General features: G+C 33.6%; 2 protein-coding genes and 1 long non-coding RNA gene across 5 annotated transcripts in view; 2 read left to right on the top strand and 1 right to left on the bottom strand.

Moving 5' to 3' along the window:
• The first annotated feature begins 27992 nt into the window (after positions 1-27992).
• On the top strand, positions 27993-31819 carry ABCG21 (ABC-2 type transporter family protein). Of its 2 annotated transcripts, XM_088213048.1 has the most exons (6): positions 27993-28177; positions 28260-28493; positions 28561-29359; positions 30302-30505; positions 30606-30787; positions 30874-31819. In XM_088213048.1, the coding sequence occupies exons 2-6, from the start codon at positions 28260-28262 to the stop codon at positions 31522-31524; spliced, it is 2070 nt and encodes a 689-aa protein (XP_088069174.1). In that variant the 5' UTR covers positions 27993-28177; the 3' UTR covers positions 31525-31819. The 2 variants fall into 2 exon arrangements, with proteins under 2 accessions (XP_088069174.1, XP_021910496.1); XM_022054804.2 differs by having other exon boundaries at positions 27993-28493.
• A 13377-nt stretch (positions 31820-45196) lies between these two features.
• Positions 45197-46142, top strand: LOC110824188 (uncharacterized). The gene is made up of 2 exons (XR_002541509.2): positions 45197-45628; positions 45863-46142. It is a non-coding gene; the product is annotated as an uncharacterized LOC110824188 (long non-coding RNA).
• Positions 46143-55394: 9252 nt separating this feature from the next.
• ICME-LIKE1 (alpha/beta-Hydrolases superfamily protein) overlaps positions 55395-59344 on the bottom strand; it is an 8844-nt gene continuing 4894 nt past the window's right edge. For both annotated transcript variants that reach the window (XM_022054589.2, XM_088213047.1), the window contains exons 6-11: positions 57707-57808; positions 57474-57614; positions 57257-57322; positions 57012-57155; positions 56039-56129; positions 55395-55678 (exon numbers count right to left, since the gene is read on the bottom strand). In XM_022054589.2, coding sequence (XP_021910281.1) covers positions 55517-55678; positions 56039-56129; positions 57012-57155; positions 57257-57322; positions 57474-57614; positions 57707-57808 — 706 coding nt within the window. In that variant the 3' untranslated portion in view covers positions 55395-55516. The remainder of the gene's footprint in view (positions 55679-56038; positions 56130-57011; positions 57156-57256; positions 57323-57473; positions 57615-57706; positions 57809-59344) is intronic.

The raw sequence follows: 59344 nt of genomic DNA, 5'->3' as shown, positions 1-59344 counted from the left end.
TTTTTTTTTTTCCTTCAACAAAAAATATATAAAATTTTGTAATGAAAAATGTCACATGCCATTTAAACCACACGGTCTTAGCATCTCAAAAATCATTTTGAAATATTGTAATAAATCCAAACGATACAACCCTTCAATTTATAAATGAATTATATGATTTGAATTTATAAATTCAACATCATAACTTGATTTGATGCACTCTTACATCATACAAACTGTATTATAAAATGGAAAATGCGTGTAGATACAAATTTATATGGTAGAAATTTACTGCAATTGAGGGAGAAGTAATCATCACCCATGATGGACGATGATGAATGCCACCACCTTATCATACACCGACGACCCAGAAGATCAGAAGAGTCAAAGTCGCTTTGCCACGTTTACAAATTCCAAACATCATAGTTTGTGTAGATATTTTATAACGTTGTCATCCTCGCACACAGACACGTTTCATCTTTCCAACATTGTTTACATTTAAATAATATATTAAGCACTAAACAAAATAATATGTTAAGATTATAATTAATTTTGTATTGTTGACCGGTCTTAATTATGAAAAGATCAATTGAATAATCAACATTAGTTTAATAAACTTATAAAAAAGAAGTGATTTTAATCCTTAATCAAATAAGCTAGTTATTGAAAACTAATTAATTAAGGTCAGCTTCTCGGGTTTAAACATTGAGTTATATTGTTATTATTACTATAACATATGATTGATTGATTGATTGATTATGGGAAACGTGGCAATTTAGATTAAAAGAATTACTAATCTAAATGTTAAGAGTTAACGTGGGTGGACTATATATATATAATACATGTATCTATCGCCAACCGTCTAATTTTGTCAACATTATCTTTGCCAATGGTCAAAAAGATATTCGATAAACATGTAAGACTACATATATAAAATACTCTACTTCTTTTCGGTCACAGTCTTGTTAATTGACATGTGTGTGTGTATATATACATATATATAAGTGTGTGTGTGATATTAATGTCTAATATATAAGACATTCTTGACCACAAATCATTACATCGTACAATAATATGTATGTAGTGGAGTCTTGGTGATAAAACAACTTCAACTATAATATGATCGAGTAGGATACATACATATATATGCCGAAATGCCCACATCTAGGGCTCTAATTAATTAGTAAGTAGTGCATGATGGAAGGAAAAAAGACACCTGAATTAGCTAGGTAGAAATTAGTTCAATACTCAAATTATTGAAACAAGGATGAATGTGAACATGTTCTATATGTGTAAAAAAGACACTTGGAGGATTATGTGCCACCCAAATTAGGTTCGGTACTTGTTTTGTCACGACAGTTTTCAATTAGGTATGTATCCAAATTCTATATATCTTCACAAAAATGAATTCATGGAAATTCATCCATCCAACAATGATTAATATTTTCTTTGATTGATATCAGAAAAATAATTCAACCCATATGAAACATGAGATTTATAATATCATTTTTCACCAATTTCAAATGTTCTATCAATAAAATTTATTAATAATGTTACAGAAATTTAATTCTATCAATAAAGTTTATAAAAGAAAAAGTTAATTTTTAGTTAATTTCCATAATTTATTTGAATGGATCTTAAGTTTGTATTAGCTTTGAGTATGGATTTTGGTCGCTTAATGTATGAACCAAAGATTGTTTGATCTGGTTTAGTTTGGAACATTTACTCTTATTGATGAAGTTTTTTTTTTTTGGTCCATCTAAAATGTAAAGTGCTTTTGGCAACAAACAAAAACAAAATTTGCTTTTGATAAATTTAAAATCAAAAGTTATAATATAAAGCTTTTGGAAAATGATTTTGATTTTTTAAAAAATTTACACTTAAAATTTTAAAAATTAATTTCAGCAAATGCAAAGTTTTTATTTTTTTAAATGACAATATTTTCTACAATTATTTCTATCAAATACTAAAATAATATTTAATAAAAATTATTTTTAATAAAGATCCATTTAAACAATATTTTAAAAATCACAACATAACTTAGAACAGGCCAACAACCACTTAATAATATCTTGGAGAGCCATGTATTAGTAAAAAATATTAAAATTACATACTAAAAGTTCTAAAAAGAGAGTTGATCCTACAAGATCTTTTTATTTTTTTTGGAGAAGTGTGGTAGCTTGATCCTACATCAGGTAGATGTATGATTGTTGAATTTAATATAAAAGTTCAAATAACATGTTACTAATAATTTGAGTTTAAGTTTTTAAAAGTCAATGGATTAGCTCGGGTGTCAGATATTATAAATGGTATCATTAAGCTGGTATAATTTTGGATCTCATATATTTTTAAAATATGATTTATAATTGTAATGTATGACTTTTATAAGGAAATTATGAATTTATGTGATGAAAATTGTGATACTTCAAATTAAAAAATTACGAAATTGTTGAACTATATATAAAAATTCAAGTAACGCATTACTAATAATTTGAATTTATACTTTTGAAGTTTGGTTATTTGAATTTGTACTTAGGTAAAATGTTCTTAAACTTTTAATAATTTTTGTTTATTAGCAAATATTTTCATGACTTTTTTTATAGTCAAGTGTACATTAAGTTAATTATTTTATAAAAAAAATGTAACAATTTATATTATACTGAAGAATTTATTTAGAAAATAAAAATTTATTTTAAATTAAAAATAAAGTATTAAATATGTCAAACATTCTCATGTATATCTGTAATTATTCTTTCGTATTTAAAAAATACTTTTTTAATTTTTTCTACAAATTTACTTATTAGTTATTATTTTTGAGAGTAAAAATAAAAGATAAAATTGCTTTAGTAAAAGTGACTTTTTCTTTTTTGTTGTGTGACGAAAAATCCAATAAATCAACTTGCATATATGTTAGATGTTCTATAATCCAATCGTGCACATGTAATCTATTTGATGAATAGGGCAATTGGCATGTCTCTAGTTAAATGATTTGGGACATAACTAGTGACATAAAGATTTCAAATGATCACATAACTTGGTTGTGGAAAATTATAAGGATGCAAAATATGTGTATACATACATATATATATTTGTGATGAACTGGAAAATCACTTGTAATGCATGTAAGGGGAAGAAAGAAAAAATAAAAGGAGAAAACGAACATGTAAATGCAAAATGACATAACTGGGATATTGGAAATAGGACAAGGATGGTAATGAGGTGCACTTATGGTACACAGAATCCAGTACTCAACATGATCCAAAGTGGATGCTTCGCTTTATTACAACAGACTAATAATTCTTTGCACATTTACATAAATCTGTATATCATCTCTCCACACTGATCTGTAGCTAGGGTTTTGGGTGGAGGCAGGGAGCATAATTTATACATACATATAATATGCCCATGAAGATCAGTGGCCAACCATGCAGGTCACTTCACCACCTTTCCCATTTTTATGACATATGTATATATATATATACGTGAGTGTGTGTATTTATAAGCGAATGGGACACTCGAACTTAATGAATCATATCAGCTTATGTCGTCTTCTATATCTTACCTGCCAATTACTGCGTATTTTATTCCTATTAAAGATAAAATTGGCAGCTATATACATATATATATCTACTACAATTTCAATTACATGATTCTTTTGGTAAGAATTAAGTTCCTCATATTCCTTCCATTTACAGATAAAAGTCACAATAAATTATAATAATTGTCGGCCTTAATTATGTTTAATACCAAATTATTATTAAAATATATGTCCCTGAATTTCCCTTTATAAGCATTTACTGTTTGGAACTCCACTGAAAGGTATAAAATATTGGGGGTTAATTATTTGTTAACTTTAAGTATGATTAGAACCTTATATAATTAACATATCCAAGAGAATGTCATAAGAGGCTGTTACATCCTATTGACTTGATTCTTCTTCTATTAGTAATCATCCTTAAGACAAAATATGCACTAATTCGTAATAGTGATAACACGAATTATTAGTAAATTTTTTAATTGTATAAATAAGTTGGTATATCTCGTAAATACAGGTAATCAATTTTAAGTATTTATAAAAATATTATAGAAACAATGTTTAAAGTGTATCAATTGCATTTATGAGGTCTGAAAATAAATCTATATACTTAGAGCACTTAACAATATTTGAGGAAGTATATACTTATTTTACTTCTAATTAACCAACAATTTGGTATCTTTTTAGATGTATTTAAATTTTTTTAAATGTAATCTAGCTTGAGAAACATAATAATTGATAGATTAAGTTTTTTCTTTTGTGGTGTTAATTTCTTTTATAATATCCACTATGTGTACGTTAGGAAATGCATAATTTTTAGTAAATCAATTGGCATTGGTTGTACAGGAGGTCTCTCGTTGGATTGAGCGACTTAGGATGCTTAACTCCTTTAAATATTGGATTATACCTAATTTTCGAACACATTGTTATAATAATTGGTCAAAGTCATTGGAAAGAATTCAAGATCACATCTAAATGGTGAATCCTTTAAATTCGCCATGCTAGCCTAAGTACTTCAGTAATATTTTTCTAAAGTTTTTGAGCTCAAGTTCGCCATAGCTGACAAGGTTTCTGCAGTAGTTTAACATTTGATTCTTCTTTTACTTTGAAAAATTATCCTTGCATCATTAAAGTTATCGTTTGTTGTACATTTTATTCACAACTAGCTCATTGGCATGATGAAGCGGAAAACCCAAGTTCACCCAAGTATATTTCTGAAGGTATAAAAAAGAAAGTCATCATATTCTATGGAGATCTGTAAATGTAATGAAGTACCTCTTATTTATGAGAGCTGAAGTCATACTGCAAACTTAGGGTCCATGTGGTCAAGAATTTTTTTTATTATATATTCTTTTGACCTAAAAATAAAATGTAATCTTGCTACCTACAAAAAATGCACAATCCTGTATAAAATAAACTTAGATATTAGTCATATACCTACTATCTAATATATGTGTGTATGATAGAATCAAACATTTATTACACATAGAACAATTATTTTCTTATACAAAGGTCCTTATATATGTTTATTTTTAATTTGAGACCAGCATCATTAATTTGGATTACCATTGTAGGTGTCTACGCTAATGGTCAAGAACAAAGCTTGATAATAAAGTTACTAATGAAATATGCATGGGGAAGATAAGGTTGGAAAGAATTTGTATGCGTGTTTTTAGAACAAAAAAATAAGACATTATATAGTATGCATATATGTACTTAATGGAGAAAGAACTTAAAAAGATGATAGAACTCTCCAAGAAGATGGAGAGAATGATGAAGACTAAGGGCATGAAATATGCGTTTAACCTTAAAGAATTTACCTTGGATGTGAATGACAAGTTGCAAACAAATTTTTATGCGTTAACATTAATATGTTTAACAGAGTAACTGACCTAAAGATATAACCATGATAACACTCGATTATCATGAGCCATATAGGTGTAGTAAAGCCCAAAATTTAAACTATTTACTTCCAATTTATCATGTTATCGTAATAAGATTATGGGATTCGTAATGGAGTCAAACTATTTTTTTGGTGCTCTTTATTTGTTGTTGCTATTTGAGTAAGGGGTGAGCCAATACTAGTGTTACTTGTTAGATCAACTCAAGAGGACTAGAATAACCATGATTGATTTATTAGTTATATAAAGATCAACCATTAATATAAAGATTCTAGGATTCGTAATGGAGTCAAACTATTTTTTTGGTGCTCTTTATTTGTTGTTGCTATTTGAGTAAAGGGTGAGCCAATACTAGTGTTACTTGTTAGATCAACTCAAAAGGACTAGAATAACCATGATTGATTTATTAGTTATATAAAGATCAACCATTAATATAAAGTGTGTAATGTTTTTGCTCTTCTTAGTTTGATTGAGTAAGGTACATTCGTTCAATTACTCATTATCTTGTTCATTAGATTTTGATGTATTGTATATGTGCTGGGCATGTTAATAGCTTGACACCAGAATTTTATAAGATATACAACTAGAGGGCACTAATTAGCTTTTTGTCCTTACAAAAGTTTTCTATAACACCCTTGCCCAGAGAAACAGAGATAAACTCATGCTTTAAAACGACTTTGTTTTAAGCATCAAGAGTACGAAGGGCCAAAACGTCATTTTGGGAAACTCCAACATGACATCATTTTGATAAAAGAAAAAGGAAAAAAATAAGCCAACCAGAGGTGTGTACACCTCTGACAACTGAAGAAGATGAAGAAGAAGCCTAGACCTGCACGCCGAAGAAGAAGGAAGAAGAGGCGTGCAAGGCTCTCTATCCTCCCACCTATTAAAGAAAAAAGTAAAGGAAGAAGTCGGGAAAAAGGAGAGAAACATAGTCAAACGAGTAGAGAGAGAGAGAGTGAGTCACGAAGAGAAAGAAAATAACTCGGTGTGTGTGTGTGTGTGTGTGTGTGTGTGTGTGTGTGTGTGTGTGTGTGAGAACAGGAGGGAATAGACCAGACTGACAGCGAGGCAGGTCTGGTGCGTGCGACGTGCAATGCAGCAGAGAAGCCCAAAACTAGAACGCTGAAGAGGGAGAACGTGCGACAGTGTGTGCAGAGAAGAAGGAGAACCGCGACGGTGGCTAGGTGCGGTTCCACATATCGACACCTTTCTTCGGTGCAATTTTGTTATATCCGAGTCAGATCTGCGTGCACAACTGTTCTGTGATGATTTTTGGCAGAAGCATGGCCGCGCATGGGTGGTTATGGTGGCACACACTAGTTCTAGTGGCCAAGTGTGAGGCAGCATATGACGCTCTGATAGTGGTGCATGGTGAACTGGGAGCTAATGATGGTGACGTGTGGTGATTCTGGTGAACAGGATCATGTTTTTATGGTAAAATCTCGATCCGTTTTTGTATTTTAATTATTCCCACAAGTGTTCGTTATTTAATCCACATATTTTTTATTTGTAAACGAAAAAATTATCCAAACAATATCAGATTTAGAGGAGAGCGTAGACTTGGGCCAATAAAGATTCTGACACTTTTCTAACTCGACTGTGGGTAAGGGATTAGATTAGTCTTATTTAGAGGCATTCGTATTTTTATAAAACTTTATTTTTCATTAAAATGAATTATTTACAGACTTTACAAATTATTTAAGTTTTCTAACATGAGTTTTGCGAACTCATCATATATGCGTGTGTGCAATTTTATATAATTAGAGACCTATATGATATTGTATATGATGTATGTTTATGTATTCATATTATTACTTGTATGTATATGTAGATTTTATGCATGCTAGTTATTGAGTTATAAGTTTGTGTGACGCATATATATATATGTATAATTGTAGGTTGTATAACGTGTGTGTGTGTGTATGAGTGAACAACTTCTATGTGTCTACTTATAGAATAAAATTTGTATGTATGAGTGAACAACAAGCCTCATGGCTTGTAATTCCGTATAAGGGGTGATTGAATATTAAATTTTTGCTTATTGCTGCATAAAAGTTTTAGGTTATGTGCGTGGAATAGTGCTCATTTCTTAATAAAGAAAGCAGATCGTTACAATTGGTATCGGAGCCCATGTTTCTTGGAATTATCCCCTATATCGTGAGGTTTATGATTCTTTTGAGGTTTAGAGTCAAAAGAAATTAGGTAATATATACCTTAGGAGATGTTTTAGAACTTCCTCCAAAACATATGTGAATGTGAAGAAATATGATTATAGTTTTAAAAATTTGAAAAGGTAGAAATTACAAGGGTTGGAATATGATAAATCTAGAGATAAAAGAATTAGGGATTTACTTCGAAGCCAATTGGAGACGGTGAATAAGCAATAACCATAATATATCATATTACATGAAACCATAGAAAGCTTAAATACTATCAAAGGAATTACCTACTATGCGTAAGTGAATAAATTTTTGGGAGAGACCTTGAATTTCTCTTGAGTTGCGAAATGAATTTTAAAAGGAGAAGATTCCCCAAAGCGAGAAACAAATCCCTCGAATGGGAGAACAACCATTGGTGAGAGAAAATTCTTCTAAGTAGAGGAAAACCTCCTAAGTAAATGGGTCTTAGAAGAGCCCTCTTATGTAATCAAATAATTATTGAAATATTCTAAAGATTCGGAAGGATAAGAATCCATTCTCATCCTTACGTTCAACTACCTTCACCTTAGGAAGTGTCTAGCTTTTGGACAACGTCAATATGTTTCCAATAATTTCTTTTTAGAAATGTGATAATGTGTTCAAAGAAGTAGTTTGAATTGTAGTTGAGAACTTGTTTAGATACACTTTTAAACTAATACAAAATATTTGGGTTTAAGCATTTATTACCATTATATTTGCTTATAACAGTTATGTTATCTAGTCCATTGTTGAATCATGTCTTTCAAATTTTCTTCATTAACGTTTATTGATACACCTATTTTTCTTCATAGTTAATTTACGATTATTCTTATCTTCCTTAACCAACCATATCCAATCACCCAACAAATTCCCAGTTTGCATAGAGATAGTAAATATAAGATTACAATTAGTGCTACTAGTTATAAACTTGCTATGTTGTGAACTAAAGGACCAAAGAGTTTGTTATTGTTGATAATGCCATAATTTGCATCAAAATCATGACATAATAGAGAATTAGAGGTCTAGACCATTTTTCATTTTAGAGAGCTTTGATGTAACCTATTTACTTGATTTACTTATCACATGGATATTATTCGAGTTTTCATCATAGAGGATATTTTTTTGAATTGAGATAGCTTTTAGCCTCCTACTTCTCCTACTAGTGTTTTTACTAATACTTAGGTTCTTAATATTCTAATACTGCTATCTTCAACAATAAATATTATTGGAGATATTTTGGTCAGTTGGTAATTTACCTCCAATTGATTTTTTATTAGATGGAAGGGCTTTTCTTAAATTTGTTGGAGACCAAGAAATTTTTTTTTAAAAAACAAATAGACTCAAAAGAAAGCATTTTTGAGAAACCAAATAACTATTTGGTATTCTGATAAAATATAAAATTTCTTATGAACTTCTTTAGGAAGAACGAATACCCTAACTGCTCCAAATCCTTGTTGAAATGTTGTATATGAGTTATAATGCTGCTTCAGAAACCCTTAAGTATTAAATCATCATATGTTTAATGGATAGAAAACTTCTGTATCAGATGATTAAAGTATACTTAATAGAACTTTTCTTTTTGAAAGTCCTTATATGTTCTAAATTAAATTTTCATAGGAGAAAAAGATATCCTAAGGACATGCTTTAATCCCAAGTCATTAATAATATAATAATAACTTAGAATATAATTCTCTTGTGCCAAAAATTAACCCAAAAATGATGCAATACACCTGTATAAACACTATTCAGAGTCGCGCAGTGGAAGTGTGGTATAGATCCATAAACCCACACATGAAAGATTTCTCTCTAAACCATATAAGAATCATTATAAGTGAACTAGGCATAATAGAAACCCTATGATTAACCTTACTACTACTACAAAATGCTCCAATATGAAAGTATCCAACCTTCCTACTCTCTCATCTAGAAAAGACCTTAAATTTTCTCAACCATTGATAAAAGTATGCTATGTGATTATGACGAATCATGAAGAAAAACGAGAAAAGACAACTGTAAATCTATTATCCTACAAGATCGACATTCGATCATGATACTACAAACCAACCTTCCTAAAAGTAAAATTTCTAAACATGTACGACTAATAGTAAATTCGGATGACTAGAATTAACCCAACCAAACCTTCATTAGCCATTAATTGTGATGATATTTTCTAATAACAAAACTGTTAGTGTGAATAACCCTCGTATATTGTTTGCTTATTCTTAAATTAGAATGTAAAATTTGTGCATTATATTAATATATCAAGATAAATTTTCAAAGTAGACACTCTTAAATTAAAACTTAAACACATGAAGAAATATTTTTCAAGTTAACAAAGACTAAATGAGAATACGATAAACCCACGAGTCATATCTTAGTGTCATACTTAAGAATAATTACTTGCAATATTTAGAAGCAAAAAGTGTAGTATTTAACCATAAAAGAAATGGAATAAGTAGAGAGTAGAATCATTTTTAGATAGACCATTATATGATCCCTCTATCAAAGACTCCTAATAAATTTCAGTAAGTGTATGAATTTCATAATCGCTTACTTAAGAAAAATTCGATCAAGTATTGAGGTGCCTTGGAAATCATTCATGATGGGGTATAAGTACAATTTGACTAAACTAAAGAGTAACTTATTTAGGCACCAAACCCATTGAGTAAAGAGAAGGAAGTTTCGGTACTAAAACATTTTCAAAATCTCTTGAGGTAATTTTTTGAAATAAGATAATAAATGATTTTCACTTAAAACATGAAATTTGAGGGAAGGTAAACATACTATAGTGTTGGGGTATTTAGGTAATTAAGAACTCATTCTTGTGAAGAATAGAGAATGAAGGGTAATCAGGAATTTTTCAGTTTTTGACAAAATTAGAGGAACTATACGAATTAGCTAAAGAATAATCTATGTAGACATCAAGTCATCGAATATGAAAGGGAAAAGCTCTTGAAAATCCTAATATCTTACCAAATTCATAAATAACATTTGAAATTGAGAGATACACTCTTAGTAAATATATCTTAATTATGGGAGCTAAAAATGGTCCGATTGCAAAATAAAGAGATCCTACCAATGATAAAATTATAATGAAATTAATAGGTTGAAGAGAAAACATGTAAAGATGTTCCAAACCCCTAGTCACTGCAAATTTGGAGGATTTAATTTTTCTAGGGGGGAGATTATAACATCCCAGCCCAGAGAAATAAAGATAAGCCCGTGCTTCAAAAGTACGTCGTTTTGAAGCATGGGCATCAAGAGTAAAAAGGAATAAAACAATATCGTTTTGATGAAAAAAAAAAGAAAAAAAATAGGGCAACTAGAGGCATGTATGCATTTAGCAGCCGAAGAAGATGAACAAGAAGCCTGAACTGCATACTGAAGAAAAAGGAAGAAGAGGCGTGCAGGGTTCTTTATCCTCCCCCTTATTAAAGAAAAAAGTAAAAGAAGAAATCAGGAAGAAGGAGAGAAATAAAATCAAACGAGTAGAGAGAGAGAAAGTGAGTCGCAAAGAGAGAGAAAACAGCTTAGTGAGAGAGAGAGAGAGAGCGGGAAGGAATGGACTAGACTAGCAACAAGGCGGGTCTGGTGCGTGCAACAGAGAGGCCCAAAACTAAAAGGTCGAAGAGGGAGAACACGCGATGGTGCATGTAGAGAAGAAGAAGAACTGCGGTGGTGGCCAGACGCAGTTTGACGTATCCACACCTTTTTCCTATGTGATTTTGCCATATCCAAGCTAGATTTGCGTGTGTGGCTTGTTTTGTAATGATTTTCGACAAAAGTATGGCAGTGCGTGGGTGGTTCTAATAGTGCAGGGTGGTTCCGGCTGCCGAGTGTGAGGCGGCATGCGATGCTCCAGCGACAACACGTGGTGAACCGGGAGCTAACAGTGGTGGCGTATGGTGATTCTGGTGACTAGGATCGCATGTCTATGGTAAAATCTCGAGTCATTTTTGTATTCTAATTATTCTCATAAGTGTCTATTATTTAACCAATGTATTTTCTATTTGTAAATAAACCGGATTTAGAGGAGAGCATAAACATAAGCCAATCAGAATTCTGACACTTTTTCAGACTCGACTGTAGATAAGAGATTGGTTAGTCTCATTCAGAGACCCCCATATTTTTATGAAACTTTATTTTTTGTTAAAATGAATTGTTTAAAAACTTTGCAAATTACTTAAGTTTTCTAACGCGAGTTTTACAACTCATCATATGTGTATGTACATTTGTATATGTTTGGGGATCTACATGATGTTGTATATGACATATATTTAAGTATTCATATTGTTACTTGTATGTATATGCAGATTTTATGAATGCTAGTTGTTGAGTTATAAGTATGTGTGACACATATATATAATTATAGGTTGTGTAACATGTGTATGTATGAGTGAACAACTTGTATGTGTCTGCTTGTAAAATACATATATGCCTTGTGTAAATATACAAGTATATTCATGTTGTATGTGTTGTGTGTATATATATATATACTCATTTGAGTCGATGACTATGTGTATGAAGTATATATATTTTACTTATTGTATAGACATGTTAATGTATAATTTATATGATATATAAATAGGTGCATGCCTAAGTAGGTCATCTAGCGATGAACCTAATTAGTAAAAGAATGACATAATAATCTTTAAAAGACGAAAACTTATTTAACTAGTATCATCGAGAGGTGGGTGTATGTGTAACCTTTTGGCATGTGACTGTGGTGAACCCTACCTGTGGATATGGCTTTAGACAAACGTGGCGAAGCGATAAGAACTGTGAACTGTATACTATGTATTGTAAATTATAAACTGAATTGGGATGTATTCACATGGTAGAGGGAATTCTTACTGCTCTTGTTAATACCGGCAGAAATAGCATCACGCGATGAAATTCTTAAAAGACGTAAAAATGGTAATTGTGAACCTTAATGAAAATACAATTGAGAATGAAAGAGTAACTGAAAAGTGATAAGTGAACAATGCAATGTGAAAGTGATATTGCCATGCGCAGTGATAAGTGATTTGATGACAAGTGTAAGTGCAAGTGTTATAAAATCAGTGAACGATGAAATTCTTAGGTCATGTGAAGGTGATGTTAGAATATTTGTGATGTTTGAAAACATGTATGAATGAGAAAAATATTGAGATTCATGATATTGTTGTTATCTCATTGCTTGGGAATCGGTTTTAAAGAAAATATGCATTTGTTTTATAAAACTTGTGTGATTAAGTGTGTGCATGTCTTTACTTTGGACACTGCCCCTCTTCCTTATTGAGTCCGTGAAGCTCACCCCAATTCACACTCCCCATACAAATTAGTCTAGATTAATGGTAAGTTCAAGGTCAAAGAAAAACTTTAAAGAAGCTTCAGTGACAGTGAGAGTTTCGTCTTGTAAATGAAGCCTATTTGGTTTAATTATATTATATGTAACGATCTCGAAAATTAAAAGAAAATATATATTTATTCTAAGTGCGGAAGCGAAATAAAATAATTATGATTAACATCCCTTACACAATAATCAAAATGTATTAAAGATATAAAAGAATAAACTAACTAAAGGAAATACTATGAATGAATACTATAAGAAAAACTAATAAATTCTTAGGCTTTTACTCGCCGTCTTCCTGCGGAACGGGCTCGGGAACCAAGGCCTCCTGATCTGAAATGGTTAAGTAAGGAATGAGCTACACTAGCCAAGTAAAGATGTCACACTATCTCACTGTCACATTAGTAAGGGTTGGTAAAAAACAAAAATGACCAATGGAGCATAATTTATAACAAATTCATTTATCAATAATAAAACCCTTTACTGTCTACTTACCTCGGTGAGATTCATGAAAACAACTTATGAAAATAATAACATTATAAACATCGTAAAATCATGCACACTCTGTAACATAATATATATCTTACTTTTGTATTTCAATCATTAGGCAACAAATTTTCTCTTTTATAAGCCTACTAGTATCCATGGGGATCCATAGGGGTTCCCGCCACACGTGAACCATTCATGTTAACAACTTAATTCCAGGGCCATTCCCATACCCCGTCTGGTATGGGCACCAAAATAATAAACCTCAATACCCCGTTCGGTATGAGGGTGAAGCGGGCCGTCCCCATACCCCGTCCGGTATGAAAGTCAACGTTCCTGGTAGGGTCTCCTATGGACCCAATCCGTCCACCATCTCCCAGGATGTCTTGTGAGGCTGTTAACCTATCCATTTATCAACTCAATCCCATTCCTATTTGTTCTTGGTCTCAATTACCCAATCAAACATGAATACGTAAACCAGTAACGAACACCAAATAAGACAAACATAACATTGGGTTCACAATAATCAAACCATAACAAATTAAATAGTGAATCATGCATACGAAGCCACAGAATAAACAAATCAGATACTACACTGCATTTAGACTGTAAAATAAATCAAATAGGAACTGACCGAAAAACATATCAGACTCGGGCTCCATCAGCAACCTTAATTAATTATACATATTTATGAATTCATAAAATACCGTTTTATCATTTATTAGACTTTAATATCGTGATAGAAAATAATGTGAGAGATCCTTACTTGTTTCAGAATCTGAAATCGGGTTCTTACTGCGCCTACGGGCAGTTCCTAGATTCCCTGAAATTTTTTTCGGAAACTGAAACACATTTCCGGTACCTGCACATGTCCCCAAAAAATCTCAAATCAGACCTAGGGCCTATTCGACCAATTTCAAAATTCTGGCACAGTAGCTCCGCCGTGCTCCGGCGACGGCGCCGCCGTCCACGGCGGCGATCCACCTCGGGTTGGCCGTTTCTGGCCGTTTTCAACTAAATTCAGCCAAACTTGCATTGGTTCTTGTGATAAAACACTCCTAGGGCCCTCGGTGGGCCAAAAAAATCCAGAAAACTGAGACTTACCGGCGGCGGAGCTCTCGAGTGCGGCAGCTCCTCCGGCGCAAGTCGTGGTTTGGTGTTTTGCTCCGGTCAACCTGTAGAGAAAAGAACGGTGGTCACAGTGGTGTAAAAATTACATCGAACGGGAATCGGGAAGGGCCTCATCGAAGGCAAAAACTGAAGAAACCTGCGGCGGCGTCGCCGGATTTCGGCGGTATTTTTCAGCCAATTGGCCGGTGGTTTGGCTCCGATTTGGCCACATGTGGGTTCAGTATCGAAAACCGAGCCAATGGGAGAAATTTTACCTCGTTTGGTGGCTGGAAGGTGCTCTGGTGCGGCGGCGAGTGGTAGCTGTCGGTTCCTCTGGTGGTTGGGTTGTCTTCTCCGGCGAGGGTTCTGGCGGCTAGGATTTGGAGTTGGGTGTGGATGAGATTATTTATAACATTTCCCTTTTAATATGAGTCATCTATCACGATTTAATCTGAACCATCCGATCGCGATTAAATTGGAAATAAATCTGGACCGTCCATCGCGATGCGATCTGGGCCGTCCATGCGTGATCAAATCCGGGCCGTCCGCACGCGTGCAATCTGGGCCGTCCGTGCGCGCGTTTGGTCTGGGCCATCCGTGCGCGCGTTTGGTCTGGGCCATCCGTGCGCGCGTTTGGTCTGGGCCATCCGTGCTCGCGGGAACAGATCTCAGCCGTCCGATCGCGCGCATGCGGATCGCCCACGTGGCCCGTTCTGCGTGGCCTTCCCGCGTCAGCATTTCTGCCACGCGGCGTGTTCTGGTTGGGCGGAGCTGCTGACGTGGCTGTTGACGTGACACAATTTTTTTAAATTGTATTTTGACCCCCGGTTTTCTATTTTCTTTTCAAAAATACCATCAGAATCCAAATTTTCACCAATTTTTTCTAAAATCATTTTTAATTAAATACAAAAAATAATTTTACCATTTTTTATCATTATTAATATTTTTATCTCTATTATATTAAATTAAAACTATATAATTATAAATTAATTATTAAGATAAAATAAAATCAAAATAATTCTAATAATAATAAAAATAAAAAATTTTGGGTGTTACATTATAGCGATGTAATGTAAAGAATTTTGTAAGGCTCATGACTTGTAATTTCGTATAAGGAATGAATGAATCTTACGTTTTTACTTATTACTGCGTAAAATTACCAGTTTATGTGTGTGAAATAGCACTTTTTTATCAATAAAGAAAGTGAATCATTATATTTTCTACTTTAATATTTCTACGTCCTTGTCATAAGTGGCCTTTATTGGGAGTGTTGATATGCAATTAGCAATGAGATTGACCTGTGTCCATCTTCTATCATAGACCTTATAAGCTTATAGGCATTGTCAAAAGACTTGATGAAGTTGTTAAGTTATTTATTATGGCTGTTAAGTCAATTGGAAAACCAAACCTAAAACAAAGTTATCTATACAGAAACAACCAAAAGATTCTATAGAAACTCAAATTACCATTGCATAAGAAGCGAATATCAAATAGCTAAAAACTAATAATAGATGAAAAATGAGATTAAAAAAAAAACAAAAATTGACACGTGAGGTGGTGTTTGCATGCGTGCAACTAGTGGAAGTTGTAATGAGTTAATGTGGAATTAGTGTAAATATACTCATCCATATAGTATCTGTACACATTTATTTTTTAAAATGAAAATTCATTAACGTTAATAATCATATACTTGTGATAGTACAGTTAAATTTGAACCTATACTCTTACAAAAATGGATGAAAATTATTAACTATTCACGTAATTGAAGGTTGATTATCCGCAAACATCTACATACTGTGTCTGGTAGTAGTCTACTCGGTTTTTCTTTTCTTTTCTTTTCCAATAAGGTAATTTCACTACTGTTTAGCCCAGTACAAAACTGATCGTGTTTTTAACCTTATAACCATTGCTCTTCTGCACACATTCCAACAACACTAAGAAAAAGCTTTCACAAAATTGAGCACTTTGGGTTTTAATTCATTTAAAATCTAATAGAATTTATTAAAGAATTGATATCCCTTTTTTTTTTTATAATAAATTTATATATTAATTAATTATATGATATATATTATTTATAATATAATAAAATAATATACATAAAAATACAATTTGATTCTACTTTACAATTTTTAATAAAAAAAAATAATGTATTCTTATAATATAATATAATTTGAATCCGTAATCTTTTATTAAAAAAAAAAAAAAGTTAACATCATCGCCATTGAGTATTACTTATTTGAATTACACACTGTTAGGGAATTTATTTTATATTAAATTAATTTAATGATTAATCTATATTTTATTTATTTAACAGATTTTGGTGAAGAAAAGGCGTTCTCTTTGTCAAATTTCAGTTAAATTTTTGTAATAATTAAGTGTAGTATTTAAGTAATGCTTTTAGAAAAGGTAGTCGGCAATGACATATAGTTGTTGGTCAGATTGTTGCCTTACACATATGAATATATATATGTGTGTGTGTGTGTGTGTGTGTGTGTGTGCATGCTGACTTGGTGAATGCGAAAATGAAAGAAGTAATTTTGAGGTAAGCAGTAGGTGGAGTGTCTACTGCAATTACTTTCTTTTTTCTTCTTGATTCGATTAACTACTACTACATGTCGACAATCTGCCGCCACCTTTATTAACAGATTAATCGACAAAGCCCAGCTCGTAATATTAAAAAATTCGTATCTAATAATAAAATCGAATATTTTAGTAGTGTCCAATTTTAACTTCTAGAAAAATTAACCCAAGTATAATAATGTTTTCTTTTGAAGAAATTAATGAAAAAAACCTAGAACCGAACAGGATACAATATTTATAGTACAAGATAAGATGAGGTGATATGTTTTGTATTTATGGGATTAGACAAAAACAAATTTATTCTATTTTATGTTGGGTAACTAATGAACAACAAAAGATATAATTTTGCGAATTACTAAAATACCTTTTACGTTTCCTAGTGCTTTGATTCTTTTAAGATTAAATGAAAGAAAGAACTAATGCTCTTTTTTTTGTTTTAATAAAAAAAAAGACAAAACTATATAACAATATGTCAGATTAGAACTGTGTTATCTTTTTCTTATCAATAATATATAATAATAATTTTATTAAGTACTTTTAATCTAGTTCACGACTTTTTTTTTCTTGAGGATTATTAATTCTTGACAAAATTTTGACTAATTTTGTATAAATATATCTTTCAAGTAAGAAAAAATAGTAAGTTTAATTATTATTTGCTCAATCTTTAAGAGAGAGGAGGTAAAGATAAATGACAATAATTAAGAACGTATTTTATAGGTAGTAAAAGTATTTTACGAAGAAATTAATTTGTATGTGTGATGATACTTTCGGAAAGTTAAAAATTTCATTCACCTAAGCTAGAAGAACTATCTCAACCAAAACTTAATGGAGGTCTTAGCATTAGGAGGTTAAGGGAATTCACCTCTGCTTTAATTGTCAAGCTCTCCAAGTACATGGTGAGAGATAAGCCTTAGGTCTCCCTCTTGCAAGCTAAGTATTTATATAACTTTAGCTTCTTGTTGTTGGCCAAGAAATACAAGCCTTTTTCTTTTGGAAATGACTTTTTAAGGGCATACCTACTATATATAATAGAGCTTGTAAGATAGTTGTTGATGGCTCCTCTATGAGTAGTATTTTAAGAGGATCTATGGATTTCTAGCCTTAAGGGTTTCATATCGTGGCCTATTAATGAATTCGTCTGTATTCTGATAAGCCAATTAATGAATCATAACTCTATAAAAAAAAGAACCTATATTTGCTACATAAACTCTTAATTTAGAAATCATTAAAATCAAGTTCTATTGTTCTCCATGACAAATGGATATGGGTTCACAGCTCCAATTATCAGTTTGATGTTAAAAGTGCTTACAAATATCTTATACATGATCTTCTTTCCTTTAGTCAATCCAACACACATCTTGCTTGGAAATCTTTTGAAAATAAAAAATCCAAAAAAGACACAAAATGCATTGGTAGATGATAGTGCATAAAGCCCTGTCTAGCTTAATGGAAGACTCTAACCCCTTGAGCTTATTTGTGTTTTCTACAATTAGGAAAGGAAGAGCTATTCTTACATTTTCTTAAAGTGTCATCTAGTTATATCACTCTAGCTTGCCTCAAACTAGTGTTTTAAGACAGATCATTTAAATATTGTTTATATGGAAGGACTTCTAAATTATATTTCTCAAGTACAGAATCATCAAAAGTGCTCATAGGATTATTAATATAGAATTCTCCTATATGCCTCTACAAGGGTGGACCTTACTTGGAAATGGAGAAATCGATTAAAGCATGGTGTCTTTACTTAGACATCTAGCCTCTCGCTTCAGCTGTTGAAGGAGTTGAGAGCGTCATATTTATTTGTTGAGAATGTTATTCTTAGTTAGAGAATTCCTTCCTACAATAATTATCACGATAAGGCAGATCAATCAGTCATCTACTTCTTCTATAATAGTGCGTTAAGACGTAACAAGTTTATGATAACATGTACCTAGCTGCAAGATGGAACTCAATGCGAATGTGCCAAATAGATTGAAGTTCTTTGTCCATGGTGGTTAAGAATGAAGTTTAGAAATCAGACAAATTCTCATCCAAAGTGACTTGCTCAATTAAAAATTTAAATTATTTTCTAAATACATTTTATCAAAAAAAGTTCAAATATCATAACAATCATTTAGTCTTTGCCTAAGACGAGAGTAACAAGTTTACTCTCATTATTAAAGAGAAAAGACAATAAGCAATAAATTAAAATCAAGATTAATTTAACTTGAAAAGAAGTATAGGCCATGTAGAATTTTAAGGTTGGTTTTTTTGAACTTAATAATTAAACGTTAATTTATTCTTAATGAAGCCACGTAGTGATGATTTTATACGATTTCAGCAACCAACAAGATTGATCCTCGATTACAATTCTCATGTTAGATGTAATCACCATAATTAAAGAGATCAATGTGATAAACTCAATCAATCCCATAATGATCTCATACTTTTTGTTAATAAATAGTTTACATTGAATTTTTAAAATGTTGTGATTATTTCAATTAAATAAATTTAACTTACATAAAATATTTTTTTTATTTAAAAATATAATAAACTCGTTGAAATTTAATTCAATTTAGTTAATATAATTTCACTAACATTAATTACATCTCGGTTCATACCGAATCAAATTAAAATTATATTTTTTTATGAAAAAATATAATTATATATTAGAAATGAAGCTATAAACAGAAAGAAATTATATTATAGATAATATGTGTTTATCAACTAATTTTAAACTTTTAAATTTTTATTTATTCATTTATTTTTTGGAATTATTCCATTAATTAGCTTAATTATAATAAAATGGAGCCAAAGAAATGTGGACAAAAGTAGAGGTAAGAATTAAGATGCTTTGCCATAAGCGCCTGACCGCTACAACTGCATCTTTTTAAAATGGCAAAATGCACTTCCGTTATATATAGCAAAAGAGAAAAGTGATAAGGAGAGAAAAAAATAAATAAATAAATAAAGTATTAAAAAATTAAACTTGATTTATTATCATTTCGATTTGAAGTTTTGATTCTGATAACTATTAATCATGCTGAACATTTATATCTTTTATATATATATACATATATATATATATATATATAGAGAGAGAGAGAGAGAGAGAGAGAAAGTAATTAGTGAATATCTTTTCATTAATCTAGCCACATAAAAAAATGAGATAATTTGTTAATAAACATATATATATATATATTTACATAGTTAAAAAGATTACTTGTTTTTATTCACACACACACGCACATATATATATATATATATATATTCTGTTGGATTTATCTCTTTGTATCTTTTATCTTTTACTTAAATGAAACTAGGTGCTGTCAAACATCAAAAACAAAAAAGAGAAATAATAATAATAAATAATAAAAACTTAAAAATTAATACATATATCTTAATACATCTTGAATTTTGTAAAAAAATCTGTCAATCTTTTCTATAAATATATTTGCTAAGATAATATATTTTTAAATTATAAAATAAATTACTTTTTTATTGGTCTTGTTTTTAAATATAAATAATATCTTTATATATATATATTTTTTTTATTTTTATTTTAATATGATTATACATATTTTAAGAATTATTATAATAATAATAATAACTAAAAAGCTAAAACATATAGGTGTTTATTATTGAGTAATACATAAATAGAAGGGGGGAAAAAAAAAAGAGACAAATATTTTTCTTGCATTTGCTCAGTCCACTTATTTTATGGATATTATAAGTAAATTGGACCTACTTTTCAGCTTTTTCTTTTCTTAATTAAATACTACAAAACTATCATTAATCTATTTAATTTTTATTCCTTTATAAATCGATTAATTTTAATTCTTTTATTATAATATATATGCTTAAATTAACACGTTCCAAGTTTCTGTCAAGAATCTGAATGGGCCAATCACATGAAGGTAGATAATCAAAATTAATGAAGTAAATTATGGTTTTAATCAGGAAAAAAAAGGTGAAATAAGATGTATAAACTAAAATGAAAAAGCTAGGTAGGTAATCAATGGCGTGATCTGAAACAAAAGTGTAAAAGATTCAAAATCTTCTTTGATGGGCAAAGTGGAAAAGAAAGACACCTGCAAAAACTATAAAGAAATCGAACAAAGCAAAGCATGCACTGCACAGATGGCAACCGTTTATGGTGCAAATATGGCACAAGAGAATCTAATTACACAGTAAAAGCTATCTGTGTATACGTACATATATATGGTATGCAAATAAATTATACAGAAGGAAAAAAATAAAAATAAAAAAATAGATATTTCAAATTATGCATGTACAGAATCAAAGGGGGAGCTTCAAACTGTTGCAAACAGTGCAAGAGATTTGATAATACCCAGAATTATTCTTTTGCTAATGTAGATGATGATGATGTTATATACAATTGTTTGTATATATGTAGAATAAATGCATGTTGGATGGTCTATACTTACTTGTATCATCTTCAAATTCAGATAAAAAAAAAAAAAAAAAAAAGGGTCCATCTTAATTTTATTTAAATTTCATTCAAAAATAACATCTATATAAATTATATAACATTAATCTAATTCCAACTTTGTTTCATATTTAGATGTTCAAAGTTAATATTTTTATAATTTTTTTTTATTAGTAACCCACTAACATACTATAAGACATTAAAGGATAAATAATGAGCATGCAGAATAATGTATTTTTAAATAATAATATATACCATCAAGTCATAACATAAAAATAAAAATAAATATAGTAATTTAGCAATTAAAATTATCGTTTTTTTTTTATACTGATACGAGTTTAAAAACGAATAATTTATCACTTTATGAATATATTATAATATTTAATTTAATATAATTAAATATTTAATTTATTAATGTATTGATATAAATGTAATAATTAAATTAAATTAAGTTTCAGTAAATTTATTATATCTTTAAATGAAATAAATATTTTGATGTTGTTAATTTTTTTCTTTTAGATGAAGATAACTACAACAGGTTAAAATTTTCATCAAATATTTTGTTTTAATAAAAAAAAAGTGAATAAATAGAGATATTAAGATTATATATCCTTAACGAACAGCTGTATATATGTGTGTGTGTATATATATATATATATATATATATATGTATGGAGGCATTGGACCTATTCCCCCATCCCATTTTTGGATTAATTGATTGTGTAAATACCAAACGTACGATATATGTTAATGAAAAACTAGTGTACCAATACTAAACCTATTGGCATATATTTTGATATCTTCTTGCCTTTTTAGTCACAGTGATCTAAAAGGACATGTAAGCTGTAAACAATTTATATGTTATATATGACAAAAGTATATAAATATAATTAGTATAACTATAAAAAAAATATTATAAAGTTATTCGTCCTCTATATATGGCATTAGATTCTTAGTCAATATATATAATTTCTATATAATATAAGACATAACACCCATTAATTAGTGAACAGTAATTAGCATACACACGAAACCAAACAAATTATACCTATAGATTACTGAAATTAATGATACAGACCATGATATTTATGTGCATGACCTAGCTAAGTGCATATATTCCAACTTAAATCATAATTTAATTTTATTTCTTGTATTAAGATCGTTTTCGATCAATAAACGGTCGAAAATTTATTGTTCTAATGCAATTTAAAGTTATTTCCATAAATGAGTACCAAAAGAATCAGACGTCAAAAATTAATATTATATTTTAAATATATATATATATATATGTATAGAGAGAGAGAGAGAGAGTATATGTGAATTAATTTTAGAATTGTAAACTGTATGTTCCAAATTGAATTTAGTTTATGAGATTTTTCAACTTATATATTCATATAGAGTCAATTGTTATAATATTCTAATAGAATATATTTTCATTCATACTAAACTAAAATTATATTGTTTAGATGTAATAACTCTGCAATATATTCAAAATATTTGTTACTTCATTAAATTACAATGGAGGACTGGAATCTGTAACACCCGTAATTTATTTTTTAGGGATTAAAAATTAATAAATATAAATTTTTATTATTTTATTTTATTTTTATTTTATTTAAAATAAAAATATGAAATAAAATATAAAGAGAATTTAATTGAAAATAATTTTGAAAAAAATGGTGAAAATTTAGGTTATGCAGATATTTTTAAAAGAAAAATCGAAAAATAAGGACCAAAACGTAATTTTAGAAAGTTTTACCACGTCAGACACTGAGTCAGCAACCCTGACCAACCAAGACGCGCCAAGTGGCAGAGGAGCTGACGCGGGAGGCCACGCTGGGGGGCCACGTGGACAATCCGTGTGCGTATGATCGAACGGCTGAGGTCCGTTTCCGCACGCACGGACGACCTGGATGCACTCTCTCCCAAACATAATCGAACGACCAGATTCAAAAGCGATCGGACGGCTCAGAGTGAATCGTGATGGACGGTCCAGATTGGATCGCGATGGACGGTTCAGATTGGATCGCGATGAACGATCCAGATTCACTATTTATTTAATCGCGATCGGACGGTTCATATCAAACGCGATGGACGACTCAGATCAAAAGTAAATGGGTATAAATAACCCTCATCCGTACTAAACCCTAACCTTAGCCGCCAGAATCCCTCACCGGAGAAGACAACCCAGCGCCGGAGAGGAGACCGCTGCCACCCGCCGCAGCACTGGAACCCTTTTCGACCGCCAGAAAAGGTAAAAACTTTTTTTTTTTGTACGAAATTCAATTTTAAGCTCACTCATGGCCAAATCGGAGTGAAAAGATCGGTCAATTGACTAAAAAACACCAGCAAAGCCTGGTGGCACTGCCACGGGGAATTTCACAAAACACCTCCGATGAAGCCCTTCCCGATTTCGGTTTCGCGTAATTTTTCCACCGTTTTCTTCTCTACAGGTTGACTGAAGTGAAACACCTAACCGCAACATGAGTTGGAGAAGCTGCCGCACTAAAGAGCCCCGCTGCCCGTGAGTTTCGATTTTTCGTATTTTTCGTATTTTTCGGCCAACCGAAACTCTTTAACGTGTTTGCTTACAGGAATCGATGCAAAATCAGCTGAATTCGGCTGAAAACAGCTGACCCAAGGCAGACTGCCACCGCAGGCGGCTGGACAGTCGCCGGAGCACGGCGGAGCTGCCGTACCAGATTTTTGAAATTGGTCGAGTGGGTCCTGAGACTGATTTTAGATTTATTTGGAACATTTATAGGTATTATAGGTGCGTTTTAGTGTCCGGAAAAAAAAATCAGGGAATCCAGGGATTGCTTGTAAGCGCAGTAAACCATTTAACTATTCGGTGTTAAATCGAGTAAGGATCATTCACTCTATTCTCTATCATAGAACTGAAGTTTAAATAAATAATAATGTGATATTTTGTGTGATTTTAGTAAACATGCATAATTAATTACGGGTTGCTAATGGAGCCGGAACCGAAAATTATCTACTGCTGTTGTTGATTGTTTTTACAGTTTACTTGCATGATGGTATCTTATTTATTTATTTTATGCCTTTGAACGCATGTATAGTTTATTTTACATGTTTACTACTGAATAGGAAAAAATAAAGTTTAAACGGTAAAGTTTATGATTAAATAATTAGATAAAAAGGCAGTCTTACTAGATATCATAGGAGATGGCGGACGGATCGGGTACATAGAGAACTCTACCGCGAACGTTGTCTCATATCAGACGGGGTATAGAGACTGAATAATTTGGTGTTCATACTAGACGGGATATGGGGACGACCCGCTTCATCCTCATACTGGACAGGGTATTGAAATTTAATATTTTGGTGCTCATACCGGACGGAGTATGGGGACAACCCTGTAATTGAGATTGTTAAAGGAAAGGATTCACGTGTAGTAGAGACATCCCTATGAACCCGTATAGATACGAGTAGGCTGGTGAAAAGAGAAACAGTTATGTTTTGGTTTATTGTTAATGGATATGGATTTATAATACGTTTTATGTTACTGATGGTTCATGAAATTATAATATGTATGATATTATTATTTTTTTTATAGGTTGTTTTAATAAATTTTACTATGATAAGTGAACGAGAAATGATTTTATGATTGATAAATAAATTTACTAAATTTAATGCTCAATTAATAGTTGTTAATTTTATACCAATTTTTACTTTTGTACTGGTGATATAGTGCGATATCCTTACTGAGCTAGTGTAGCTCATTCTTTATTTAACAATTTCAGATTGAGAGGACTTGGTTTCAGAACCCAATCCGCAAGAAGATTGTGAGTAGATGTTAGATATTTTTTATTTTTCATTTATTTCCTCATTTTTCGTGTTTCTTTCAGAGAATTAATTTTGTAATGTTGTTTAGTACTTTTAAGTTATTGTGTAAGTAATGTAAATCTTAACATTTTATTTCACTTCCGTACTTAAATTATTATATATTTTCTTTTGAATTTTTGGGGTTGTTATAGAATCATTATATAAAATTTTTCATTACGGTATGATTACATTGTTGAGAGATCTTACATACATATAATACTGTACATGCTTATAAATTTTGATATCTCAGGAGAATTTTCTGAGTATTCTAGATAATTAAAGTATTTTTTGACATTTTACGCACTTATAAGCAATTACCTATACTTGTGATATCTATAAGTATGCTAAGTATTTTAAGTTTCATATGACATTTATAAGTATTTTGGATACTTGTAAGATTTTTGATAATTTCATCATACATAGGAATATTTTTAGGTATTTTAAAAATTTCTAAATTGAATGTTTTAGAATACAAGATATTATGAGTAGTTTCAACTTTTAAATGATATTCGTAGGTGTTTCGAATATATAAGAGTATTTTAGAATTCTTGGTATTTTGAATATTCAAGATTATTTCTGAATATTATTGAAAATATTTTTATGCATTTTGGGTACTTGCGGAATTTTATATAATAATTTTTAAAAAGAAAAAACTATGTTAACATATTTATAGTGTTTTTGGATATTCTGAAGTAATTATCTATATTTTTTATATTTTAAAGATTTATAAATCACGTTAAAGATTTATAAGTTTCGGGGGCATTTTTTATTTTTTCCAAACAACTCAAAACTAAAATAAAAAAAGTTAGTTTTAATTTATAAGTTTTTATATGATATTTTAATAGATAAGTTGAAGTAACAACTACAAAAACAAAAATAAAAACAAGAACAAAGAATTGAACAGAAACTTGGCATACAATATAAAAAAAAACATGTATCGATCACTCAATGACATAATTTTTTCTTGATAAGTAAAAATAATTTTATTAGAGAATCAAAATTGATATATACCATGACAGAAATATTCAATAAAAACAACTACTACATTTATCAAATAAGGGTTTTATAAATCTTGAGAAAGTAAATTATGTATTTCATGTATTGTGTTATATATTAATTTTTCATATTTCGAGGACACGTTTGAGTCCCAATAAACGCCTCATTTTTAAGTGGATCCTCATCAAATATCCTTCGCTTTATTACACCATCATCATGTTTCTATTTTCTTCTACATATATATATATATATATATATATATATATATATATATATAGACACACACACACACACCACCCACAGAAATATTATTCTATTTTCTCTTGTAGAGCTCTACGTAAACGAACATATATATATATATATGTATGTATGTATGTATGTATGTAAATGAATATGTGGAAATACAAAGTTGGCTGTACTGTATGTGTTTCAGGATACGACACGTTTGGAATTTTCTCTGATATTGGCACACGTAGACTTTAAATCATTGGCCACATATTAGTTGTCCAGACACCAAGAACACCTGTTGGAATTTTTTTTCAGGTTCTTTTGGCTTAAAAATGACAGAAACTAATACCCGAATAATTACAAGGTTAAAGTCTGCTTGTGAAGACTCGTGTATTTGAATGTATTTCTTAAATATTATATCAATATTTGTAATTAATTTTATGATATAATTCAATATAATATAAATAATAAATTTTAATAAATGCTACTTTTACTTTTTTAATTTAAAAATATTTTTATTGAAAATAATTTTTACCACATCATGACAAATATAAGTATTAATTGCATCAAACAAATGTAACTCGAATACTATTTATTTAGAAACTTTATTTTAAATGATAAATATGCATTATAATATACACGTAAGAGTTCTTAATCTTGATCAACGTACGGGAAGTTCAAAATCATTATATGCATAAATAGAAATTAATCATGTCAAATGTGAATATTAGTATTTTTTTAAAAAAAAAAGTACTTAAAAGTTAGAAAAAAATATATATATATATAAAATAAACAGATTGAGAAAAAGTAATTAAGGAAATTAATAATCATTTAACACAAGAAGATAATTGCAGACGCTAATAAACAGGTGAAGGTGAATAATTAATTACGCGTCTTAATAACTATGTTGTTTGTCAACTAATTCGGCACATGATACACGCATACTTATATTTAATAAAATATTGTATATATTCATTTATAATGTGATAAAAATTCATTCATTATAACAAAATAAAAATAAATTCTACAATAATATATATTATTTAAAATATGTTCTACTATTAAAATGATTGATAAATATTTATTTAAATATGTTTATATAAGCTACATATTGATTTATAAGTTTATTTCATTTCAATTACTAATTTATTTCACCAAAAGTACACATACAATTTTCACTTAACCTTTTGTGAGAATTTGTAAATTCTATATTTATGATTAAAAAGTTGTGAATATGATAAATGTGTTTGTATTATCTAATTATATAATTTTACTAAATAAATAATTAAATTGTTAGGAAAAATTGAAATGTAGAAAATAAAAATGGTTGAGGGGGAAAGGCACAGCACTGTATAACAGTAGATATATATATAAATACATCTCCCCTAGACCCGGTGGGAATTACTTGTATTGATTTTTTGTTGAGTAAGTGGTTTGTTTGTTGCAGTATTGCAGTCCTCAGCTTGCCGATGGAAGAAAAAGGAGAATATTTATTCATCCAAAAATTCAACACACCCACCATCTCCACTTCTCGTGCCTTCCACACTTTATAACTCACATGATCTGTTCTTGCATGTGATCTTCTCCTTCCCCTCTTCCTCTAATCCTCCATTACTGTTCCTTCTCCCCTCATCTTAATTCCCCTCACCTTGTACAGATGATGCCACCTGAGCAAGAAACTAGTGCTCCCATATGCACCAGTCCGTCTAACATGATCATGCTCGCCAGCCGGCAGCCCGAGAATATCTCCATCCACGCTGAACCCTCATGTAACGTTAGTCCCTGTCCCGAAGATCTTCATCAACCTTCACTCAGTAATTCTGCACAATCAATTACTACCCAACTTAGATTTTCTGTTCTACGCGAATCTTTACGCCCTGTTACCCTCAAGGTACCCTTTCTACATTTCTGCTTGCTTGAAATCATTCTGTATGTTGTAATTCATATGGGTTTTGCAGTTTGAAGATGTAGCGTATGGGATCGTTCTGCAATCTTCCGAGGGAGGTTGCTCTGGTTCGCATGGATCGAAACAGAGACGAATGGTACTCAATGGTGTTAGTGGTGTCGTTCGACCCGGGGAGCTTTTAGCAATGCTGGGTCCATCCGGCAGTGGTAAAACCACCCTTCTAACAGCTCTCGCCGGCCGGCTTCCGGGCAAGGTCTCCGGCACCATTACCTACAATGGCCAATCATTTTCTAGCACCATGAAGCGCAGAACAGGGTTTGTAACGCAAGACGATGTATTGTATGCCCACTTGACGGTTCTAGAAACCCTGACTTATGCCGCTCTGTTAAGGCTACCCAATAAGCTGACCCGGGAAGAGAAGGTGGAGCAGGTGGAATTGGTTGTAATGGAGCTGGGATTAACCAGGTGCAGAAACAGCATGGTGGGTGGAGCTCTGCTGAGAGGCGTGTCGGGTGGGGAACGTAAACGGGTTAGTATCGGGCAGGAGATGTTGGTGAATCCGAGTTTACTGCTTCTAGACGAGCCCACTTCTGGGCTTGACTCTACCACGGCTCAGCGTATTGTAGCCACCTTGAAAGGACTGGCGAGAGGAGGCAGGACGGTTGTCACCACAATCCACCAGCCTTCTAGTAGGCTGTACAGGATGTTTGACAAGGTGGTGGTGCTGTCAGACGGGTGCCCGATTTACAGCGGGTGTGGGGGTCGGGTGATTGAGTATTTCGGATCAATTGGATATGCTCCCGGATTCAATTTCATGAACCCTGCCGATTTCCTGCTTGACCTCGCTAATGGTAAACTAGCATTAATTTTCTCTCTTTTCTTTTTTTTCTTTTAGAAAAAAATAATATTTCCGATTATAATTCAGATTTTTTATTTTTTTCTTTTCTGGAACTTTTTTTAGAAAATGTTAATATTCCTGTTTAAATATTCTAAAAACCCAGACAGCTTTTGTGCTTTACTTTTTTTTCTTTTTGTTAAAAAAAAAAATAACATACTTTTATTTATTTATCTTGAAAAAAACAGCTAAATGCCATGTAAAGTGAACAGTGTCATGGATTACATGAGACTTTGACAGAGACCATACATGCAGTTTTTTTATATGTGTAGCTCCCACACCGGATGTGAATTGCTTAGCAGAATTAGTCTCACTTTTCTCTGAACCTCCTGACCTTAGCAGTCTAATAGGCTTAATTAAGTTGTTAATTATTTTATTGTTTCTTAATTTTATTTGGGAAATATGCTGTTCTAAATTCTGCAACTTTATTTAGATAATTCTAGAACCATTCAAGAAAAAAAAAGCTCTATATCAAGTCAAAAGAGAAGTCAATTATTGATACGAGCTGCGTCTCATGAATAATTTATTGAATTACCATTTTGTTTCTGTCGTCTTTATCTTCCATACAACTTTATTATTAGTTTCTTTCTTTTACCTGATGGTGACTGTGAGCAGATAATTGAAACATCACCATTTCACTGCCTCTTTTTTTTTTTTTTTTTTTTTTTTATCAAAATCTAACTTTTATCTTTTTTTAACTTTGATCTCCATGATTTATTTAATATGTTGCTTAAATGATTTCATGTTATATACACGCTTTACGTTATAATTAGCTGCTAATTATATTATTATCAATTAGTTGATGCATTAATTCACACGGGGTGCTAAAATTGGTTCATTAATTCTCATATACTTTTTTTCTTCCCTCTGAATTTGTCAAGAATGTTTGGACATGCAGGTATAACTCCTGATTTAAGACAGGATGACCAAGTAGCGGATCTTCATGATAGATTTGACAATCTTGATGACCAAAATTCAACTAAACAGTCCCTTATCTCATCCTACAGGAAGAATATATACCCTGCATTAAAAGCTGAGATGAACCAAAATTTTCCGCACCCATCACCTGTTTCCACTACAGGAGCCAATTCATTTCAAACAAGTATGCAAAACCATATTCCCTCTTCATCAGTTCAACTTTAGTAGATTCATAGAATAATTTACAGGGATGATCATCTTCATTTTTTATGATATTCATGCAGGATGTTACGAGAATCAATGGACAACAAGCTGGTGGCAGCAATTCAAGGTTTTACTGCAAAGGGGTTTACGAGAGAGGAAACATGAATCATATTCAGGCCTAAGGATTTTCCAGGTGCTCTCTGTTGCCATCTTATCAGGCCTTCTTTGGTGGCATACTGATATTTCACATATACAAGATCAGGTATATATAAATTACATAGTCATATTCAACTATATGTACATATATCTCTGTAATTATTGATGATTTAAGGTACGTAAATTCAACAGGTAGGCCTCCTGTTTTTCTTCTCCATCTTCTGGGGCTTCTTCCCTCTGTTCAACGCTGTCTTTGCCTTCCCCCAAGAACGACCAATGCTTATAAAAGAGCGTGCCTCCGGCATGTACCGTCTATCTTCCTACTACTTCGCTCGACTCGCCGGAGACTTGCCGATGGAACTTGTTCTTCCGACCATCTTCGTCACCATAACTTACTGGATGGGAGGTCTGAAACATTCCCTGCTCACATACGTCCTAACCCTTTTCGTCATCCTCTACAACGTGCTGGTCTCCCAGGGACTGGGCCTGGCTTTAGGGGCGGTTGTGCCGGATCTAAAACAGGCTACAACTTTAGCCTCTGTTATAATGCTTTTGTTTTTATTAGCAGGTGGGTATTACATCCAGCAGATCCCAGTTTTCATTGCATGGTTCAAGTATATTTCATTCAGTCACTACTGTTATAAGCTTCTGGTAGGGGTGCAATACTCTGCTCATGAGGTGTATGATTGTGGGATTGGGATGCACTGCAAGGTGATGGATTATCCGGCAATTAAGTATCTGGGTATCGATAATAAGTGGTGGGATGTGGCTGCATTGACCATAATGTTGGTGGGTTATAGAGTGTTGGCTTATGTAGCTCTCAGGATGGGACAATCTCACTGATATTAGGTTTATATGATACCATCATATTTACTTTGAATTTGTTATAATTAAGATCTTGATGAGAATTATTAAATTACAATTATTAAGGCATTTACGTACATACATACATACATATATATATATATATGTTTAGGATTATATATTTGTGATGGAAATTAAGTTTGGTGAAGAAGTTGTAAAATGTAAGATGTTGATTTGATTCTAAAGATGAAATGGGCAGTAGACGTATGTTTCCCATTTTCAACGACTTTTGTCAACCGTACAGCTATTAATGGAAGAACTGCCCTTCTTTTTCTTTCTCTCTCTCTCTCTCTCCCTTTAATCTTTTAAATTACAATTTCCATAAAATATCTGATGACAGAGAATAAAAAACAAAAGTAACGAATCAAAGGATTAGAGTCAAACAACTGAAATCCTGTAGATCACCTTCACTGAAAATCACAGAACTATATGATCTGCATACTATATAATCAACTTATGATCTGCATAAATTTCATGGACACATAATTATTTTCGATATTATATATATATATATATATATATATAGAAATATCTAAATTAGATTTGGTTTAATTAACTTAGTTTTAGTAGAGTCAGTAAGTCAATACATACGCGTTTAATGCAATCCTTCATAACGTTTCCTTCCTCTTTCGTATCAGATGGGTTTAATCTTTTGAACTTTCTTTTGTCTAACCTCTTTTATTGAGCCAATGAAAAACCATAACTCTTCTTCCTGTACACAAACCAACAAATTAGCCATCAAGGATCCGATGAGTCCTTGCTTCTTTCACCATTCATTCCAGCAGTCCTGGCCTTGTTCTTGTTTCACAATAATAGCTGATATGCGATAATTATGTCTCATGGAGAAGGGCAATGATAATAGCATTGTTAACGAACAATAAATTTGATTTATGGATGGCTCATTTTAAGATTTGATTAGTCAGACACGGATTTGCTAAATGTTTGAATGAAAAATAATAATATTATAATCTCTTGAATTCTGACCTCAGTGTTGAATGATATCTCGGACAGTGTTATTTTCTCCGACTTGACAGATGAAGATTTAGTGAAATCTAAGGGACAAGTTTCAACAAAATAATTGCCAAAGAATTTTTCAGCTAAAGCATCAATTAGTCAATCATATGCAGAGCTAGAGCTTGGTAAGTAAATGTGTTGGAGAAACTAATCCTCAAATGCATACAATCATAATAAAATAGAACAAAAATAACAAAAGATAAAATATTTAACATGGTTCACAAAGTGTGTCTACATCTACAAGCAAAACTAAGAAAAAAAATTTCCACTACATTAAATGAGAATACACCACCAATAAATTGTATGCTCTTATATAGAGAAACTATAAGAGTTTTTTTCCCTAAAAATTATCTATAATATACATAAAATATCCCTTATAATAAATATAAAATATCTTAAAAAATTTTTATTAGTATAAATATTGAATATCATGTCAAATGTCACATGACATATGATATGACACTAAAAAGTTATATGTAATCGGTTTAAACTAGTACATAAATAAAATTTTAGATTCGTCTGAATTGTTTAGGATTGAAAAAATATTTAAATAACTAATTCCTTAAATCTTCAATCTACCAAAGTAAAAATAGTTTAAAGGAATAAAGAGCGACATTCGATGAGAAAATGAGGATATGGTTACAGAGGTGGTGTGAGAGAGAAGGCCAACCCAATATATTAGTACTGTTGCAAACAATATTGCCATTTCCTCCAATAGACTAATATTGTTGCCCATGTTTACCATTTCTATGTTGATTTCATATTAATCATGCTAGTAATGTCGGAGGATGTTGTCATCCAATAAACTCTGCCATTAATATTAGAAGAACCCAGAGTTAATGCATCCGCTACTGGTGTTCGGTATGGATGGAGCTCAAAGTCCAATCTAGAAACAAAACTAAAAAGATCGATTTAAGCATTTCTCATTAGTAATGAATTGTAGCTTATTTTATTGAGATTCACAAAAGTACTGAAATAAAAAGATTGTGCAAAGATCGACTGCGAAAGAAAATTTTGAGTATTGTATATGATTTAAGAAAGTGGCGATCTATAGAGAGAAACAGGGAATAAAGACAGCAAAATCAGCATTGCTCCTTGAATTATCGATGATATGATCATAATTCTTGAAGAATGAAATAACGTTGAGCCCATAGAAGGCTTGCAGAGGGCCTCATGAGCTTAATGAGGGAGAAAGATGAACTCTAACTACATCTTTAAAGGTGGATAGATGATAACAATATTGAGAGTATTGGAGAAGACTCACTAGGTTGTTTATTTGTTTCTGTTGTTATTACTATTGTTGTTATTGTTATTAGAGATGAAAAAATGTGCTATTATTATTGTTATTATTACTGTGATTTAAGGAATTAAGGATTTGAATTTTTTTTTTTAATCTTAGACCCGTTCAGGTCAGTCTAAAATTTAATTTATAGATTGATTTATATTTAAGTTTTTTTAGTATCACATCATATGTCACATAGTATCTATTGTGGCATTCAACTAACATTCAAACTAGTGGTGGAGTTTATTAGATGACAATATTTGACCCAGTAAAATTAGAGTTGTTGAATCAGACATTAATAAATTTAACATGTGATACCTAAATTAACATGTTAACTAATATTGATATGGGATGATTAAATTAAAATTTTTCAAAAGTAGAAGGACTATTTTGATCGAAAATTAAGGTAGAGATAATTTAAATAAAAATAAACAATATATGAGCCGAATTATTATTTTAGCTTTTATAAAAATCTAAAATTTTTAAGTGATTACTACGCATAAATTTGATCTCAAAAAAATTTGGGTGAAATCTAAGAATTGATTGATTAAGATTTTGTTATTTCTAATCAAATTGTATATCAAAAATCATCAATTAAACGCTTGAAAAGAGCCTTTAATAATTATACGTAAGTGTTAAGTGTTTCGTTGATCAAATTACGTAAAAATTGTGTATCAAGAGATAAAATTTAAAGCCTAGTAAGATACGGAATCGGAATTTTCTTGGTATTACAATTGGCTTTAAGAGCACTTATTCGGATATACAAAAAGCATAATAAGAAACTGAAGAGGTAAAAGCATATGAAATTGCTTATACACTAATCCGCCAAAAGCAAATAGAAATATGAGTGGATGTCGCTAGCTATAGTACTAGTTTTCTTCTTAATAGACTAACAACAATCAGCCAGAAGGTTTCATAAATCACAAAATAATTTCATTATAGTATTTTATATATCTGCTTATAAACAATTTTTTTTGGAAAAATACACATAATTATTTTCTTAAAGCAGTTAGTATTTATTTTATGTTTGACTATTTAAAACTTTAAAAATATATCACACAAACCATGCACTAAACAGTCTAAATATAAAACTATACTTCAAATGTAACACCCAAAATATTTTTTTTTATTTTTTTATTTTTTGTATTTGAATTTTTTAGATTTTAATTTAATTTAATTTAATTTAATAAAAATAAAAATAATAATAATGATAAAATTGGGTAAAAATATTATTTGGATTTAATTGAAATTGATTTTAGGGAAAAAATGGTGAAAATTTAGATTTTGGGGGTATTTTTGAAAAGAAAATCGAAAACCAGAGGTCAAAACGCAAGTTAAAAAAGTTGTGCCACGTTAGCAGCCACATCAGCAGCTCGGTCAGCAGTCTCGGTCAACCAGGACACACCGCGTGGCAAGGAAACGCTGACACGGGACGGGCCACGTGGGCGATTCGCGTGCGTGAGATCGGACGGCCCAGATCCGTTTCCACGCGCACGGACGGCCCAGATTTCACGCGTACGGACGGTTCAGATTCAATCAGGCACGGACGGTCTATATTTAATTCCAATTAAATCGCGATCGGACAGTCTATATTTAATCTTGATGGACAGTTGAGATTAAAAGACAAATGGTATAAATAACCCCACCCACACCTGACCACAAAACCCTATCCGCCAGTGCCTCGCCGGAGAAGAAGAACCAAACGTCGGAGGAGCCGGCCGCCGCCGCACCGGAGAATTTTTTGACCGCCAATCGAGGTAAATTTTCTCCCCTTAGCTCGTTTTTCGATGCTGAATCTGCCTATGGCCAAACCAGAGCCAAACCACCAGCCAATCGACCAAAAAATCCCGCTGAAGTCCGACGGCAACGCTGCGACTCCCCTCTGTTTTTGCCTATGATGAGGCCCTTCCCGATATCAGTTCGATGCAAATTTTATACCACTGTGATCACCGTTCTTTTCTCTACAGGTTGATCGGAGCCAAACATCAAAACGTGACTCATGCCGGAGGAGGTGCCGCACCCGAGAGCACCGCCACCGGTAAGTTTCGGTTTTTCGTAATTTTTTGACCCATCGAGGGCTCTAGGGTTGTTTTATCGTAGGGACCAATGCAAGTTTGGCCGAATTCGACTGAAAACGGCCAACCCGAGGCGGATCACCGCCGCAGGTGGCGGCACCGTCGCCGGAGCACGGCGGAGCTGCTGTGCCGGAATTCCGATATTGGCCGAAAGGGGCCCTAGGTCTGATTTAGAATTTTTTGGGATATGTACAGATACCGGTAGTGCATTTTGGTTTTCTAGAGAAAAATTCAGGAAAATTATGGACAGCCCGTAGGCGCACTGTAGAGTCGATTTCAGACCCCGAAACAAGTAAGGACCCCTCACCTTATTTCCTATCACGGTATTAAAGCTTAATAAATAATTAAACGGTATTTTGTGACTTTATAGATGTATAATTGATTAAGGTTGCCAATTGAGCCCGAGTCTGATACATTGTTGGTCAGTTGTTGTTTGATCGAATTTTCAGTATTAAATACAATATGATGTTTGATGTAATTATTTTATGATCTCGTATGCATGAATCATGATTTCTTTTATTATGGTTTGTATTATGGTGAACCCGATACTGTGTTGTCTTGTTTGGTGTCAATTACTGATTTACATATTGTGTATTATTTGATGATTGAGATCAAGAAAAAAGGCAAAAAGGTTATGTGAATTGATAAATGGATAATGTGGACAGCCTGACTAGATATCCTGAGAGATGATGGACGGATCGGGTCCGTAGGGAATCCTACCGGGAACGTGGTCTCTCATACCGGACGGGGTATGGAGACCTTATGTGTTTTGGCGCCCATACCAGACGGGGTATGGGGACGGCCCGTTTCACCCTCATACCGGATGGGGTATTGAGGTTTATGGTTTTGGCGCCCATACCGGACGGGGTATGGGGACGGACCTGGAATCAGGTTATTAATGATAATAGTTCACGTGTAGTGGGGACCCCCTATGGATCCCTACGGATCCTAGTAGGCTGGTAAAAGAGGAAATTTATTGTCTGACTATTGAAGTACCAAAAAGTATGACATGTGTTCTGTTACTAAGTGTATATGATTTTATGATGATTATCATGTTTTTGTTTTCATATGTTATTTTCATGAATCTCACCGAGGCAATTGGATAGTAAAAGTTTTTATATTAATAAATGAGTTTGTTATAAATTATGTTTCATTGGTCGTTTTTGTTTTCTACCGACCTTTACTTCTGTGGCAGTGAGATAGTGTGATGTCTTTGCTGGGCTAGTGTAGCTCATTCCTTACTTAACCATTTCAGATCAGGAAGATATGGTTCCCGAGCCCGTACTGCATGAAGACGGCGAGTTAGACACCTAAGGACCTTATAGCTCTATTTATAGTTTTTATTTCGAGCATCTCTTTTAAATTAGCTTATTCTTTCATGTTTTGAGTACGATTTTGGTTATTGTGTAAGGGATGTTAATCAAAATTTTTATTACGCTTCCGCATTTAAGATCTTTAATACATACATCTTCATTTTAAATTCCGGGGCCGTTACAGTTGGTATCAGAGCCGCGTTCCTCGGACCCATCCCTTACACAATAGTGCTTAGAGAAATACTAACCGATAAATCGTTACTCAATCATTCCTTATGAAATGTAGGTGCAGAGAAATGAGGAGAGGAAGACCCCCACTAAACCGAGCGGCCCGGGATTATTTGCTTCGGGAGGATGTAGACAGGTTATTTGAGATGATGGAATGATTCATAGCTGCCCAGCAAGGGCGAGAGGGGAGAAGAGAGCTACCCGACCCTCTTCCACTACCGCAGGTTGAGCCTACGCTACAGCAGGCTGATCCCGAGCCACCCTGGCACGAGCCTGCTCCTCCACAGTACCACCCGGCACCACTGCCGCAGTACAACCTAGTGCCCCAGTCACGGTACTACCCGGCACCGCCACAGTACAGTCCAGTACCCCCATCATATCAGCAGATGCCACCATAGGACCCCTCAGTCTATCCCCAGCCGGGCTTAATCCCTCTTCCATGGGACTCCGCTCCTTCCTTAATCGACCCAAGCTACATAGAGAGGTACAAGAGACTGAACCCTTCCACCTTTGCAAGGGGATCCTCTTTTGAAGAGGCCCAGTACTGGCTGGCGGAGACTGAGAGAGCTTTTAGGACCTTGGGAGTAGTTCCCGAGCAGAGAGCTGCCCTTGCTTCCTACATGCTGGTAGGGGAAGCAGGACGTTGGTGGGAGCTCAAGCAGACCACCCTGCCTACACCAGTCACTTGGAAGCAGTTCTTAGCGGCCTTCCATGCAGAGTATCTCCCTGAGCACATATGACACCTAAAGGAAATGGAGTTCGTTCAACTGGTTCAGGAAAACATGACAGTATCAGAATATGCTCGTAAATTCTTAGAGTTGGGCCAATACTCCCCGGAGACATTGATGGATGAGGGCCGAAAGGCCAGGAGATTTCAGTGGGGTCTCCGCCTGGAGATCAGGCAACACTTGTTAGTACTGGAACTCAAGACATATTCAGCAGTCCTAGCAAAGACATAGATCGTGGAAAGGAGCTTCAACACCCGTCCTCAGCCAGGAGGGAGTTCCCAACCCTTAGCTCCGTTCTGTAGGCCAGCACCTACTGCGCCTGCCCAACCAAATAAGAGGCCCAGACCAGCCATCCAGGCCCCTACTCAGGCTCTAGGGGCAGCACGTGGGAAGATCTGTCAGCACTGCAGCAGAGATCACGGGGACCGACCCTGCTACCGCCTCAACAACACTTGTCGTATATGTGGCAGTGCCCAGCATTATGCAAGAGAATGCCTGAGGAACCAGAATCAAGGAAGGCCTCCTATCTAGGGCAGAGCTTATAACCTTACCCAGCAGGATGCTGATGCCAACCTTGATGTGGTACAGGGTATGTATACTATCTGTGACCATATTGCTCATGTTTTATTTGACACTGGTGCATCGCATTCTTTTGTTTCACATGTTTTTGCTTTCAAAATTAATGTATCACCTAATAAACTTGATTCATTGTTATTTGTGTCTATTGCCGGAGGTGAAACACTACTAAGAGAAGTTATCTACAGGGCTTGTGCCGTGGAGATAGCAAATAGAAAACTGAGTGTAGACCTGATAGGGTTGACATGGGGGATTTTGATGTAAACTTATGAATGGATTGGCTAGCGGTGTATCACGCCACCATAGATTGCTTTAACAAGAAAGTTGTATTTAATCCTCCTAACGATGAGCTATTTACAAATTAATAAAATCATTCAGTACTTATTCCTTGATGGTAAGTTGTCTTAACTTCTAGTGCCTTAATCTTGTTATTTTCTCTGACTAGGCAAGCCCGAGAAGAAAATTTGTATTCAAGAGATTCCAGTAGTCCGAGACTTCCCAGATGTGTTTTCGGACAAACTACTCGGTCTACCAGTGGACAGAGAAGTCGAGTTCACTATAGACCTACAGCCAGGTACCCAGCCTATTTCGGTTGCTCCTTACCGCATAAGCCGCATTGAGATGGAAGAGTTGAGGAAACAGATCACTGAATTGCAAGCCAGTGGTTTTATTAGACACAGTGTGTCCCCTTGGGGTGCCGGAGTCACTTTTGTAAGGAAGGGAGATAGAATATTGAGGCTGTGCATTGATTACAGAGGATTGAACAAGGTTATGATCAAGAACAAGTATCCCCTTCCCCATATTGATGACCTCTTCGACCAATTACAGGGTGCACATGTCTTCTCTAAAATAGACCTGCGATCAGGTTACCATCAGGTGAAGATAAGAACAGAAGACATCCCCAAGACGGCCTTCCGAACGAAGTACGGACACTATGAGTTCCTGGTCATGCCATTTGGGCTAACCAATGCCCCGACAATCTTTATGGATCTGATGAACAGGGTCTTCAGAGAGTTCTTGGATCAATTTGTTATCGTGTTCATTGATGATATCTTAGTCTACTCAAGAAGCAGAGAAGAACATGCTCACCATCTTGCCCAAGTTTTGCAGGTCCTCAGAAACAAGAAGTTATACGCTAAGTTGAGTAAGTGTGGATTCTGGCTTGAGCAGACCGCCTTCCTAGGACACATCATATCGAAGGAAGGGATATCAGTGAATCCCGAAAAGGTTGAAGCGGTACTTGGCTGGGAGAAGCTGACATCAGTTAAGGAAATTCATAGCTTTCTGGGGATGGCAGGTTATTACCGCAGGTTCGTTGAAGGATTCTCTAGTCTACCAGCTCCTCTAACTCGACTCACAAAGAAGAATGCCAAGTTCGAGTGGAATGAGGACTGCGAAAGAAGTTTTTCAGAATTAAAGAAGTGGCTGACTATTGTACCCGTGCTGGCTTTATCGAGTGGATCAGGAGGATATACAGTTTATAATGATGCCTCCTATCTAGGCCTGGGTTGTGTTCTGATGCAGCATGGAAAGGTTATAGCATATGGGTCCAGACAATTAAAGAATCATGAGAAGAACTATCCCACCCATGACATAGAGCTTGCTGCAATCATCCATGCCTTAAAAACCTGACGCCATTATTTATACGAAGAGACCTTTCAGATCTATACCGATCATAAGAGTTTGAAACACATATTCACTCAGAAGGATCTTAACATGCGTCAGAGAAGGTGGATGGAACTCCTTAAGGATTATGATTGTGATATCTTATACCATCTGGGTAAGGGCAATGTGGTAGCAGATGCTCTCAGCAGGAAAAGTGCAGGTATCTTAGCCCATTTGATGGTTTCAGAATGTAGGCCAATTGGGGCCACGCAACAGGTTCGACTTCAGGATCTGAAGAGAGTCACATGTTTGGGCCGCCTAACAGTCCAACCCGAGTTAATCTAAAGAATAAGGGAAGCCCAGTCAGTCGACTCCGCCTTAGTAGCCCGCAAGAAGGATGCAGAACAAGGAGTGAGCTTAGAATTCCGAATCTCTGCCGATGGGTTACTTCGTTTCCAAGACAGTGTGTGTCCCAAATGACCGTGAGTTAAAAAGAGACATCATGACGGAGTCCCATAGCTCGAAGTTTGCCATGCATCCAGGAAGCACCAAAATGTACCAAAGCATGCGACCCCAATTTTGGTGGAATGGGATGAAGAGAAACATAGCCGACTTTGTATCTAAATGCTTAGTATGTCAGCAGGTCAAGGCAGAGCATCAGTGCCCAGGTGGGTTACTTCAGCCTTTACCGATCTCGGAGTGAAAGTGGGAACATATCACCATGGACTTCGTATCGGGGCTACCCAAGGCACGTTCAGGACATGATGCCATATGGGTAATTGTTGACCGAGTTACCAAGTCTTCCCATTTTCTAGCCATTAGGATGACCGATTCCTTGGATAAGTTGGCAAGGATGTATATCCGAGAGATAGTCAGATTGCATGGAGTTCTAGTGACAGTAGTATTCGACAGGGATCCCAGGTTCACTTCTCGATTTTGGAGTAGCTTTCAGCAAGCTATGGGAACAAAGCTGTCTCTTAGTACTGCCTTCCATCCCAGACTGATGGATAATCAGAAAGGACAATTTGTACACTTGAGGATATGCTTCGAACTTGTGTCCTGGACTCTGGGGGCCATTAGGATGACCATCTTCCCCTGATAGAGTTTGCCTACAACAACAGCTACCAAGAAAGCATCGGCATGGCTCCATATGAGGCGTTATATGGGCGTCCGTGCAGATCACCGATTTGTTTGGAGGAAGTGGGCGATAGAAGATTGTTCGGCCCGGAGTTGGTAGAGGAGACCACGTCCAAAATAGTTAAAATTACAAAGAACATTCAGACATCTCAGAGTAGGCAGAAGAGTTATGTAGATACCCAGAGGAGAGACCTAGCATTTGAGAAAGGCGACCGAGTGTTTCTTAAGGTCACTCCTTTCAAGGAAATTAGTAGGTTCGGCAGGAGGGAAAAATTAAACCCCTAATTTATCGAACTTTTTGAAATCTTAGACAGGATTGGTACTGCTGCTTACAGACTAGCACTACCTCCAGAGCTCTCTAGAGTCCACAACGTGTTCCACGTATCCATGCTACGTAAGTACAACCCGGACCCTTCTCATGTCTTGGCTCATGAACCGCTTCCACTCCAAGAGGACTTGTCTTATGAAGAAGTACCAGTCGATATCACGGACCGAAAGAACAGGATACTCCGCAACCGAAAAATATCATTTGTAAAGATCGTGTGGCAGAACCACACGCCTAGGGAGGCAACCTGGGAGCTAGAATCGGATTTTAGAGTCCAGTATCCCCATTTGTTCGACTAAGAGTGAGAGACAAATTTGGGGGACCAAATTTCCTTAAGGGGGGGAGAGTTGTAACACCCAAAATATTTTTTTTATATTTTTTGTATTTGAATTTTTTAGATTTTAATTTAATTTAATTTAATAAAAATAAAAATAATAATAATGACAAAATTGGGTTAAAATATTATTTGAATTTAATTGAAATTGATTTTAGGAAAAAGAGATGAAAATTTGGATTCTGGGGGTGTTTTTGAAAAGAAAATCGGAAACCGAGGGTCAAAACACAATTTAGAAAAATTGTGCCACGTCAGTAGCCACGTCAGCAGCCCGATCAGCAGCCCCGACCAACTAGGACACGCCGCGTGGCAAGGAAACGCTGACACGAGACATGCCACGTGGGCGATCCGCGTGCGCGCGATCGGACGGCCCAGATCCGTTCCTGCGCGCACGGACGACCCAGATTTCACGCGTACGAACGGCCCAGATTCAATCAGGCATGGACGGTCCAGATCGCATCGCGATGGACGGTCCAGATTTAATCCAAATTAAATTGCGATCGAACGGTCTAGATTTAATCTTGATGGACGGTTGAGATCAAAAGGCAAAGGGTATAAATAACCCCACTCACAGCTAACCACAAAACCCTAGCTGCCAGTGCCTCGCCGGAGAAGAAGAACCAGACGCCGGAGGAGCCAGCCACTGCCACCCGCCGCCGCACTAGAGAATTTTTCGACCGATAATCGAGGTAAATTTTCTCTCCCTAGCTCGTTTTTCGATGTTGAATCTGCCTATGGCCAAACTGGAGCCAAACCACCGGCCAATCAGCCGAAAAACCCTGCCGAAGTCCAGCGCCGCTGCCACGACTCCCCTCTATTTTTGCCTCCGATGAGGCCTTTCCCGGCCTCCGTTCGATGCAAATTTTATACCACTGTGATCACCGTTCTTTTCTCTACAGGTTGATCGGAGCCAAACATCAAAACGCGACTCACGCCAGAGGAGCCGCTGCACCCGAGAGCACCGCCGCCGGTAAGTCTCGATTTTTCGTAATTTTTTAGCCCACCGAAGGCCCTAAGATTGTTTCATCGCAAGGACCAATGCAAGTTTGGCCGAAAACGGCCAACTCGAGGCGGATCGCCGCCACAGGCAGCGGCGCCGTTGCCGGAGCACGGCGGAGCCGCCGTGCCAGAATTCCGATATTGGCCGAAAGGGGCCCTAGGTCTGATTTGAAATTTTTTGGGACACGTGCAGGTACCGGTGTGCATTTCAGTTTTTCGGAAAAAAATTCAGGAAAATTAGGGACAACCCGTATGCCCACTGTAGAGTCGATTTCAGACCCCGAAACAAGTAAGGACCCCTCACCCTATTTCCTATCACGGGATTAAAGTTTAATAAATAATTAAATAGTATTTTATGATTTTATAGATGTATAATTGATTAAGGTTGCCAATGGAGCCCGAGTCTGATACATTGTTGGTCAGTTGTTGTTTGATCTAATTTTCAGTATTAAATGCAGTATGATGTTTGATGTAATTATTTTATGGTCTCGTATGCATGAATCATGATTTCTTTTATTATGGTTTGTATTATGGTGAACCCGATACTGTGTTGTCTTGTTTGGTGTCAATGACTGGTTTACATGTTGTGTATTATTTGATGATTGAGATCAAGAAAAAAGGCAACAAGGTTATGTGAATTGATAAATGGATAATGTAGACAGCCTGACTAGATATCCTAGGAGATGGTGGACGGACCGGGTCGGTAGGGAACCCTACCGAGAACGTGGTCTCTCATACCGGACGTGGTATGGAGACCTTATGTGTTTCGGTGTCCATACCGGATGGGGTATGGGGACGACCCGTTCTACCCTCATACCGAATGGGGTATTGAGGTTTATGGTTTTGGCGCCATACCGGACGGGGTATGGGACGGCCCTGGAATCAGGTTATTAATGATAATGGTTCACGTGTAGCGGGGACCCCCTATGGATCCCCACGGATACTAGTAGGCTAGTAAAAGAGGAAATTTATTGTCTGACTATTTTGAAGTGCCAAAAAGTATGACATGTGTCCTGTTATTAAGTGTATATGATTTTATAATGATTATCATGTTTTTGTTTTCATATGTTTTTTTCATGAATCTCACCGAGGTAATTGGATAGTAAAGATTTTTATGTTAATAAATGAGTTTGTTATAAATTATGCTCTATTGGTCGTTTTTGTTTTCTACCGACCTTTACTTCTGTGGCAGTGAGATAGTGTGATGTCTTTACTGAGTTAGTGTAGCTCATTCCTTACTTAATCATTTCAGATCAGGAAGACGTGGTTCCCGAGCCTGTTCCGCAGGAAGATGGCGAGTTAGACGCCTAAGGACCTTATAACTCTATTTATAGTTTTTATTTCGAACATTTCTTTTAAATTAGTTTATTCTTTCATGTTTTGAGTACGTTTTTTGTTATTGTGTAAGGGATGTTAATCAAAATTTTTATTACGCTTCCGCATTTAAGATCTTTAATACATACATTTTGATTTTAAATTCCGGGACCGTTACATTAAAAGAACAAGAAATGAAGCATTTAATTAGGGGAAACAACTAAAATTCTACCTCTATAATTAAGTTCGATAATTAAAAATTGATCGACTAATATTTATTCATTAATTATCTCATATATATTTTTATTTTATAAAATAATGCTAATTGTACGTTCCAAAAGTTTTTTTTGAAAAAATGAAAACGCTAAAAATGAATTAATATGATCGAAATAATTTTGAAGTTAAATAAGTTTCTTAACTGTATAATTAATATTTTTATTCTTCTTTTATAAATTTATAAATTTGAATCATACTGTATGTCTTGTATATATCTTCGATATGAGGTTGATTATTTTATTTATTTATTAAAAAAATTTGATTATATTATTATTTATGTATAAATTAAATTATTAAAATTAATGTGTATTTTTACTAAAAGAGTCTCTCTCCCTACCTACAGATACTTACTCGCGCGCGCACACACATATACGTATATGTCCTTAGGATTATGCCCTGAAAATATCTTAACCGGCCCCTTATCTATAGCAGAATAAGCATAAATCCTAATGCATAATACATATGGCTGGAAGTATAAGTAGGTGAGTAAAGCATCTGATCCAGCAACTCCCCAATAAGAGGGGGATTTCCATGCAGTTCACTTATTCTATTCCTCTTTAAGAAAATGCCTGCCACCATTTTTATACCTATTCACTATCAATTTGGCAATGTAAATATATGCATATTCGCAATTAAGTTAACTTCTGGTTGGCTATAAATATGAGTATAGGAATGTGCAGCTAAACTATCAGACCAGGGAAGCTTAATTTAACACAATCTCCTTCTTTCCTATCCCAAGCTTAATTAGTCTGCAATTTCGAGAAGAATGGCATCGTTAAAAGCTGAGAAGCCTGTTGCCAAAGCAACACCTAAAGCTCCAGCCTCCAAACCGGCGCCTAAGAAGGCTGAGCAGAAGCCCAGGGAACCTAAGAAAAAGGTAGATATATATAATCGCTTATAGTATATTTATGTTTAGAAATATAAATCCATAGCATTGAAGTTTGTTACATAGTCATATACTATAATAAGCATACGTATGTATTTGCATGCATGGAACACGCAACATGCGATTAATTTTTGTTTTGATTATTATTTGATCCTACGCACATGTTGGTATACATACAATTGTTGACGTTAATTAATTACACTAACATTATGGCGTTTAATTAAGGCATCCGGAGGTGGGAAGCCGTCGGCAGCAGCCAAGAATATCTAAAATGGAGGAGAATGGACGACAAGAACTTTGGTATAACATGTTAATTAAGATGATGCAATCACTTCATGAAACTAATTAATTAAAATTATGTATTTATAATTAGTTTCTGGAGAGCTTGCTTAGTGTTAATTACATTGTTATGGAAGCTCTTGTTCCCCATGTACTACCATCCCATGTTTCTACCTTTTTAAGCTTTCCGCATTAAATAAATAAATAACGTATATTTTACATATTATATATTTGTAACTAAAGTTGTATTATTATTATAGTATTATTATTATTATTTCAAAAATACAATTTCATTACAAATAAGGTGGTATCTGGTTAACCACACAATGACAACCTACAAAGGGAAGAGCCACCGTAGAGAAGGCATGTGTAGTCAAATTACAAATTCTAAGCATTCAAAAGACAAAAAGAAAGAAACTAGTAAACACACATTCCCCAACAATAATTTAAATTCAGAATTCAGAATGGTAGCTGAAAATAAACTATTCTAAATTACTTAACAATCTCGTTTATCTAATATGCGTTGAAAATGCATATCTTTAGTTAGCTCCAGACTATAAATGAGAATTGTACATCTGCAAGCTCAATAGACGTAAGACATAAAATCCATCACATGGCAGTAAACAACAGTTCTTCACTAGAGCCTCGAGTAATGACCCTAAACCTCACAAATCATATACCAATAAATGCATCAGCATTAATTTTTATTTCTCGCTAAAGATAGGACCCATCTGATCTTCCGACCGCTTTGAAAGCTATTCACTTATAGGATGTCATTTTTGTCAATCTGTAAGCCTGAAATTCTTGAATATACTTATGAAGTTCTTGGATTAAATCCCAATCATTATGAATCTATTTGTTATATGCCCAACAAATACCCCTTAGTATATACATGAACCAAACATTAAAAAATTTTGCTAATAAACAATCTCTTAACCAACTGTAAAGGCCCTATGAGAGCTGAGGTTCTCTTTTAAACAGGAACAATTTCCTTTATTTTCTGTATACTCACAAAATTAAAGTAGATGACCAATAGTCTCCTCCTCTCTATAGAGAATAAATGGGGTCAAGTTGTATACCTTTTTAGGCCAGTCTGGCTTTTACGAGTAAAAAGTCTTTCATGAGGTGCCATACCATGTGTTTTATACAAGGTAATATAGGTGCATTCCACAACTGTTTCCAAGGGATCATTTTGTTACTTATGAATGTACTAGCTGCTTAATGGTATTTGGGTGATTAATGTTGCATCTTCGAGATAAAAGTAGTCTTAGCCAAATCCTTTTCCATGTGATGCCAAGAGGGTCAACCAAATCAGCCACCATAATAACTTAAGATATCAAAGGGTGTGGCATACATACATGAACTCCATCTTGGTTAGATTACTATTTCTTCTAGCAATTTTCTTCCAACACGTAAGCTTCTCCAAGCATAGCTAGGTTAGTGTAGAGAAGCACTTAAATGAATCTATGAGTAGTGAAAACTAAGTAAAAATTCAGCCAAATAAATATGATAAAATTTACTCCAAGATAAAAATAATCACACAAAGACTCCAAAAATTTTAACTTGTAAAACCTCTTCAATGTGAATGATAAAAACCACAAGACCTCTCATGGTTCAAGTAAAAAGAGCTCTACTATAAAAATTAATATTTACAGCAACAATAAACAACCACTATAATATTCAAACAAATACTCAACAATAAATCAATCAAACAACAAAAGATAAATAAGAGAATAGAGAAATATCACCAAAGAAGCTATTGTTCATGCAAAATAGATACATTCTAATTGTTCAAATACGATCTCCACCATTCAGATTAAAGAACAACTTATCTCGAATATGATCACCAAATTGCAGCCTCATCAGATCACAAATGACCATCCGATCGTCAGAGAAAATTAAACTAGTCGGTATAAGAAAGAAAAACGTGAATAGTAATTTCAAACTGAAAGTACCAAAAATTCAACCATCCACAATCGATCTTCACCAATCACAATGAAGAACAACGAGTCTTTTAAATACCCACCAAATTTCAGCCTGATCTGACTAAAGATCATCGTCTAATCGTAGAAAGAAGCAAAATACGTTGGATGTAATTTTTCCAGCAAACAATTTTCTTTTTTTTTCTCTACCTTTTAGTTGCTGAAAACTTATTTTTATACTATTTCTTAGGGTTAAAGTGGTATACCCTAAAAAAATCTTAATAACCCTAATGGGCCAAAACAAGTGGGTTAAAAAATGATTTGAGTTTTTTCACATAAGAGGGAACTCAAAACCCAACAATTCTCCCCTCCTGATTATGTGGAGGAGTTCGCCAAATCGCCAACCATTCGACATGCTTTAAATTTCACTATTGGTAAAACCTTTGTGCACATATAAGAACCATTATCATCAGTGTGTATCTTATCAAGTTCAAGCTGTTTAAAATCCAAAACATCATGAATCCAATGATACCTCACACCAATGCGTTTGGATCTACCATAAAAAATAGAATTTTTACCAAGATAAATAGTACTCTGACTGTCACAAAATAAGACATATATCTTTTGTGTAAAGCCCAGCTCATTTAAAAAATTCTTCATCCAAAGCAATTCTTTGCATGTTTCAATCACTGCAATGAACTCAGCTTCTGTAGTGGACAATGCAATGCATTTCTGCAACCTAGATTGTCGTTTCACAGCTCCCCTCGCAAAAGTAATCAGATACCCAGAAGTAAAGTTTCTTGAATCTGTATCCCCTTTCAAATTAGAATCTATAAACTACTAAGAATAGGTTTTTCAATCCCAAAACACAACTTCAAACTAACAATACCACGAAGATATCTCAAAATTTACTTCACGGCATTCCAATGCCCTTTTCTTGGATTAGCTAGAAATCTACTAACAGTACCAATTGCATGACTTATATCTGGTTTAATACAAATTATAACATACATCAAGCTACCTACTGTAGATGCATAAGGAATTTTCTGCATGTCTTCTTTCTCTTGTTCACTAAAAATAGACTGTTTGACACTTAATTTAAAAGATATAGTAAGAGGTGTACTTACAGATTTAGCTCTGACCATATTAAATCGTTGTAGTACCCTTTCAATATATTTTTTTAAAATAGCCACAACTTCTTACATTTTCTATCGCAAGTGATTCTCATGCCAAGAATATGCTTTGCTGGCCTTAAATATTTCATTACAAAATATTTGCTCAACTTTTTCTTCAAGCTATCAATTTTGGAAGAACTAGAACCCATAATGAGCATGTCATCAACATATAGTAATATGATGATAAAATCACTATCAGAAAATCTTAACATAAAAACATAATAATCAGAAGTACTCTTCTTATAGCCTTATTGAATCATAACTAACTCAAACTTCTTATACCATTTCCTAGGTGCTTGTTTCAATCCATATAAATTCTTTCTCAATTTGTAAACATAATTTTCTTTGCCTTTTATCACAAAACCTTCAGGTTATTTCATGTAATTTTTCTCCTCTAAGTCACCATGAAGGAAGACTATTTTAACATCCATTTGCTCAACCTCTAAATCAAGACTAGCAATTAACTCCAAAATAACACGAATTGATGACATCTTGATCATTGGTGAGAAAATCTCCTCAAAATCAACTCATTTTTTCTGACCGAAGCCCTTGACAACTAATCTGGCTTTGTATCATAGAGATTTAGAATTCTCTTCTTGCTTCACTTTATAGACCTACCTATTTTTCACAAAATTTCTATCTTTAAGAAGCTTTACCAATTCAAATGTGTGATTATCAGCTAAAGATTACATTCTATATTTCATAGCTGCAATCCATTCTACTTTTTGCTCAATCTTAATTATCTCTTCATAACATTCAAGTTATTCTTCATCTATCAATAGTATGTACTCATTAGGTGAATACTTAGTAAAATGCATTCGATCACTAGTAGACCTCCAAAGTGAAACTTCAAGTTTCTCAACATGTGCCTCTTGTTGAACATCAACTACTTTATATTCAGGAGCACCAATCTCATCTATGTTATGATTGTTATTTTATACATCATGATTTTGAACCTCAACTACATCAAGCATATGAGTTATAGGAGATGGGTTTAAGTCAATCAAACTATCAATTTGAGATATAAATTTTTCCACCGTGTCAATATCTTCAATAGTTTGATCTTCTACAAAGATTATATCACGACTTTTGATAACTTTCTTTTGAAGTGGGTCGTAGCATCTGTAACCAAACTCATCTTACCTATAGCCAATGAAGATACATTGCTTAGTCTTGGCATCTAACTTGAACATCTCATCTTTAGGAACATACACAAAATATTTGCAACCAAACACTCATAGGTGTTCGTAGGAAACATCTCTACCATACCAGAACTTATTAGGAACATCATTTCCCAATGCAACAGTGGGAGTTAGATTGATCACATGTGCGACAATATACAAAACTTCACCCCAAAAAGAGTTAGATAATCTAGCCTCTGAAAACACGCATCTGACTTTCTCCATCAATGTTCTGTTCATCTTTTCTGCCAAACCATTCAACTGAAGAGTTTTAAGAGGTGTCTGCTGACGTCTGATATCCTATTCTCTGCAATATGTATCAATTGGCCCACAATACTCACCACCATTATCAGTGTAAATACATTTCAACTTCTTTCTAATTTCTCTCTCAGTAGAAGCTTGAAATTCTTTAAATGCGTCAAGCGCCTAATCTTTTGACTTTAAGGTATGAACCCAAAGTCCCCTTGAATGATCATCAATAAAGGTCACAAAGTACACCACCAAATAACTTATCATTTAAAGGACCACAAACATCTTAAAGCACCAGCTCAAGCAAATCATCTTTACTGGACGAGGAATGATGTTTAAAAGAAACCCTCTTTTATTTCTTAGCCAAGCAATGAGTACATTTGTCTAACCTTGCACCTTTTGATCGTGAAAGTAAATTCTTTTTACCTAGACAATCAAATCCTTTCTCACTAATATGACTCAGTCTCTTGTGTCATAATTTTGAGGAACTATCACATTCAATTACATTAACAAGATCTGTAAAGATTGAAGCTTACAACCAATATAAGCTCGAAGCCTTTTTTCCTCTACCCACAACTAAGGAACCTTTGCTAAATTTACATTGTCCATCATCAAAGTGCTGTAATAGCCATCATCATCAAGCTTACTAGTGGAGATTAAATGCAACCTAATGTCTAGAGTATGTCTAAATTTTTGGGCTATAAGTTTGTTCTATTTTGGGTCTCTAAACAAATAGTTCCAATGCCTATAATCTTTGACACTCCATCACTACCCATCTTCAAAACTCCAAAATCACCCGGAGTATAAGATGTGAAGAATTTTTTCCTTGATATAACATGAAAGCATGCACAACTATCAAGAACCTAAACAGTATCATTATAGGCTACATTACTCATATTCTTTTGATAAACTATAGCCAAATCATCATCTAAAGTAGTAATGGTAACACAATCAATATTGTTGTCATTTTTCTTCTTTTCTTGTTTCCCTTTGTCTGATTTGTTCTCTTTTTTCCACTTATAACAATATTTCTTAATATGTCATGTTTTACTACAATTATAACATTCACAGTTCTTGTACCTTAATTTTGATTTACTTATGCTCTTGCCTTTATTCTGATCTTAACCGTTATTTTTACTTCTCTCACTATTTTTAGTAACCAAGATTTTTAACTATGAACTAGATGTCCCCTGAGTTCTTTTTCTCATCTCTTCATTCAGAATGTCAGTCCTTGCATACTGCATGGTTACAACACCATTAGGAGCAGAATTAGTCGAAGAAACACGAAAGTTTTCCCATGAGTCAGGAAGTCTAGTTATCAACCAAAGTCCAATAACATCTTCATCAAATTTAACACCCACATCAGACAGTTTATCAAAGATACCTTGAAATTCATTCACATGATCAAGTATAGAACTACATTCTCTATATTGTAAGCATATAATTTGTTTAAGCAAGAATAACTTATTGTTTCCAGTCTTTGAAGCATATAAGGTTTCAAACTTTTCCCACAAAATTTTGGCATTTGTTTCATTAGCAATATGATTCAACACATTATCTTCTACCCATTATCGAATAAAACCACATACTTGTAAGTTTTTAAATTTTCAATCTTCATCGAATTTAGACTCAGATTTTTTAGAAACAAACACAAGTAAATGCAATATTTTCACAATAAGAAGATCCTTCATTTTTCCTTTCCACTTTTAATAATTTATGTTATCCAAATAAACTATTTTACTCACATTCACCTCTATCATTCAAACAAACTAAAGAAAATCCACAATCAACCAATGAATTAGTGAACCTGACTCTAATACTCCTTGTAGGAAGCACTTGAATGAATCAACGAGGAGTGAAAACTAAGTAAAAATTCAGCCAAAATAAATATGATAAAATCTGCCCCAAGATGCTCAAAAATAATCACACAAAGACTCCAAAATTTTTTAATGTGGAAAACTCCTTCAATGTGAATGATAAAAACTATAGGATCTCTCCTGGTCCAAGTAAAAAGAGCTCCACTATAAAAATTATTGTTTACAGCAACAATAAGCAACCATTATAATCCTCAAATAAATACTCAATAACAAATTAACCAAACAACAAGAGATAGACAAGAAAATAGAAAAATATCACCAAAGTAGCTATTGTTCCTACGAAACGGATGCGTTCTGATTGTTCAAATATGATCTTCACCGTTCAAATTAAAGAACAATTTATCCCGAACATATTCACCAAATTTCAGCCTCATCAGACTATAAATGGTCATCCGATTGTTGGAGAAAGTCAAACTAGTTGATGTAGGAAAAAAAACGTGAATAGTAATTTCAAACTGAAAGTACTGAAAATTCAACTGTCTAAAATCGATCTCCCACCACTTATAATGAAGAACAAATAATCTTCTAAATACTCACCAAATTTCAGCTTGATCCGAAAAAAAAAATCACTGTCTGATCATGGAAAGAAGCAAAATATGTCGGATGTAATTTTTCCAGCAAAAAATTTCTTTTTTTTTTTGTTCTTTACCTTTTGGTGGCTAAAAACTTGTTTTTATACTATTTTTTAGGATTAAAATAATATGTAAAAAAAAACTCTAATAACCCTAGTAGGCCAAAAAATAAGTGGACTCAAAAATGATTTAGGTTTTTTCACATAAGAGGAAACCTAAAACCCAACAATTAGAATCTAAGAGCAGTTGAACGGAAGTCTTTATTCCTAAAATATCTTGCTTGTAAAACTTGATATAATAGAGAACAAGGGTTTGACACTAACTTCTGTACTTGTTTAGTCAACAAAATCATATTGAAGCATTCAAAATCTCTGAAACTAAGTTCGCCATTTCTTTTACTAGAGCATAATTTTGACCATCTTCACTACTGTTCCACCAAAATCTAGCAATCAGATTTTCAAACTGTGTACAAATCACTTTGGGGACTAGTAACATATGGAGAGAGATCTACTTTTGCCACTGCCTTAACCAAGGTTTTATTATTCTTGTTTATGTTATTAGAGTTTATGAAGTTGACATCTTTTAATTTTTTAGAGTGCTATAGAGGTATATGTTCTTATTCACTTATCATTAATAATACTACAAATTTATAAATGGGAGTTCTTATGATAATTAACTCCTTCCTCTGTCAATTTGGAGGCTTACTTCTCATCTAAATAAATTGTCATTAAATCGCTTCTCTCAATGGACTTTGACAACGATCAAGTGTAATGATAATAAGCACATTAATTTCATTGCACTCAATAATAAAGCTGAGTAAGGTTGTTTCATATGTGGGTTGCCAGGGATACACCTACACTTCATCTTACACTTGGATAGAAAGAGGCATACAATTAATCGTATATACTAAAAAACCATACATAGCCAAGAAAAAAAAAAAATGATTACAAAAATTATTCTAATCATTATTAGACCGTTCATAATTAATTAGATATTATCATACACGAGGTATATGTTAGTAATAAATTTAAATTATACTATATATAATAGAAACAAATAAAAATATTAAACAAATAAGAAATTATTAGTAAAAATCTACTTACATGTCTCACTGCCATAATACCATTAACCAACTATATATATGATTATTTAGCCCTACTAAATAGTCATTTCTTCAATCGGATAAGTTTAAAAACTTCAGAAGTTTTTACTCCAATCCATGGAGAAAAGAACTATCTATTGATGGGAGCTTGAGTCCACATTTTACAAATAATTAATGTTTGATTTTGATTTCGGAAACTGTTATATATGTACATGTTCTTCACTTTCCAAAAACAATCCGGGGAAGATAACAGTAGGACTTAAATGTAGAGAAACGAAAAGCATCTGATACTGGGTGTAAATTGTATTGTATGCCTATGTATACATTACACACACACACACACACATATATATATATATATATATATATGTTCGAATTTCTGTTCAAAGCCTGTTATTCCATTCTCTTCAACTGCCACCGTCCCTTTGTGTGGTAGGGCTAGGATTCTAATTCCGTCATCACAGTTGCAGAACTTTTTCTCTGTGTCTATATATATACGACCATGTAGATGAAGAAGATGAGCACATATATATTAGCACTTATATTTATCAGTTTCTTTAATTTGATGGCGTCATTGAAGGCTGAGAAACCTGTAGGGTCTCAACTGTTTGGGCATTCCAAGAAGGAAGCTTCTGATGGCGCCTCCAAATCTTCTACTTCCAAGCAGCCTACAAGAAAGGCTGCACCAAAGCCGCAGGAACCCAAGAAGAAGGTATACCCGTACACGCGTGTGTGTCTATATATATATATATATATATATATATAATATTCAATTAATTAACAAATATAAATTTTTTGATTAAAAAAAATATTCACAAAAGTTAATTATGTTTTCATTTGATGTATTTCTACAGGGGAAAGGTGCAGGGAAAGCAGCATCAAAGAAGTGATCAAAATTAATATTAATTGCACGTTGGGTTTTTCCTTTTACTTTTATATATATATATATATATTATACACATGTTATCTTGTGTTTTTCTTGTCTACCAGTGTAATCATGTGGGAACTCGGTGTCCTCTGATCAAATAAAAAAAATTTCATTTTATCATTTTCTTTGCAAATAACTAAATTAACCTACATAAGCCAGAACATATATTATACTTCTACAAATGTTATTAAAATTATATGCTGAAAATCTGTCATATAATTGTTGGGAATATAGAATATGGTCAGAAAGATTTAATGTTTTTCCTATCAGTTTGAATTTTAGATGATCCAACTTATGATTTCTCAATAATAAGCTAAAGAATTATGATGTAATTGACATTAATTAGCTAAGGCATTATACTAGTGAAATGGCTATTGGCAGTTGAAATTGACATAATTGACACGCATGCGCGTGCGCGCACACACATGCACACGATCTTCAGCAAGAAAAATATGAATGAAGGGGCAACGGGTGATGAAAAGAACAGCAATACGAAAACAAGTATTTACAAGTAGATTGCAATATGCATTGAAATGAAATGATAAGTATGCTTGCATGATGCCAACAAAGGCAACTGAATGAAAGGTTAAATGGCTAGAAAGGGCTGACGATGCTCGCCAGCTTCAACATGAATTCAGGAACAAGGCGCCTTCTTGGGGGAGCGACTGCATCTTTGTGACGAGCTGCTGGATCATCAGCATGAATTTTCGCAATTAAATCTGCAAACATTTTGTCTTTTCCCCCTCTCATTGGATCCTGATAAGCACAAACAAGGGTTTACCTTCTGCTTTCTACTTATTAAAATAAAGTAATGATCACAAAAGCATCAGGAAAAATCCAAGTTTTAATGATTCATCTAGTATTTGCACATAGAATGGAAAGAGAAGCAAAGAAGAAGACGAAAAATCATTGTTGTTAGTTTAGTGTTTAGTGATCAGGCCACAGAAGAAAATGATTCCTTCCAAAGATGGAAATATTCGTCTATAAAGAGTGTCAGTTAATAAAAACAAGGAACATTCTTGTTGAGAAGATAAATGACTGAAAAACAAACGTGCAGTTTGATGAATCCACACATCTAATATTGGCATGCCAAACCAGAAAAGACTTGTCTCTTACCTGAAGAAACAAATCCGTGTGAGTCTTTCCTTCGTACAAATATAATTCTGTTTTCACACCAACCCTTTCAAGAGCATCAGCAAAATATTTACTGCAGAAAAAGCATAATCAAATTTATGAACCAGCAATAAATAATAATCATTATTTATTTACAACATTTTTCACTGAAGACACAACACTAGTGGGCTAGGATTGATAAGGGTCTCACCTAGCCGAGCCATGTTAATATGTTATGTTCAGCCTGGCTAGTCAAGACTTGAGTTTGGGTTTTGAACTTCGAATTTTGGTTTTTTACAACTGTCATCAGCCAAATAATTCTGGGATACAACTCAGACTCTATAATTAAAATCTAGCACAGAAAATTTACTTATACAATCCCAGGCCATTTATTACCTGTTCTTTTTTACCTCTTTATTTCACATTTTATGTACCTTTGAGGCTTGATAAGAAATGTTCTTAGTGACCAGATATAAATATTGAAAGGGTTGTCTTATTCATCACATGAACATGCTATTTATAATGTTACAAGATATGGTCCTAATTGAACTAACGTTAGGTTCTAAAATCCTAATGATACAAAAACAATGCTATGTTAGAGATATACACAAATTACAATACAATTTAAATATAAGACATTTATCCCCTAATCTTTTTACATGGTTTTCCAAGGCCCTGACAAGCCTGAATAATGGACATCTACTATTCTATATATACTTAAGAAGATAAAAACATTCAGAGAGACTTTCTAGATGCATCTAAGATAACTATATATAATAACAAAATATAGCCAGGGCAGTTCTTGTTTTAACCAAATCCCCACAATAATTTAATTTAGTAAGTTAAAACAAACCATAACATTTATTTGTACACTGAAAAAGTAGGATGCTACTGTAGCTCAATGAAACATAACACCCGCTAGGTTTTACAAGTTGATGACAAGAAATAACTGAGACTTTTAGGAAAAGATTTAAACCTGTCATCTGATGGAATGGAATAATCTCCAGTACCATGAAAAAGAATAATAGGAGGAAGGAGAGCAACAGCAGGTCTAACATTTGGGTCTTGTACCATTACTGCAGGAGAAAAACGTCTCAAAGATTCTTCCCCGTTCATTATGCTGTGTGAAAATCAAAATTATCCATTTGTTACCATCATAGATGGCATTAGTTTCAGAAATTTAATTTGGAAAATAAGTCAACAGGGAAACAAATTATTTACCTTAGAAAGATCGAACGGTATAAGCCTCGACTATTGAAATAATCTACAAGATTAAGGAGATTGTACCTGTTTGCCAGGACAGAAGCAGCAGTGAAAAATAATCTATTAATAGGTATCCAATTTTATGGGGAAAAAGATTTGCTCCCATCATGTTGTAGGTAGCCATGCTCATCTAGTGAAAATTTCAACATTTAATGATGGAAGAAGATATACTCACCCACCAGACAAGCCAAAGTAAGCCTTTATTTGGGAGACACTCCAGGAAACATTCTCTCCCTCACCACATTCTTTGATTGCCTGCTCCAGGAGAGTACAGGCTCCAATATGAGCACCAGCTGACTGTCCCATCAGATAAATTCTATACAAGTAATGAATCATGCATCAACATAATAATCTGTGAAATAAATTTTTAGACAGAAGATTTAAGTGGAGAAAGCAACTTAGTACCACCTGTTAGGATCACCTCCATATTGAGTAATATTATTGCATACAAATGAGATGCCTTGAGAAGCATCCTGAATCATGTCACTCATAGTTCCCTGAGGAAAATTTCTGCAATAAATTTCAATCGCAGAAAGATGCTATTTGTTAAGGATTGGAAACATTAAAAACATGAAAAAAATACTCAAGTAAATGCTGTAACAGTCCTATGTCTGGAATCAGATCAAGAGTTACGGCCTATGTAAGGTGTACTCAAGAGAACCTCGGATCTTAGAGTAAAACTCCAAACTTTTTAGGTTAGATAGACAATACTTTTATTGACCATAATAAGCATATTTAGAAGGAAGCTAATGAATTAGATTCCTATTGGATAACTAGAATTCTTAGACCTTATTTTATTAAACATCCTAAATCAACAATTATTAAAATTCTTACTAAATATGATTCTTAAAGTAACTATTCTTAATCCTAGACCTGCTGGAATCCTCCTTCTCTTAGATGCCACTTCTTCCTTTCCCGTGGGTTCTGCATGAATAAATTATCCCTGTGAACCTCCTTAACTTGTCAGTGGCAGTCCGTGACATTTCTCCCCTTCCCAACATGGTGCTTGTCATTAAGTGTCAACTGTAGATGCAGTTGCAGTATGTCCTCTTTCTCCCATGAAGCATCTGTCCAAGGGAGACTCTCTTAGGGAATCAGTAACTTACGTTGTCCTGCAACTATCTATTGCTCCAATATAGCCATCAATATGGGCTGCATTTCCTGATGCGGTGTCAAGAGCAAGAATGGCTGAACTGGCTCATTCCCAAAAGATATTTTTAAGTAGGATGCACAAGACACCAAGTGGATGCATGCTCCTTCCCGTAGAGCTAATTGATAGTTCAAAATTCTAATCTGTTCCATGATCCCAAAAGGGCCATAGAAAACTTGACAGCAGCTTAATTTATATTTCATACACACCCACCAATTTTCAACTAGCAGGCATGTTAACTAAAAGTGTAAGTAATCTAACATTTCAAACTCATATTAAGAAATTAGGAATTGACAACGTTTATTCCCCAACTTAAGGGAGGGTATTAAAGGAAAAATAAATTAGGATGTTGAAGTGAAAGTAAATAAGGTTAAAGGGTGTAATTGTTAAAGAGGAAGCAAATTTGATTAAAGTATATAAAGGTAGATCACACTATGTATAATTAATTATAATTAATTGTTTATTTCTTTTTTCCATCTTGAAAAATCCTATATATATATAGGGTTGTAATATTCTATATAATTCACATCAAACGATTCTTAACATAGAATGATATGTTTATTATTAAAGGAAAGAATCCTATAGATATACAACTCTTAATATAGAAATGGAAACCCTTCAAATTAATTACATATGAGTATTTATCGTATATCCTTACATATTAAATTACATATGCATACACTTTTCAACAACTATAATTCAAGTATTGAAATACTGATTTGATTATTGAGATCTAATATCTCCAATTTTGGTACCTGATAATTTTTTTTTTTAAGTTTTTTCTTCAAACCCTCCTTATCCTGCATCAGTAGCATATAAACTGGACTTACCTCTGACAACTAAGATTCATCCAGTTTTTCATGTCTCCTGCTTGAAGCCCTATTGGGGATATCAAG

The sequence above is a fragment of the Carica papaya genome, chromosome 2, assembly GCF_054855325.1.
Source record: "Carica papaya isolate Zhongbai chromosome 2, ASM5485532v1, whole genome shotgun sequence".
NCBI classification, from domain to species: Eukaryota; Viridiplantae; Streptophyta; class Magnoliopsida; order Brassicales; family Caricaceae; genus Carica; species Carica papaya.
Note: the sequence above shows the minus strand (reverse complement) of the source record. Positions and strands in the feature narration are given on the sequence as shown.

What these genes read in the sequence shown, in the direction of transcription:
- ABCG21 (XM_088213048.1), top strand. Translation starts at nt 28,260, where the DNA reads ATGATGCCACCTGAGCAAGAAACTAGTGCTCCCATATGCACCAGTCCG. An exon ending in CCTGCTTGACCTCGCTAATG is followed by an intron (nt 29,360 to 30,301) that starts GTAAACTAGCAT and finishes TTGGACATGCAG; the next exon opens with GTATAACTCCTGATTTAAGA. An exon ending in AGCCAATTCATTTCAAACAA is followed by an intron (nt 30,506 to 30,605) that starts GTATGCAAAACC and finishes ATATTCATGCAG; the next exon opens with GATGTTACGAGAATCAATGG.